The sequence below is a fragment of the Hyla sarda genome, chromosome 12, assembly GCF_029499605.1.
Source record: "Hyla sarda isolate aHylSar1 chromosome 12, aHylSar1.hap1, whole genome shotgun sequence".
NCBI classification, from domain to species: Eukaryota; Metazoa; Chordata; class Amphibia; order Anura; family Hylidae; genus Hyla; species Hyla sarda.
In genome coordinates, this window is record NC_079200.1 from 18,474,384 (window position 1) to 18,546,472 (window position 72,089).

The following is a 72,089-nucleotide window of genomic DNA, read 5'->3' on the forward strand; positions in this document are numbered from 1 at the left end:
AAAGGCTATTGCCAAAACGTTGCACTTTAAATGGGAATAAAACCACCAGCTTTTTCTGATCCAAGACCTGCTTGTGCGGTGATTTTAAGGATTTGATAGCTATATATCAAATATATAAATATAATAAATATATAATAATAAATATATATATATACACACACAATTTTTATTATTATTATTATTATTATTATTAATAAAAATTGTTTGTGTATATATACTTATAATTATTATTAATAATAATCAAAGTTAAATTACAGGCATCAATTCAAACCCTGGAACAACCCCCAGACCATGAGATAAAAGAATGGAAGACAAAGAAGCGATTTATCAGAATCTTATTTAATAAGAATAATTCTACAATTGAGTGAGAAGACAGTGTATGAAAATACAGCCCTTTCCAGGCAGACCTGCAAGACATTTTACATACAAATATATATACGTATTATGCACTATAGGTTCTCTAAGTATAAAGGACACTTATCGACTGACCGCGAATACGAGACGGATACCTGGGAACCGCAAGGGTTTCATGCGAAAAAGATGTGATGGTCAACGAAAGTAGTGTTCTAAACCCCACTGTATGGGTCATTTACATTTGTGATTGCTATTGGATTGTGATTGGAAATCAATTTAAAATAAAAAACCTTATCTGTTTTCATCTCTTCGGACCCATTCCGGACTCCATATGGAACTTGTACATAGTTTATGGACTCTGGGTGCATTTCTTAATACACCTTTATAGGGTTTGTATCTTAAATGGGTACTCAAAAGGCGCGTATCTATATTTTTAATTTAATTTAATTAAAATATATATGGGATGGTACACACTATTTGGCCAAATGGTAAGCCAAGGAGAGGGAGAATATTTATATTATATATATATTTATTTATTTTTTATTTTTTTTTTTTAAAGAAAAGAACTTCCTGTGGAAGAAATTGAAGCTGATAAGTACTGGAAGGGTTAAGATTTTTTAATAGAAGTAACTTACAAATCCGTTTCACTTTCTGGCACCAGTTGATAAAAAAAAAAAAAATAAATAAAAAAAAAAGTATTCCAGGGGAGTACCCCTTTAAGAACGTGACGTGTCTGACAGTTTCACACCGGGAACGAAGCGTGTCGACCACCCACACAAAACAGCAGTCAACACCATGTATCTCTATGGGAGAGCAGAGATGAACGCTGTATCTCCGGCTCTCCCATAGAGGTACTTGGAGGGGAGGTGTCAGCTGCCGCTTCATGCGCGGGAGGGGGGTTGCGGGAGTGGCAACACACCCTGTAGAAGACGTCCATCGAGATTTGCAATTATTCCTCAACCTTCAAATAAGCGTTTCCCCAACCAGGGTGCCTCTAGCTGCTGCAAAACTGCAATTCCCAGCATGCCCGGACAGCCGAAGGCTGTCCGGGCATGCTGGGAGTTGTAGTTTTGCAACAGCTGAAGGCACCCTGGTTGGGAAACACTACTTTACATAAAGGATTCATACATGAAAATGTAATGACATCAGGTCTGCCTGGATAGCTGAAGCATATACAAGGAAGAAGCATTAGCTGGCCTCACCACACACATAAGAAACAGAGAGCTTCACATCTCCGTGTTTTATCATGAGCCGCAGTGTCCTCTGGTTGCTGTGTGAGGCGCTCTAGAGCACGGTAACCAGGAAAGGCTGCTCCCTGGTGACACTGGTCAGCTCAGCTGGATGGATGACGTTCTTACTTAGACAACAAGCCCCCACCTTCTGTGCCGTGTAGTGCCAAACTGTGCTCCAATAGTTTAGTGCCGTCCGTCCCTTACCGCCCGCGCTCACTTGTCCTGAGTGCCCCATGAAATGTAATCCGGACGGGTGGCGGCATGGTATTCGTCTATCAGCTGCTGAACGATCTCCCTGGAGTTATCCAGCTCGTCGAAGTTCTCCTTGAATATGTCTTCTTTACGGAACTGCTCCAGGAAGGCCTCGCGTTTCCTCAGCTTGTCGTATTGCCGGCACGTTCTCTCAAACAGCTGAAGAAATTGAGAGAGTGACAAAACCAGTCAAGAAACATTCAGTATAGTATGTACACTGATGAGCCCAGACAGATCCGGACCAACCAGAGGAACTACTGTTGTCCAAACTGCCTGGAAAAGTCCAGCAAACCAACGCTGATCGCCAAAATTTTACACCCTGTTTACCCGCACTAAACCCATTAAATACTGGGTAAACGTTCGGGTTAACAACCTTACAAAGAGGGGCCAATTATTTAAATCCATTCAGTATATGCAGAGTTTGGGCACTTTAATCTCTAGCTGCATTGCGCTTTAGCATCCAATGGAGGCAGGGATCCGGGCTCTCCCAGCTCCCCTGCCTCCTTCATATCCTCTGTGCGCCCTTCCCTAGTCATTAATATGCTAATGAAGGCTGCAGGTGAGTGCACAGACAGCAGAGCATTCATTAGCATTTTAATGTAGGGGTAGAGGAGGCAGGGGAGCTGGGAGAGCTGGCTCCCCGCCTCCATTGCATGCTGGAGCGCAATGCAACTGAAGACTACAGTGCCAGAACTCTGCACATAATGAACAGGGTAAATGACCCCTCTTTGTAAAGCTCTTCACCCACACTATAACCCAGTATATTGGGTTTACAGCGGGTAAACGGTGTTAGATTAAAGGAAAACTGTCAGTCTGGTCACCCACACTAAACCCAATAAAACGGGTTATAGTGTGGGTGAACAGGATTACATAGACTGGTCACTTACTTTGCTTCAGTAGGTCCCGAGATATCAGCTTCCAAAGTTCCCATGCTGCATTCAGGGAATTGCGCAGTGGAGGCGGGGCCCTGCTGGCTAGCTGCTTCTATATCCCTCTGTCACCTCGTAAAAACGCCCCAGCTATATGACTATTTATATTCTTTAACTACACTTCCTAGTGACGTGGAGTCACCAGTCACGCAAGCGCAGCGAGCGCACGCGCGGGAAGATTGTCTCATGTCCTGATTAAATCTCTCAGCGCATGCGCCATGTGACTGGTGACTCCAAGTCACTAGGAAGTGGAGTTGAAGAATATGAATATTCAAATAGCGGGGGCAGTATTAGTATTAGGAGGTGACAGAGGGAGGCAGAAGCAGCCAGCCAGCTGGCCCCGCCTCCACTGCGCAGTTTCCTGAATGCAGCAAGGGAACTTCGGAAGCTGAAAGTAAACAGAGAGGCTGCAGTGCTTGGTCCAGTAATAAGTTGGGTTCAGTGACGACAGGTAAGTCGTGCAGGTGGGGCCGTATGAACAATCGCTGGATTGTTTGTGTGGCCCTTTAAATACATTATCTTACATGGATCCTGTTTCCACAGGGCAATGAAGATGTTTTTTCCTCTCAGCACAAACAATACGGTCAAGCATTTACCCATTTGTATGCTGATCACTGTCCCCATTACATGGGCCGACTATTGGGAATGATCATTCACCCAATAATCGGCCCCTGTAAAAGGGTCTTCTAATAGAAAGACATTACAGAAGACAGAGCAGCTTTCTGTGTATGGGACGATGTAGACCCAGACTGGCCAAAGTGCCCATAACCCTGGTTCACCACTGAATTCACCTACTCAATGGGACAACGGAAGGGGCGCCTGGTTTGATTAGATGACATTTTCCATCTTATGGACGGCCGGGTGCATGCGCATCATTTACCTACAGAAGAGATGGCACCAGGATGCACTATGAGAAGACGGCAAGCCGATGGGGGCAATGTGATTGAGATTGTTCTGCTGGAAACCATGGGGGAGATTTATCAAAACCTGTGCAGAGGAAAAGTTGCTGAGTTGCCCATAGCAACCAATCAGATCACTGCTTTCATTTTTTAACAAGGACTCTGCAAAATGAAAGAAGTGATCTGATTGGTTGCTATGGGCAACTAAGCAACTTTTCCTCTTCACAGGTTTTGATAAATCTCCCCCCTAGTGTTAAGGTGCATTCACACCACGTTTTAGCTATACGGGGACCTGATACGGCTGGGGGGAGTGAAAACCGGGCGTTCCCGTATCCCAGCCGGACCCAGCCCCCTTCTCATTCAGTGACTCCTGTCGGCTCATTTTTGACCCCTATCCGGTTTTCTGACCAGACTGAAACGCGTGGTAACCGCAGCATACCACAGTTTTCAGTCGGGTCAGAAAACGGATAGGGGTCAAAAATAAGACGACAGGAGTCACTGTTTGACTCCGGTCAGCTCATTCAAATGAATGAGAAGGGGGTCAGGCCGTCTGGAAAATGGGAGCGCCCGATTTTCATCCGGTCCCTGTATAGCTAAAACGTGGTGTAAATGCAGCCTTACTGTGACACGAAACACCTAACTAACTACAACTCCCCCCCTTCACCACCCCCAATAGCAGCGGGACCCCCTTTTGGCAGCAGCTCCTTTCTGCTGGATAAATTACCTGGCCGTGCTGTCACATTCCTCATTCCTGAATAATATCTTCAAAGAAAAAGGTTGCAACCCTGCCTCCAGATTCCCCGGATCTCAATTCGATGGATCATCTGTGGGATGTGCTGGAGAAACAAGCTCACACCTTACACCAGTGGAGTCCAAACTGCGGCCCTCCAGATGTTGCAAAACTACAACTTCCAGCATGCCAGGACAGCCTATTCTATCACTGTAATCTTTAACTGAATTGTGCTCCAGCGAGCAACTGAGGCAGGGAGCCGGCTCTCCCAGCTCCCATGCCTCCTTCATATCTTCCGTGCGCCCAGCCCAAGTCATTAATATATGTTATCTGTGGCCCGCCAGATGTAGCAAAACTACAAACTTCCAGCATGCCAGGACAGCCAGTTCCAGCACTGTAATCTTTAACTGAATTGCGCTCCAGCGAGCAATGGAGGCAGGGAGCTGGCTCTCACAGCTCGCCTGCCTCCTTCATATCCTCGGTGCACCCAGCCCGAGTAATATGCTTTCTGCGGCCCTCCAGATGTAGCAAAACTACAACTTCCAGCACGCCCGGACAGCCAACAGCTGTCCGGGCATGCTGGGGGTTGTAGTTTTGCAACATCTGGAGGTCTGCGGTTTGGACACCACTGCCTTACAGCTGCTTCAGATGTCAGAAGTGTCCTACAGCTCTGCCCATGTGTCGCTCTAAACTAGGAAGGTCACAATAGATTGAGCTAAAAGGTCTTATTCACATCATAGCTTCTATATAAGAGCGCCATCTATGGGTCTCTGAATTACTGCAATTCCTACACGTTACTCATGTGGGGGACGATACCTTCTAGCCTTAAAACGCATTCATTATTACGTTTCCTTTTCTACGGTACTAAATATAGATCAAAGTCAATAGTTTCGGTCTTCAGAAGAAATGCTCAGAGCTTTAGCCGATAGACTGTGCGATTGGCTTTTCTGGGAGAGATGGATTTTCGGGTGTGAGGGTTACATCTGCATTGCAGCACCGAGACACAACCCTGAGATTATTGGCATTCGGAAAATGACATTGCAAGGATGGAAATAAAGGCGATGCTGCTAATACGCGAAGAGAGGCAACAGCGTCCCCTAGAGATGGATTCATAAAAAAATCACAAGACATGGAGCATGAACCCGTGTACTGCAGATCGGGTTGGCAAATCACGACAGGCTGTTCCTGCAGGGCATGAGATGGAACTGACAGCACAAATGGCCGCCGACCAGTAAGTGTAAGGAATATGTTTGGGGAAAATGTATTAACCTATGGCAGTGTTTCATAAACAGGGTGCCTCCAGCTGTTGCAAAACTACAACTCCCAGCATGCCCGGACAGCCTCTGGCTGTCCGGGCATGCTGGGGGTTGTGGTTTTACAATAGCTGGAGGCACCCTGCTTAGGAAACACTGACCTACAGAGACTTTCACTCTAACTTACATCCAACAAGCCAGTGATCCCCAACCTATGTGTCTCCAGCAGTTCCAAAACTATAACTCGAGGCATGCCGTGACAGCCTTCAGATCTCACACAGCTGCAGTCAGTTAGGGCATGCTGGGAGTTGTAGTTTCTAACTGTTTCAAAACTACAAAGACGAAATTGTGCAGGTTTACAGGTGGGAACGTACTGCCATCTAGTGACCAAAAAAAAGAGTGATGAACAGCTATGCAAATAATTATTACAGTAAAGCTTCCGATCCTACGGAGAAACTACCGTAGTCCACACTGCTTGGAAAAGTCCTGCCGTCCATGGGACATTTTGCACATCAGCAAACAAACACTGATCGCCAAAATTTGACACCCTGTTCCCCCGCACTAAACCCAATATACTGGGTTATAGTGCGGGTTTACAGCTTTACAAAAAGAGGGGCCAATTATTTAAATCCATTCAGTATATGCAGAGTTCGGGCACTGTAATCTCCAGCTGCATTGCGCTCCAGCACCCAAATGGAGGCAGGGAGCCAGGCTCTCCCAGCTCCCCTGCCTCCTCTTTAAACTCTATGTGCCCCCGCCCCCGTCAGTATTATGCTTATGAAGTGCACAGAGAGCAAAGCATTCATTAGCATATTAGAGCTGTAGTTTTGCAACAGCTGGAGGCACCCTGGTTGGGAAACCATGCCATAGGTTACTACATTGTCCCTCAAACTTTTTCATGTTCCTTACACTTAAAATGGCCACTGTCATGGGAAACAAGACCTGCTGTCACTTTCTCCTCCACACATATGAGAGCTTGTTGTTTTTTTTGCATGACCAATTGTACCTTTTATTTTAACCAGTAAATATACAACAAAACCAAAAAAAAAGGGAATTGAAGAGAAAACCACAATTTTGAAAATCTTGAAGGGTTTTGTTTTTACGCAGTGCGCTTCATGGTACAAACTATATGTTCTCTTTATTCTGTAGCTCAATGCTATTAATACCCAATTGATTTTCCATTACTGTACAGTGGTCCCTGAAGTTACACTATTAATTGGTTCCAAAACCATTGTAGGTTGGGCCTATTCTATGTTGAGACCATAACTCTATGGAAACCTGGTAATTGGTTCTGAAGCCTCCAAAATGTCATACAAAAATCGGAAAAAGTGAGGATTAATCAAAAATAAGTAGATAACTAATACAGTGGTCCCTCAACATACGATGGTAATTCGTTCCAAATGATCCATCGTTTGTTGAAACCATCGTACGTTGAGGGATCCGTGCAATGTAAAGTATAGGAAGTTATACTCACCTGTCCCCGCCGCTCCGGACCTGTCACCGCTGCCCTGGATGTCGCCCTTCATTGCGTCCCCGGGGTGTCCCCGCCGCTCCAGACCGTCTCTGCTGCCCAGGATTGTCGCTCTTCATCGCAGTCATCACGCCGCTCCTATTGGATGACGAGACGGCGTGCACGGCGACGTGATGACGACGAAGGAGAGCGATGGCCATGCAGGGGATCCTTAAGAGGATGGTGCGGAGCCCTGGGGACAGGTAAGTTATGATCACCGGAGCACACGGGGCACCTTAAACGGCTATCCGGTGGAAGCTGAAGCAGTCTGCGAGGCCGGATAGCCGTTTATGCGATGGCCCCAACATACAAAAGCATCGTATGTTGATGCTGCCTCTGAGAGGCCATCGTATGTTGAAATGATCGTATGTCGGGGCCATCGTAGGTTGGGGGGGGGGGGGATCATTGTATAGATAAAGCAAGTCCTTAGATATAAAAGTAATAAAGATCTGTTGGGAGCTGTAATCACTGTCTATGTAGAGGACAGGAGCTTCTTCAGGGTCCTGTACAGTACACAGTGTCCTAAAAAAAGTAACATGGAGTCGCCCTCACCTGGTGCCCAAAGGAGCCGCTAACCCTGGTACAGGTAAATAGTGCAGAACATTTAATACCTCCCTGTACTGTAGAGGCGCTACTAGACACAAGTCCGTGCATACACTTCAGTAATACAGGGGTTTTACCAGTGAATGCCCATTCTGATTGGTCGGTTCTTCCATGCATTGACACGTTTCACAGATCTGGACTGTCTGTACATTGTATGTTGAGGGATCACTGTGCTTTAATTAGAAATCAAACTTTATTGAATGAAATCAGTAGATTTGAAGAGGTCGTATTCTGACTCCTATGACTTTAATTTTTAAGATCAGTAACCGGAACCGCCGCACAGCCGAAAATACCATGATCAATCTTAATCCCAGCATCTAAAAAAGGTGTTAATGCGGCACAGCAGCAATATCGCTGACATCCGCCATTACCAGAGGGTCCCTGGCTGCTGATAGCAGCCGGGACCTGCAATCTATGATGTGAACGCAGCTACTGCACTCTCTTCGTAACTGCAGCGGGACACAATACCAAGTAGTGGTACTTCAACCTGGCTTTATGCGCTTTCATGGCGCTGAGCTGCAATACCACACATAACCTGAGGACAGGCGTGGTGCTGTTTTAGGGGATAAGATGTCAGATCGCAGGGGTGTCGGGTGCAGTGCCGAAGGTACATGATTTCATGGCCACACCCCCTCAAAGCAAGTCTATGGGAGGGGACGTGACGGTAGTCACGCCCCCTTCCATAGACTTGCATTGAGGGGGCATGTCAGTGACATCACAAGCGGCGTGTGACATCACAACTCTCAGCCCCGCATCGACAGTGATCCGGCACGGAGCAAAGTTTGCTCCATGCACCGGATGTCTGGGGTGACGCAGCCGAGATAGGGGATAAGATTTCTAGGGGCGGAGTACCCCTTTAAGGCTATAGATTATCCTCAACCTGCCCAAAAAAAAATATATAAATCCTAAAAAGATCTTAGGGAGGAGTCTTCATTTACTTACAGATGAGATGTTGGTATGATTGGCCATCATCAGTCCGCTGACCCGATGTGCTGAGGGAAGATACGGTGACTTCCTTGAGAGGGCAACCTGGATGCTAGCAGGACCCCATGGGATAAAATTGGCCAATTTCCGTTCTCTGATTCTCTGCAAACTCTTGTGCACCTGCAAGGAAATGCCCATAGAGAACATGATACAGGCTGCACCGGCAGCAGATTAGATTTTATCCATACACTCTATAGACCTATTTTCTGGAATGTGGTCCCTTACTGTGATCGCTGCAAATTACACTGGGGCAGCAACCAATCAGATTGCTTCTTTTATGGCTCAGAGGCCTTTTTTAAGCAATCTGATTGGTTGCTATGGGTAACTGCACCAATCTCCCCCTACACTGGTTTTGATAAATCTTCCCCTCACCATCTTCACTTCTTTACCCCTTATCTGTAGATAGTAATCTGGACTAAACTCCAGCCAGATCAGAATAAATAGCAGCCTGTGCTAAAGTACTACACAAATACACTGTACATGACACCTCACTGATCACAGGCACTTCACCTCCTGGAGTCGGGCCCTTGACCCCCTTGTTATGCAATAATAATATTAGCACAGGGTTAGTGTCTGTTCCTGGCTAAGGGGCTATGACATCACTAAAGGGGGGGGGGGGTGTTCAGTCAGGTTGGGTGGCTGTGATGTCACAAGGGGAAGGGTCAAGTCACGTAAGGGCTGTGACGTCATAAGGGGGAGGGTTCAGTCAGGTAGGCCACTGTGATGTCACAAGGGGGGGGGGAAGGCTTCAGTGATGTCAAAAGTGGGAGGGTTCAAGGGTTCAGTCAGGTAAGGGGCTGTAACGTCACAAGGGGGAGGGTACAGTCAGGTAAGGGTTTGTGATGTCACAAGAGGAGGGCGCTCGGTCATGTAAGCAACTGTAGTGTCAGAGGGGAGAGGTCAGTCAGGTAAGCGGCTGTGGTGTCACCAGTGTGGGGGGTTCAGTCAGGTAAGCGGCTGTGGTGTCATCAGAGGGGAAGGTTGTCAGGCAAGCGGCTGTGGTGTCAGAGGGGAGAGGTCAGTCAGGTAAGCGGCTGTGGTATCATCAGAGGGGAGGGTTGTCAGGTAAGTGGCTGTGGTATCATCAGAGGGGAGGGTTCAGTCAGGTAAGCGGCTGTGGTATCATCAGAGGGGAGGGTTGTCAGGTAAGTGGCTGTGGTATCATCAGAGGGGAGGGTTGTCAGGTAAGTGGCTGTGGTATCATCAGAGGGGAGGGTTCAGTCAGGTAAGCGGCTGTGGTATCATCAGAGGGGAGAGGTCAGTCAGGTAAGCGGCTGTGGGATCATCAGAGGGGAGGGTTAAGTCAGGTAAGTGGCTGTGGCGTCAGAGGGGAGGGGTCAGTCAGAGGGGCTGCTGTGACATCATAAGGGGGTTCAGGTTACATACTGCGAAATCAAAACTGCAGTAGTTTAGTCAAGTTAGTAATAGACTGACGTGAACTTCTGTTTGTTTCCTATACTTGACTCCGCACTCACCTGAGTAGGATCCACCTCTCCTTGGATAATATTCAGTATTGCTATGTAACAATGGTTCGTCTGCCTGTCCCGGCCGGTGGACACCATGACATTCTTGGGCTGCAGCAGTCTCCTCATGACGTCCAGCACTGTGGTCTTCCTCACGCTGGCCACCTACACACAAAATCCTTGTATAGTCAGAGTCAGACTGCAAGCGATACAAACCATTATATTCTACTCCTCAGCAAAGGACACAGACCAGAGATCAGAAGAGTCATATAGTAATAATAAGAGAAGATGGACATTACAGGTACTTAGTATTTCTGGTCCTCCCTTAAAAGGAATTATCTAGGATTATAAAAACTTAATTGCTCCCTTCCAGAAACAGCGCCACTCCTGTCCTGAGGTTGTGTGTGGTATTGCAACTCTGCTCCATTCCCTTCAATGGAACCGAGATACAATACCCTTATTGTAATATTCACAGATTACCAATAGGTAACAGGATATCGGAACTATCCGACACTCCATATAGTGACTGATAAAACTCAATTATTATTAGGGATGAGCGAACTTACAGTAAATTCGATTCGTCACGAACTTCTCGGCTCGGCAGTTGATGACTTTTCCTGCATAAATGAGTTCAGCTTTCAGGTGCTCCGGTGGGCTGGAAAAGGTGGATACAGCATTAGGAGACTCTTTCCTAGGACTGTATCCACCTTTTCCAGCCACCGGAGCACCGGAAAGCTGAACTAATTTACGCAGGAAAAGTCATCAACTGCCGAGCCGAGAAGTTCGTGACGAATCGAATTTACTGTAAGTTCGCTCATCTCTAATAATAACCATGCACTCCTTCAGATATGTTCATAGCTCTCAGCAACACTACTGACCTTGCTAAATTAAACCACCCAAAAAATTGCCGCTGCCCCTACACATTTCACAAGTTTATTGGCATCTTCACGAACAAAGGCAAAAAAACAATAGCAGGCTGGGGGGGGGGGGGGGGGTTATAATTTCCTATTGTGATGTCACTAACCAGGCTTAACATACCATTACCAATTAAAATGTAACAATTAACAGACCTAATGAATATAAAACAATAGGCATAAGGTACATCCAATAAACCAACATCCAATCAATAATCAATTATGATGTAGATAGAACCACCTTACTACCCATGATGTCACCTTAAAATGAAATTGGGAGAACAGATCTCTGGCCAAAGTTACCAAATCTTTGCAATTGCGCACGTCCAAGAAATTGATGTCCGACCGCTGGGAGCGCCCCCGCAACCTCCTGCACGGAGTGAGGGATCAGCACGTGCCCTCCATGTATCTCTATGGGAGAGCCGGAGATACACAAGTACAGTGCTCATGTATCTCTGGCTCTCCCATAAAGATGCATGGGGGTGGGTTGGAGTGCCGTGGAGGAGATCGTGGGGGATGGACATCACCGTGCACGATCCGCTAGTTATCCCAGACCCTGTGGATACGTTTTTGCTACACAACCCCTATATGAAAAGTTGTTTAAAACAAAACAAATACAAAAAAACACCAGTATAAGCAATATAGATATAAGACTTGTTTCAGAATATACAGGACATAATGTTATCAAGCAGGCCAATAGGGAGATTAGGAAGAACAGCTTTTAATTTTTTTTATTATTTAATACAGAATATTTCTTATAGGAAAAGAAACCTAACACTTACAGCGTACCCGTTATTCCAACAAATTATCTTTTTTTTTTTTAAATATATCACTCAGTACCTAATCCTGACCATGTACAAATATTTTATGTGTCCAGCACCTTAATTTATTTTTTTAATACACTTTTAATTTATCTCACTAGTCTGAATTCCTTTCAAAGGGAGGGGGCGTGGCCTCACTGTGCATGTCTCCGCCCCCTCCCTCAGTATGCTGTCTGCTCACATCTCCCCTAGCATTAGCAAAACTACAACTCCCAGCTTGTCCTCACAGACGGTAGCGGGACACAAGCTGACAGTGGGAGGATTTTTCCTCCAGCTCTGAGCCCTGCGCTCACACCTGTCAATCAAGGAAGTGTGTCCATGACATAGGTGATGACGCATGGACACAGCAGGACAAGTATGCTGCACCATGCCTGATGAAGCCGCCCAGGTTTGGTGAAACGCGTTGCATTGTGGGAAATACAAATAAACCTGCTGTTTTTACTTCATGCTCCTGGTTAGCGCCGTTTAAAGCCATGCATCCCTTGGAAGTCCTTTCTCTATTTTAGCTCTGATTGGGAAGGCTGCAGACTGGACATCATTACCCCTCCACGCTTACCATTGTTGTGTGTGGGATCACGCAACCACCGATGGTTGAGTTACTAGTTATTTTACTAGATTACCTGAAGGCGGTTTCACGCTATGGAACGCTCTCCTTTTAATATGTGTCCAAGCAGGCGGGGGGGGGGGGCAGTTGTTTGACTGGATTTTTTAGTATGAAATACTGAAAATTTTCTAATGAAAGCAATTGCAAAACCTATTGGTTATACATGCTTTACAACATATCAAAAGTTTTTGTATCTGACAGTGCCCATTTATGCAAAATCACACAGAAAGATAAAGGTCAGTCCATAAGTGCGGAGAAAAAAAAAACAAACAAAAAAAAAAAACAAACACAAGTATAAGCAATACAGATACTAATATATATATATATATATATATATATATATATATATATATATATATATATATATATATATATATATATATATATATATATATATATATATACACACACACACACACACACACACACACACACACACTGGTCCCTCAAGTTACAACATTAATTGGTTCCAGGACGGCCATTGTATGCTGAAACCATTGTATGTTGAGACCAGAACTCTATGGAAACCTGATAATTTGTTCTAAAGGCCCAAAATGTCATCCAAAAATAGGAAAAAGTGAGGATTAAAGAAAAATAAGTAGATAATCATGTGTATGTCAGTGTTTCCCAAGCAGGGAGCCTCCAGCTGTTGCAAAACTACAACTCCCAGCATGCCCGGACAGCCAAAGGCTGTCCGGGCATGCTGGGAGTTGTAGTTTAGCAACAGCTGGGGGCTCCCTGCTTGGGAAACACTGGTCTACGCAGAGGACAGGAGCTTATTCCGGGTCCTTTACAGTAAACCCTGGATCAGCTAACCCTGGTACAGGTAAAGTGTACAGAACATGTAATACCTTCCTGTACTGTAGGGGGTGCTACCAGACACCAGTCAGTGCATACACTTCAGTAATACAGGTAAAGAGTACAGAACATGTAATACCTTCCTGTACTGTAAGGGGCGCTACCAGACACCAGTCAGTGCATACACTTCAGTAATACAGGGGTTTTACCAGTAAATTGCCCATTCTGATTGGTCAGATCTTCCGGCCATTGACACGTTTCAAAGATCTGGACGGTCCGTAACATTGTATGTTGAGTCTGGTTTCAACTTACAATGGTCCAGAAAAGACCATTTTATGTTGAAACTATTGTATGTTGAGGCCATTGTAAGTTGAGGGATCACTGTACAGAATTTTTTTTTTTTTTTTTTTATTTGTATTTCTTATAGGAAAAGAAACCTAACACTTAAGCAAAAGCACACAGAAAGATGAAGGTCAGTCCATAAGAGCGAAAAAAATAAATAAAAATAAAATCGATAGTCACACAGATGTACCCGCTTATAATCCATTAGGCTTTTAGATCTGCTCCTCCTAGGAATATCCTTTGTAAATGCAGGAAGTAAAACATGGATTTAATGCCTCGTGGATACAGACACATTTACTAAGAGCATAGATTACACAAGGCCCTAGACATGGAGAGGGGATGATGGATGGTGAATTAGTCGTGGATAGAGATGAGCGAATTTACAGTAAGTTCGATTCGTCACGAACTTCTCGGCTCGGCAGTTGATACCTTATCCTGCATAAATTAGTTCAGCTTTCCGGTGCTCCGGTGGGTTTGGAAAAGGTGGATACAGTCCTGGGAGACTCTTTCCTAGGACTGTATCCACCTTTTCCTGGCCACCGGAGCACCGGAAAGCTGAACTAATTTATGCAGGATAAGTCATCAACTGCCGAGCCGAGAAGTTTGTGACGAATCGAATTTACTGTAAATTCGCTCATCTCTAGTCGTGGACTCTCAATTTAGGCAGATCGTATTGAACTAGATAGATAGAGAGCGGGGAGGTTCGGCCTTTACGAACAACATAGTGTAATTTAAAAGTATTTGGCTATGTCAGTGTTTCCCAGGCAGCGCGTCCCCAGCTGTTGCAAAACTACAACTTCCAGCATGCCCGGACAGCCTTCGGCTGTCCGGGCATGCTGGGAGTTGTAGTTTTGAAACAGCAGGAGGCACCCTAGTTGGGAAACCTTTGACTATGTATCTGAGCTGATCTTGCTCTAGCAGCATCCCCAGCCAGCCATCTGTTGTGTCAGGCCAGTAAACTAATAGCGTACTACTGCCAGGCCCCCCGAGCCACCTATGAGGGCCGAATACATTTCTAAAAGTAATACTATACCACGACTTTAATAATATATGAAGCAACTAGAGATGAGCGAATTTACAGTAAATTCGATTCGTCACAAACTTCTCGGCTCGGCAGTTGATGACTTATCCTGCATAAATTAGTTCAGCTTTCAGGTGCTCCGGTGGGCTGGAAAAGGTGGATACAGTCCTAGGAAAGAGTCTCCTAGGACTGTATCCACCTTTTCCAGCCCACCGGAGCACCTGAAAGCCGAACTAATTTATGCAGGAAAAGTCATCAACTGCCGAGCTGAGAAGTTTGTGACGAATCGAATTTACTGTAAGTTCGCTCATCTCTAGAAGCAACGTCCAGAAATGTAAGGCCTGATGGTCATTGTGGCATCTGGATACCCAGGGGCTGAACCCCTTTCCACTATACGAGAGTCACACGGCTTAAAAAGGGGTACTCCACTGGAACCCCCTTTTTATTGAATTTTTTTATTTTTTTTAAATGAACTGGTGCCAGAAAATTAAACATGTTTGTAAATTACTTCTATTTAAAAATCTCAATCCTTCCAGTACTTATTAGCAGCTATATACTACAGAGGAAATTATTTTTTTGACTTGTCCACAGTGCTCTCTGCTGACACCACTGTCCATTTCAGGAACTGTCCAGAGCAGCATAGGTTTTCTCCTGCTCTGGACAGTTCCTGACATGGACAGAGGTGTCAGCAGAGAGCACTGTGGTCAGACAGAAAAGAAAAGAATTTCCTCTGTAGCATACAGCTGATAAGTACTGGAAGGAAAAATATTTTTTAATAGAAGTAATTTCCAAATCTGTTTAACTTTCTGGCACCAGTTGATTTAAAAATAAAATAAAATTATATAAATTATTATTTATTACTAGTTTTCCGCCGGGGTACCCCTTTAAGGTGCGCTTTTTGTTTTGTGGGTTTTCCGCTGCATATTTGAAAGTGGGCGGGCTCTTCTCGGCTGTCCGAAGCAAATTTTCCGCAGCGGAATTCACGCTGCGGAGAATCCGCCACAGTCCCTACTGACTTCAATGGTGCTTGCGGCGGATTTTTCACAGCATAAATTCCTCCGTGGAAAATCTGCTGCGGACAGCCGAGAAGAGCCCGCCCCCTTTCAAATACGCAGCGGAAAGCCCGCAAAAACAAAAAGCGTGTGAACGCACCCTAAAGAGGACCTATAGTCAGCATAAAATTTTTTTTATTATAAATTTATATTTTTTACTTTTACACACACTTTGGCTTTTACACACCTGCGCCAAATTTATCATTTGGCACATGTCCTTTAGTAACTTTGGCGCATACCATTTTCTTCCTTTGGTATGTGTGTTTTCCATGTCAGAATTTACGCCAGACAAGCACCTTATTGCGTCAAATTAGTGACAAAATACAATTGGCGCAATAGATAAAATGACTGATCACTGCAAAAATCACACACAGGACCATCAAAATCGTAGCAAGTTTACAAAATGACAGTGCAGAGAATGCACCAAACTTGGGCACAAAAAACACTGCGCCAAACATACGCAATAAAAGACACATAAATCCTTTGATAAATACACCCCCGACACACACACACACACACACACACACACACACACACAATATGTATATTCTTTCATAGCCCCGAGACCACAGATTCCTTGAAATCGACAGAGATGTCAGCAGAGAGCACTGTGCTCATGATGTCAGCTCTGTGTTCCAAAAAGAAAAGAATTTCCTCTGTAGTATTCAGCTGCTAATAAGTACTGGAAGGATTAAGATTTTTTTAATAGAAGTAATTTACAAATCTGTTTAACTTCTAATTTTCTCCACCGGAGTACCCCTTTAAAATAATTATTATTCTGTTTTCTGGTGCAGACTTTTCAGATTTTTACATCCTCGGTACGCGACGCCTTCTGTGACTTACCGACTGGTCTGTGGTCAGCGGGGTGTATCCAGTCATAAGGAAGTGTAGACGTGGTGTGGGGATGAGGGATGCGATCAGCCCGATTAAGTCATTGTTCATATAGCCGGGATAGCGGAGGGTTGTAGTACTGGCGGACATAATGGTGGAAACCTGGAGAAACAAATATGGGACGTTACAAGTATCAAAAGCTAAATGTGCGCCCCGCTGCTCTAATGTACTAAACACACTGCTGGCATCAATGTCTGATCATCAGGGGCTAAAACCAAGTCGCCAGGTGCCCCACCCATCAAACAATGCCTGGAAAAACACTAAAACAGTTGTAACCAAAATAGTTATGTGTAAATAGCACTTCTGTAACTGTCAGTCAATCTCCTGAAGGGTAGGGTTACACAGAACGCATGCGCAGCGTATTTTATGCTGCAGATCCACCCATGATGGACCTTACATTGCGCCTCCAGCCGTGCCTGCTCGTAACGGCAGCCGATAGTTGCGACGTAAGAAACCCTGTAAAAGGAAGAACTTACCAACTGGTTGATTTGAGAAAAAGATGGATTCTGTATGTGCAGTCTGTCAGTCGCAATTCTGTTCAATGCGGTGTTATCTAAAACCACCTACAAAAGTAAAAAAAAAAAAAAAAAAGTTAAAAGCTCCAATAAGATAAGGGGTATTTGGGTGTATTCGAAAAACAGGATCTCAGCCGTTTTCACCAGTACCGTAGGGTGTGAATGGAGCAGCAGCGGGTATGTTTAACCATCACCCTATTCAAAAAGGAAGGTGGAGACCCCCTTTCTGGCAATTACCTTTGCCCTGTGCACCTACAGGCAGCTGTATGCGTGTGTGTATATGTGTGTGTGTGTATGTGTATGTGTGTATATGTATATGTGTGTGTGTGTGTGTGTGTGTGTGTGTGTATATGTGTGTGTGTGTGTATATGTGTGTGTGTGTGTGTATATGTATATGTGTGTGTGTGTGTGTGTGTATATGTGTATGTGTATGTGTGTGTGTGTGTGTGTGTGTGTGTGTGTGTGTATGTGTGTGTATGTATATGTATATGTGTGTGTGTGTGTGTATGTATATGTATGTATGTATGTGTGTTTATGCATGTATTTGTGTGTGTGTGTGTTTGTGTATGTATGTGTTTGTGTATATGTGCGTATGTACGTGTGTATGTGTCACACCTTACCACACAGTCAGCGTTTTGAGTCAGCCTCTTCAGAGTCAGGAGGGAATTGTAAGGCTGGACGACAACGTCACTCATTTCATCCTGGTTTGGGAAGACGGAATAGGTCTGAACCAGCTTTTTGGGATACCTGGAATGAATAGAGTGCAGAGGAGGGGAGCTTTTAATACTAAGCACTATTCAAGGTATCTTATGTGCAACCTAAGGGTAGTGTAAAATTTACTGGAAATTTCTCAGCAATCTGCACCATTTGCTGGATTTGATGGAGAATTTAATTGCAGATTTTATGTTGTCTACCGACTGAAAGAAAAATGACATGAGCGTTAAAACTCACTACAAAGTGCAAGCTGCTGCTCTGTGTGAACCTACCCTAGATTTTTTTTTTTTTTTTTTTTTTTTTAAGAGCCATATACTACAATATTAAGGTGGAAGCCATCACGCCTAAGTTGTTTTTAACAGCATTTAGAGATATGCTTGCGAGGGAGCTATGCCAAGATAGTCCCACAGGGAAGGGGAGGCTTATCAGTGAGCTTCATCTATTGTCTAAACTACACACTGGTGTCACACAACACAACACACACACACACCAAAAGTTCTGAAAATTAACATTAAAACTTCATTTATACAATAGGTCAGTTTCTGATGACACATTCCCCATTACCTTGCAGGCCTTTTAAGAGGTTGTTCAGCAAAAACTAACTTATCCTCCCCTAACCTGTGGTTAGAAGTAGCTGATGGCAGGGGGGGAATGAGACCCCCAGCTCTCAGTGAGGAGCACATTAGGTAGACAGTACACACTCCATTAATTTCCATAGGAGCACTGAAGAGACCCGAAATACAGAACTAGGGCATCTCGGGAGCTCCCATAGTAATGAATGGAGCGCAAGTCATCTACTACAGACTCTAGGCCCGTAGATCGAGGACAATTAACATTTTCCCTGCACAACCCCTTTAATTTAGACACCCATTTCTTCTCTAATTATCAGTACAATGTATATCATATAACACACCCTGCAATTACCTGTCATTTAATCTCTCCAATAGGTAAGATCCTAAACCAGAACCAGTACCCCCAGCGATAGAATGACAAAGGACGAAGCCCTGGTAAAAAGAAAACAATACAGATCCATTATGTTTTAATGGAGTTTTCACGGAATCCAAATTGCATCCCCCCCCCCCCCCCCCCACACACACACGAGGCTTCATATTCCTGCATTCACGACTACTCACCTCCAAACTATCACTGCCGTCTGCTTCTCTATCAATGATGTCAAATATATCTTCGTGGATTTTCTCACCCTACAAGAGAGGTTTATTTAGGTATTCTTCATATTAAAACAAAATGAGCAGCGCGAGACTGAGATAAAGCACTACGAGAGCACCCCACCCTGTGAGATCAGAGACACTTCCCATCAAAGACTTTACCTATAATAAAGGCAACTGATGAAGAAAAGGTACCAGACGGGGGTGGGGGTGTATGGGTGTATGTATATATGTATATATGTGTATATGTGTATATGTGTATATGTGTATATGTGTATATATATATATATATATATATATATATATATATATATATATATATATACACACACATATATACATATATATATACACACACATATACATACACATACACATAAATTACGGTATGCAATACATATATACACACACAAAATGTCTAATATATAATTAATAATTTATTATTTGTTATTAAATAATCAAACAATATTAGTTAACAATACTAAATATATAATATTGACAAAGCTAATATTAACATAATATAATAATAATATTTAGTTAACAACAAATACAATAATAAAATAAAATATTAACTTACTATTATTGTTAATAAAATAATATTTAGTTATTAACTAAATATTTTGTTATTAACAATAATAAGTTAATATTTTATTATTGTTGTTGTTGACTAAATAATATTATATTATGTTAATATTAGTTTTATGTTAATATATATTTAGTATTGTTAATATTAAATAATAATTAATTATTATATTTAATTATTTGTATTATGTTAACTAATAAAATAATAATATTTAATAAATTAACTCAATAATATAATATTTAGTTAATACTACATTATTATTTAGTTAATATATTAATATTTAGTTAAATAATAATAAAAATAAACTATTTGTTGTTATTAACTAAATACTAATATAATAATAATACTACTACTACTACTAATAATATTAATAAAAAATGTTTTTCATATTATATTTAATTATTTTTATTATGTTAATAACTAATTAAAAAGGAGATTTTTTAACACTTACCGTAAAATCTCTCTCTCGAAGGATCCATTGGGGGACACAGACAGTGGGTGTATCTTGCTGTCTCTAGGAGGTGTGACACTATGGTGATAAAATAAGTCAGCTCCTCCCAGCAGGATACACCCGCCTTCAGGCTCTGAGCTAGTCAGTTTAAGTTCCAGAGCAATAGGAGGAGACCAATAGGTCAAGGAAAAACCCACAACTGTCCGAGAACCAGAAGAAAAAACATAACTGAACACACCCTCGGACAGAGAACCAAGGAAAAAACCCCAAAAGGGCGGGAGCTGTGTCCCCCAATGGATCCTTCGAGAAAGAGATTTTACGGCAAGTGTTAAAAAATCTCCTTTTCTCTATCGGCTCCATAGGGGGACACAGACCATGGGATGTACCAAAGCCGTCCCTTGGGCGGGCAGATAAGTAATCAGGCAGACGGCTGATCCACTGCCGCCTGCAACACCTTACGCCCCAGGGTAGCATCAGCCGATGCGAAAGTATGAACCCGATAAAACCTCGAGAAAATGTGCAAAGACGACCAGGTAGCCGCCTTGCAAATCTGCGAGGCCGATGCTCTATTCTGTAGAGCCCAGGATGCCCCAACAGAACGTGTGGAATGAGCCACCACCCTTGAAGGAGGAATCTTCTCCTTACAGCAATAGACTTCCGAAATGGTAGACCGAATCCACCTAGAAATGGTGGCCTTGGAAGCAGGTTGTCCCTTGCGACGACCCTCCGTAAGGATGAAAAAGGAATCACACTGACGAAACGAAGAAGTGATGGAGAGATAAGCCCGAACCACGTCCAGCTTGTGCAGTAAGCGCTCCCTAGGATGAGAAGGAGCCGGGCAAAATGACAGGAGGACAATGTCCTCATTGAGATGAAAGGCCGAGACCAACTTAGGTAAAAAGAAAGGGTCTGGCCGGAAAACAACCTTGTCCTGGTGGATCACCAGAAACGGAGAACGTCAGGAAAGAGCTGCCAATTCAGACACCCTCCGGATGGAGGGGATAGCCACCAGAAACGCCACTTTCCAAGAAAGGAGGCGGAGACACACCTCTCTAAGGGGCTCAAAGGGTGCACTCTGGAGGGCACTCAGAACCAGATTCAAGTCCCAAGGAGGAGAGGGAGACCGATAAGGAGGAACAGCGTGCCCCACTCCTTGCAGGAAGGTTCGGACATGAGGATTAGAAGCCAGGGGCCGCTGGAAAAGAACAGTAAGGGCCGAAACCTGACCCTTAAGGGAACTGAGAGACAACCCCAGTTCCAACCCCGACTGCAAAAAGGACAGAAGACGGGGAACAGAGAAGGTCACCGGGGAGAAGTCCTGAGCTTCACACCAACGAAAATAAGACCTCCAAGTACGGTGGTAAATCCTTGCAGAGGAGGGCTTACAAGCCTTGAGCATGGTGCGAATGACTTGGGAAGAGAACCCACTGGCCCTCAAAACCGCGGTCTCAACCGCCACGCCGTCAAATGCAGCGACTGTAAATTGGGGTGGCAAAGAGGACCCTGAGAGAGCAGATCCTGACGGAGCGGAAGGCGCAGTGGAGCGTCGTCCAGGAGCCTGACTACGTCGGAGTACCACAACCTTCGGGGCCAATCTGGAGCTACCAGAATGGCGGGGACGCCCTCTGCCTTGAGCTTCCTCAGCATCCTGGGAAGAAGCGGAAGAGGAGGGAACAGATAGGGTAAACCCCGCCCAAGGAATCACTAGGGCGTCCATGGCCAGAGCCTGAGGGTCCCAGGACTTGGACACAAACGGAAGGATCTTCCGATTGTGCCGGGACGCGAAGAGGTCCACGTCCGGAATGCCCCAGAGGTCGCATAGGTGCGTGAAGACCTCTGGATGTAGAGCCCACTCGCCGGGGTCGGGTGAGGACCGACTGAGGAAGTCCGCTTCCCAGTTGAGCACCCCCAGGATGTGAATTGCCGAAATGGCCGGAACCTTGCTCTCCGCCCAGGAGAGAATCTTGGTCACCTCGGCCATGGCTACGGAGCTGCGGGAGCCGCCCTGACGATTTAGGTACGCCACGGCCGTGGCATTGTCCGACTGAACGCGGACAGTACGGGACTGAAGATGGGACTCCCAAACCAGGAAACAAAGAAGAATCGCCCGTAATTCCAATATGTTTATCGGAAGAAGGGTCTCCTGAACCGTCCAATCCCTGAACAAGCCGCCCCAGCCCGACATCCGTTGTAACAACCTGCCAGTGAAGGGGAAGAAACGACCGCCCTTGGAGAAGAAGGGGGAAGCGGAGCCACCAGAGCAGAGACTGACTGACCCTGGGAGGGAGAACAATCTGACGATCAAGGGACAGAGGAGACCTGTTCCACCGAGAGAGAATCGACATTTGGAGGGGGCGGTAATGAAACTGGGCAAAAGGTACGGCCTCCATAGTTGCTACCATCCGACCCAGGACTTCCATACAAGTGCGGATGGAGACTGATACCTGGGCCCGAAGGGAGCGGACGCCAGACGCTTGTCCAGCGGAAGACAAATTCGGGCAGAGGCCGTGTCGAAGAGAAGTCCCAGAAAGGTTAGAGACTGGGTAGGACGGAGGACTGACTTGTCCTGGTTGACCATCCACCCGAAGCAAGTCAGTGTGGAGAGTGATGTCCAGATGGTCGCCCAGATATGGTATCACCGAGATTCCCCTCGACCGTAACAGGCCCAACACCGGCGCAAGGACCTTTGTAAAGACCCGAGGAGCCGTGGCTAGACCGAAGGGGAGGGCTACAAATTGAAAGTGCCCCTCCGGAACCGCAAAGCGGAGGTACCGATGATGGCCCGGAAATATTGGCACATGGAGGTAGGCATCCATGATGTCCACCGATGAAAGGAACTTCCCTTGTTCCAGGGACGCCACTACCGAACGGAGAGATTCCATTCAGAAGTGGCGGATGAGAAGATGAAGATTGAGACGCTTGAGGTCCAAAATTGGACGCACAGAACAGTCCTTCTTGGGGACCACAAAACGATTTGAATAGAAACCTTGAAAACGTTCCCCTGGAGGAACAGGAACGATAACCCCCTGGAGAAGCAGAGACTGGAGAGCCGCTCGAAACTGCTTGGCCAGAGGAGGAGACCGGGGGGCCCAGGATTGAAAAAAGCGATCCCTCGGAAGGGATGCAAATTAGATCCGGTAACCGTTGGACACCACGTCCCTGACCCAAGAGTCTTGAATGTGAGAGGTCCAAATGTCGCGAAAAAGTAAGAGACGACCTCCCACCCGAGAAGAAACCGCGGGTGGGGGCCTCACTTCATGCAGAAGTGGGCTTGCGGTTGCCTGATTTGGGAACAAAACGGCCGGACCGGTTGGAGTCCGACTTCCAAGACGGGCGAGCCCGGAACGAGGGAGCCTTCTTGTCCCGCGAGGGCGCCTTCCCGGATCCCTTGTTGGAGCTGGAGGTCCGAAAGGACCGAAAGGAAAAGGCCATCCTTTGGGAAGTAGGGCGAGCCTTATTTTGAGGTAACAAGGAACTCTTACCTCCCGTTGCCTCGGAGATAATCTCATCAAGGCGTTTGCCAAAAAGACGGCCACCCGTAAAGAAAAGCTCAGTGAGAGATCTTTTGCAAGCCTTAAGCCACATAGAGCGGCGGAAAACCGCTAGATGACCCACAGTATAGGCAGAACAACAAATCCACGGCTTTAGAGCATTGGAGAGCAAAAGCAGATAGATCCTCCGGGGGGGATCCCGCTAAGATATCCTGACGGAGCTTTTGGCACCACTCCGACAGGCCCTTGGACACCCATGTGGAGGCGAAGATGGGAAGAAGAGAAGAAGGGAACCGCAGTCCCCGAGTCCCCACCTGAAAACAGAAAAGAAAAGGAATAAAAACTAATACGTCCCTAACTAGGGAAACAAAAAATCAGAAGACCTGGTCTGGAGCAAACCAGACCATGTCCACCTCCTTCAGACACTACGCTTAAACTGACTAGCTCAGAGTCTGAAGGCGGGTGTATCCTGCTGGGAGGAGCTGACTTTTTTTTATCACCATAGTGTCACACCTCCTAGAGACAGCAGCATACACCCACGGTCTGTGTCCCCCAATGGAGCCGATAGAGAAATAATATTTAAATTAATTTATTATATTATTTTATTTAATTACTTTTATTATTATATTTAATTATATTTAATATTTTTTTTATATTATATTTAATTATTTTTATTATTATGTTAATAACTAATAAAATAATAATATTTAATAAATTAACTCAATAATATAATATTTAGTTAAGACTACATTATTAATAATATTTAGTTAACAAATAATAAAATTAATAACTATTTGTTGTTATTAACTAAATAAATACTACTAATAATATTAATAAAAAAATAAATAAAAAAAAGCCTATGTAAATGAAAGGAAGAGGAACAGAGGATACCAACACCCATGAGGCTGGGTAAAGAACCATTATAGATCAGTGGTCTTCCTACTGTTGCCCTCCAGATGTAGCAAAACTACAACACCCAGCATGCCCAGACAGCCGCTGGCTGTCCGGGCATGCTGGGTGTTGTAGTTTTGCTACATCTGGAGGGCCACAGTTAAAAGACTACTGTTCTAGACAGAAATGCAATGAGCAGGAGCGCACACTCACCTGTGAGAATCCACTAGCCCAGTTGTTCCCCGCTCCTCCGCCGTGTTCAGACAGGTAGATGTTCTCAGGGTTGTACAGGTTGGCGTACGGGGAGTTTAATATGGAGTGAATTACCCTAGGCTCCAGATCCAGAAGAACGGCTCGGGGGATATAGTGCTCATCATCCGCCTAGAACAAAGGACATTCAGAATGAGTCAATGTACATATGTAGAAGTGACTATTAGGTCAAGTTCACACTATGGAATTTTTAAGCGCAATTCCAGTTAGAAAAAGACCTAGGAAATTCATATGCTGCACGAGTTCCATTGCGGTCGATGGGATTATGCTGCACAGTGCAGGATTTCTGCGGCTGACAGGTCATTCTTTTGGCAGAATCCACCTGGTCATCTATGGGGACCGCGGTGTACATGTGATCCGGAATCAGTCGGCGCTGGCCGCACTCGGAATCTTCAGATGATGATTCCTTAGTGTTAACCTAGCCTCACCAGAAGTGATAACATTTGTTAGGAGAGTAAATCCCATTTACACCTTATGAAATGACATAAGTAGCCGATCCACCAAGAAAATAAATAAAATATTATATATATATATATATATATATATATATATATATATATATATATATATATATATATATATATATAAATTTATTTATACACACACACACCGTATTTTTCGCCCTATAGGACGCACCGGCGAATAAGACGCACCCAATTTATAGGTGCAAAATCTAAAAAAAAAATTTTGATTTTGAACCCAACAGTGGTCTTCAACCTGCGGACCTCCAGATGTTGCAAAACTCCAACTCTCAGCATGGCCGGACAGCCTTTGGCAGGTAAGGTCCCCCCCGGTGTCCTGTAAGCACTAACCCGGCTATTCAGTCGGGCTGTTCGGGAACGCCGCGGCGGTCCCGAACAGCCCGACTGAACAGCCGAGTTAGTGTCACTTTCGCTTCAGACGCAGCGGTCAGCTTTGATCGCCGCATCTGAAGGGTTAATACAGGGCATCACCGCGATCAGTGATGTCCTGTATTAGCCGCGGGTCCCGGCCGTTGATGGCCGCAGGGACCGCCGCGATAGGTGTGTATTCGCCGTATAAGACGCACCGACTTTCCCCCCCCCAGTTTTGGGGAAGAAAAAGTGCTTCTTATACGGCGAAAAATACAGTATGTGTGTGTATATATACACACATACTGTATTTTTCGCCGTATAAGAAGCACTTTTTCTTCCCCAAAACACATATATATATATATATATATATATCTCTATCTATCTATCTCTCTCCACACACATATGAACAATTTTGTTAGTTATCAGTATCGGCATCTAACCTTGCCCTTAATGCGTCTTGCCCGTGACACCCGGGCCTGGAGAACGGTGCTTCTGGCTGCTTTTTTTTTCATCTCCCACACAGCCACGGCAGCCCTGTAAGAGTACCGCAGTGGCTGCCTGGGAGAGGCGCTTTGAACTTCGGCGTGGCGCTGCTGCGCTTAGACATTCGGGCGGGCGCTGCTGCGCCCACCGCCCTGCCGCCTGTCCTTAGCGCACAGAGCATCGGTATTGGCTCTAGAAATAAAAAAAAATAAAAAATAAATATTGGTTGATCCCTAATATATATGAAAATAATATATTAACTTTTTTTATTTAAATGTCCTGGGATCTTAAGTCCCAGGACATCAGGGCATACCTTTACGCCCTGGGTCCTTCAGGGGTTAACCCCTTAAGGACTAAGCCCATTTTCACCTTAAGGATATATTATATTATATTATATATATATATATATATATATTTCCAAATGGCGGAGGACAGCACAACCACTGTAAGTCTTGCGATAGTAATCCGGGTGCAATAGGTAAAAAACGTGGTCCCAGTCGCAGACCACATCCATAAATTCCAACAATAAGTCCAGCAGCACTCACGGGATCAAGTAAAAAACACAACAGTGTTTATTAAACCATGTTCAAATGCCATTTGAACATGGTTTAATAAACACTGTTGTGTTTTTTACTTGATCCCGTGAGTGCTGCTGGACTTATTGTTGATATAGAGATATATAGATATAGATATAGATATACACACACACATATTTATATATATACATATACACACATATACATACATACATATATACACACACACATACATACATACACACACACATACATATTTATATATATACATACATATTAAAAAATGATATCCTGACCTACAATGGCCCCGACATACGATCATTTCAACATACGATGCTTTTGTATGTCGGGGCCATTGCATAAACGGCTATCCGGCAGCGCAGACTGCTTCAGCTGCCACCGGACAGGCGTTTAATGTGCCTCGTGTGCTCAGGTGACCGTCACTCGCCTGTCCTCGACATTCCGGACCGTCCTCTACAACCCCTCGCATGCCGATACAGCCAAAGGCTGTCCAGGCATGCTGGGAGTTGTAGTTTAGCAACATCTGGAGGCACCCTGGTTGGGAAACACTGACGTAATCATTACAGTGTCCGTCATCACACATCATTATAAAGCAGATATGCCATTCAGGAGCACGGAAAAGCCAGGGGAAACATTTTTTAACCTGGCTTATCTATTCTCCTGAATGGTATTTCTGCACTTTTAGGCATTATAGATAAGTCATGCCATTATGTGTGTACGGGGCATTATGTACTTGAGTCAGACAGTATATGGTGGCATCTTCAAGTGTTACATAGGAGTAAGTACAGTACCCTGCATGTCATAATCATTGCCCAAGGCACTGGTGGGCTCTATATGAAGTACAGTCAAGCAGTATATGGTACCTTCTTAAAATGGGGTACTCCGGTGGAAATTATTATTATTATTATTATCATTTTTTTTTTTAAATAAGCTGGTGCCAGAAAGTTCAACAGATTTGTAAATTCCTTCTATTAAAAAAAATCTTAATCCTTCCAGTACTTATTAGCAACTGTCCCCTGCATCGCCCCAGTTTGCTCTGTAGTGATGAGGGCGGGGTGCCGCTGCAGAGATCGTGGGGGTCCCCAGTGATCAGACATCTTATCCCCTAAGCTTTGGATAGGGGGATAAGATGTCTGGGGCAGAGGACCCCTTTAATACCACCCGCAAGTTTTTCTAACGGGTCGTGTGGGATCCCAATCTTCTAACACACTGGTAAATGTTGGGAACAGCTGTAAAATACTAAGTCCATATAAGGACAGAGGTCGGTGCTCATAATTTATTCATGCCTGGAATTGTAAGAGGAGATTTTCCTCCAGACTGTCCGTCCGGAATTATATGGTCAGAAAATACTGATGCTACATTGACATCATATATACAAGAATGAATCAATCAATCAATGAATGAATGGTTGTAACAATTTACCATACGTGTTCAGTAAAGAACATTTTATTGCCTGAAGCCTGATACAAGTCCTCACGATTAGTCCTGAGAAAATTTACAGTAAGGGTACATTCCCACACGGCGTATTTTGCTGCGTATTTGCTGCGTATTTGGTGCTGTGTATTTTCCTACCCATTGACTTCAACAGAGAAAATAAAATACGCAGCAGCAAATACGCAGCAAATACGCCGTGTGGGAATGTACCCTAAATGCGGCAAATCTCAAAAAGGTGGCTCAGCTGTTGGTTGAAAAGTCTAAGATTACCGTCTTAAAGGGGCACTCCGCTGCTCAGTGTTTGGAACAAACTGTTCCAAACACTGGCGCTTGTGACGTCATAGCCCCGCCCCCTCATGACATCACACCCCCTCAATGCAAGTCTATGGGAGGGGGCGTGAATACAGTCACACCCCCACCCATAGACTTGCACTGAGGGGGTGGGGAGTGTGATGTCACAAGGGGGCGGAACTATGACGTCACAAGCTCCCGGCGCCGACTTTTTGTTCCAAATGCAGAGCAGCGGAGTGCCCCTTTAAGTTGTTCTTTTCAGACTGACCACAGTGTTCTCTGCTGACCCCTCTGTCCATGTCAGGAACTGTCCAGAGCAGGAGCAAATCCCCACAGCAAACCTCTCCTGCTCTGGACAGTTCCTGACATGGACAGAGGTGGCAGCAGAGAGCACTGTGGTCAGACTGGAAAGAACTACACAACTTGCTGTAGAGCATAAAGCAGCTGATAAGTACTGGAAGGATTAAGATTTTTTTAATAGAAGTAATTTACAAATCTGTATACCTTTCTGGCACCAGATGATTTAAAGAAAAAACCAGAGTACCCCTTTAAAGGAGAACTATGGCAAAAATGTACTTCTCCCCTACCCACAGATGGCACAGCTCACCTGGTAGAAGAATACATCTTTCCGGTCTGTGCCTTCGGTAGCAAACTCTTCCACAATCCCTTCGGGGCTGATGCCATGTTCGGCACAAAGCTGCTTCCAGAACTCGAACCCAACTGTACGAGACAAGAAAGAGGACGGTTACCCATCTTGGAGATACAATTTCAAAACTGCTTTGCATAAATACATTTTTTCCAGGTCACTTTCTAGACCAGTGCTCTTCAAACTTCAACTCCCAGTATGTCTGTCCGGGCATGCTGGAAGTTGTAGTTTTGCAACAGCTGGAGGGCCATAGTTTGGAGATCACTGGTCTAGACTGAAACAAAGTCAAAGCTTTGGTTTGCCATGAAATTACCCTGTGCATGCATTGCCAATAGGTGCCCAATTCTGCCATCCAATTATATATTTCCAGACCTGTAACTTTTCAGCTGTTGGGGGAAAAAAAAAAAAAAAAAAGCTCCCATCATGCCCTGAGGAGTAGAAGTGGTCAGAGAAGAGCAATCTTTTAAAAGGGAATAAAGACTAAACAAAAAGATCAGGGCAGTGCAAGTTAAATTTTATTTATATTATATCTATATATGTAATTTTTATAATACAGTGACCCCCCCGACATACGATCATTTCAACATACAATGGCCTCATCAACATACGATGCTTTTGTATGTCGGGGCCATCGCATAAACGGCTATCCGGCAGCGCAGACTGCTTCAGCTACCACCGGATAGCCGTTTACGGTGCCCCGTGTGGTCCGCTGACGATCACTTACCTGTCCTCGGGGCTCCGGCGCGTCCTCTTGGGGATCCCCTGCATCGTCGGCGCTCTCCATTGTCGTCATCACGTCGCTGCGCACGCCGTCCCGTCATCCAATAGGAGCAGCGTGCGTAGCGACGTGATGGCGGCGACGGAGAGCGAGGATGCCGGGGAAGTAGAGGCCTTGTCGGAGCGTCGGGGACACCACGGGGATGCAGCGACAGCGATGGACGGCGACATCCCGGGCAGCGGTGACGGTCGGGAGCGGCGGGGACAGATGAGTATAACCTCCAATACCAGTGGTCTTCAACTGCGGACCTCCAGATGTTGCTAAACTACAACTCCCAGCATGCCCGGACAGCCGTTGGCTGTCCGGGCATGCTGGGTGTTGTAGTTTTGCAACATCTGGAGGTCCGCAGGTTGTAGACCACTGTCCTATACTTTACATTGCACGGATCCCTCAACATGCGATGGTTTCAACAAACGATGGTCCATTTGGAACGGATTACCATCGTATGTTGAGGGACCACTGTATACATTTATTTTTAATAAACGTAAGCCCCTCCCTTCATTAAAAAAAATCAAAAAAAAAATCAAAAAAAAAATCTAAAAAAAAAATCTAAAAAAAAAATCTCCCTTGTCCACCTTAATAAAAAAAAAAATATATAAAAAAAAATAAAAAGCGTTAAGAGGGGTCAGAAGAGGAGAATTTTGAAAGGAGTATTCCATGAAAAAACATTTTCATATCAGCTGGCTCCAGAAAGTTAAACAGATTTTTCCGAAAATGACATTTTTAAAACGTATTCATTTTCGTGCATGTAGTTATGATTTTTTCCAGAAGTGCGACAAAATCAAACCTATATAAGTAGGGGATCATTTTAATCGTATGTACCTACAGAATAAAGATAAGGTGTCATTATTCGTAGAAACGGAAGCCCCCAAAAAGTACAAAATGGCACTTTTTCAATTTTGTCGCACAATGATTTCCCCCCCCCCCCCCCCCCGTTATGCTGTCCATTTTCGGGTAAAATTACTGATGTCACTGCAAAGTAGAATTGGTGGCGCAAAAAATTAGCCCTCATACCGGTCCGTACGTGGAAAAATAAAAAAGTTATAGGGGTCAGAAGATGACAATTTTAAACATAGAAATTTTCCTGCATGTACCGTTTTTAGGACGCACCGGCGTATAAGACGCACCCAATTTATAGGTGCAAAATCTAAAAAAAAATAAGAGATTTTGAACCCAATAGTGGTCTTCAACCTGCGGACCTCCAGATGTTGCAAAACTACAACTCCCAGCATGCCCGGACAGCCAACGGCTGTCCGGGCATGCTGGGAGTTGTAGTTTTGCAACATCTGCAGGTCCGCAGATTGAAGACCACTGCATAGGAGGTAATACTCACGTGTCCCCGCCGCTCCGGACCCGTCACCGCTGCCCTGGATGTTGCTCCATCGCTGTCGCCGTCGCTCCGGAACATCTCTGCTGCCGGACGGGTATCCTTGCTCTCCGTCGCCACCATAACGTTGTTACGCACGCCGACGCACGTACGCGACGACGTGATGACGAGGAAGGAGAGGGCCGGCCGCACAGGGGATCCCTGAACGGAGAAGTCACCGAGGAGGTAGGTAAGGTCCCTCCCGGTGTCCTGTAAGCACTAACCCGGCTATTCAGTCGGGCTGTTCGGGACGCCGGGGTGAAATCGCTGAACAGCCGGGTTAGTGTCACTTTCCCTTCAGACGCGGCGGTCAGCTTTGATCGCAGCGTCTGAAGGGTTAATACAGGGCATATTAGTCCTGTATTAGCCGCGGGTCCCGGCCGTTGATGGCCGAAGGGACCGCCGCGATAGGGGTGTATTCACCGTATAAGACGCACCAACTTTTTCCCCCCAGTTTTGGGGGAAGAAAAAGTGCGTCTTATACGGCGAAAAATACGGTAGTTATGATTTTTTTCCAGCAGTACGACAAAATCAAACCTATATAAGTAGGGGATCATTTTTAAAGAGAAGGTGTCATTTTTATCGAAAAATTTACTGTGTAGAAACGGAAGCCGCCAAAATTGCAAAATGGTGTTTTTTTTCTTCAATTTTGTTGCACAATTATTTTTTATTTTTTTTTGTTTCCCGTTTCGCCGTGGATTTTTGGGTAAAATGACTGACGTCACTGCAAAGTAGAATTGGTGGCGCAAAAAATAAGCCACCGTATGGATTTTTAGGTGTAAAATTCAAAAGGGTTAGGATTTTTTTAAAAAAGGTAAAAGGAGGAAAAACGAAAGTGCAAAATCGGAAAAACGCTCGGTCCTTAAAGGGGTACTCCGGTGAAAATATTTTTTCTTTTAAATCAACTGGCTCCGGAAAGTTAAACAGATTTTTACATTACTTCTATTAAAAAAAAAATCTTAATCCTTCCTGTACTTATTAGCTGCTGAATACTACAGAGGAAATTCTTTTCTTTTTGGAATGCTCTCTGATGACATCACGAACACAGTTCTCTCTGCTGACGTTATTATAATAATAATAACACTTTATTTATTGTTGTCCTTGGTGGGATTTGAACCCAAGTCCCCAGCACTGCAAGGCAGCAGTACTAACCACTGAGCCACCATGTTGCCCTTAGCATACATCCGCTACGCACGGTTGCTAAAATGGACAGAGATGTCAGCAGAGAGCACTGTGCTCGTGATGTCAGTGTTCCAAAAAGAAAGGAATTTCCTCTGTAGCATTCAGCGGCTAATAAGTACTGGAAGGATTAAGATTTTTTTTAATAGAAGTAATTTACAAATATGTTTAACTTTCTGCCACCAGTTGATTTAAAAGAAAAAAAAGGTTTTCACCGGAGTACCCCTTTAAGCATACTCATTTTCATGCATAAAGTGTAATCTTTATTTATTTATTTATTTTTAAAGTAATAAAATATAACAAAACCAATTTAAATTGGGTATCGTAAGTGTAAGGACCTACAGAATAAAGTTGCAAAATGGAGATTGCGTCCCCCCCCCCCCCCAATTTAGCCACACAATCTATATATATATATATATATATATTTTAATAATTTTTTGTAAAATGAAAAGGCGTAAAAAAAAATTTAAAAAAAAGGGGTCATCGCGAAAAAGAATTGGTCGCGAATGGGACCCTCGTATAAGTCTGAAGACGGAAATAAAAATAGAAAATAAAAAAGTAATGCGCCTTAAAATGCAAGGAGAGAAAAAAAAAAAACACGAAAGTGCAAAAATGACAAATTGGCTGTGTTTACAAGGGGTTAATTATGTACTAAATATTAAACATTATGTTTACAGGTTGCAAAACTACAACCCCCAGCATGCCCGGACAGCCTACGGCTGTCCGGGCATGCTGGGAGTTGTAGTTTTGCAACAGCTGGAGGTGCCCAGTCCGCAGACCACTGTCTTACCCTTATAATAATACAGCAGATCCCATATCCATATCAAAACGATATCCCGATTATATCACGATACTCACTCTGATTGCCGCACTGGCCGAGCTGCAGCGTGATGATCTCCCGGGGCATGGTGCTGGGTGCTCGCCGTCTTCTCCCGCCTCACCGCCCGCGCTTACTCTCTAACGGCGGCTGACGTCACCGCACGGAACAACAAAGACGTCAGGAGGTCAGGTGACACTCTCAAGTCACGTGACTGCGCGGCATGGGGGGGCGGCCTCTATAACACACCGGGTGGTATATAAGAGGACGGTAGGGGGCGCGCTTGTACTTGTGCGGTCTATGGAAAGCACGTGACTAGCTGGCCGAGACTGTGCAACCAATCACAGCTCAGCTTTCACTTCTCGTATTTCTCTGGTAAAATGAAAGCAGAGCTGTGATTGGTTGCTAATGGGCAACATAGAATCTTACCACAGGATCGCAGCTCAAACCAGGGGCTTTTGTCCAAGCATGTCTGTCCACTTCCAGGAGTATTTATATGCACTCTCAGTGGGAGAGAGCATGCATTGATCACGGCTTCTAGTTTGCGCTGTTTTCTTTCAATACTTGACGGTATACTAAATGGTTAACAGGGTCTCCATTTTTTTGCAACTGGCTGAATTTCTGGCGACATTAACCACTTACAGTATACATTTTTTTAGGGGGGGGGGGAAGGAGCAGGACATTTTTAACATTGGTGTCCCACAGCAAGAGAATGCAAATCCGAACAAGAAATAGAATGGACGGCAACTCACTGTGATCCACGACTTCTTTATTCAACGAGGATGGGTGCAATGACAACCAGGCACAGTATGTAGAGCGGCGTTTCGCGTCACACGCTTCTCGGTAAGCCGGAAAAAGCGTGTAACGCGAAACGTCGCTGCTCTACATACCGTGCCTGTTTGTAATTGCACCCATCCTCGTTGACTATAGAATGACAAACAGGCACAGTATGTAGAGCGACGATTTGCGTCACACACTTCTTCCGGCTCACTGAGTAAGCCGGAAGAAACGTGTGATGCGAAACGTCGCTCTACATACCGTGCCTGTTTGTCATTGCACCCATCCTCGTTGAATAAAGAATGACAAACAGGCACAGTATGTAGAGCGACGTTTCGGTTCACACGCTTGTTTCGGCTCACTCGGTGAGCCGGAAGAAGCGTGTAACGCGAAACGTCGCTCTACATACTGTGCCTGTTTGTCATTGTCATTCTTTATTCAACGAGGATGGGTGCAATGACAATCAGGCACAGTATGTAGAGCGCCGTTTCGCGTCACACGCTTCTTCCGGTTCACTCGGTGAGCCGGAAGAAGCGTGTAACTCGAAACGTTGCTCTACGTACTGTGCCTGTTTGTCATTGCACCCATCCTTGTTGACTAAAGAATGACAAACAGGCACAGTATGTAGAGCGACGTTTCGGTTCACACGCTTGTTTCGGCTCACTCGGTGAGCCGGAAGAAGCGTGTAACGCGAAACGTTGCTCTACATACTGTGCCTGTTTGTCATTGTCATTCTTTATTCAACGAGGATGGGTGCAATGACAATCAGGCACAGTATGTAGAGTGCCGTTTCGCGTCACACGCTTCTTCTGGCTCACCGAGTGAACCGGAAGAAGCGTGTAACTCGAAACGTCGCTCTACGTACTGTGCCTGTTTGTCATTGCACCCATCCTTGTTGACTAAAGAATGACAAACAGGCACAGTATGTAGAGCGACGTTTCGGTTCACACGCTTGTTTCGGCTCACTCGGTGAGCCGGAAGAAGCGTGTAACGCGAAACGTTGCTCTACATACTGTGCCTGTTTGTCATTGTCATTCTTTATTCAACGAGGATGGGTGCAATGACAATCAGGCACAGTATGTAGAGTGCCGTTTCGCGTCACACGCTTCTTCCGGTTCACTCGGTGAGCCGGAAGAAGCGTGTAACTCGAAACGTCGCTCTACGTACTGTGCCTGTTTGTCATTGCACCCATCCTCGTTGACTAAAGAATGACAAACAGGCACAGTATGTAGAGCGACGTTTCGCATTACACGCTTCTTCCAGCTCACTCAGTGAGCCAGAAGGAACATGTAACACGAAACGTCGCTCTACATACTGTGCCTGTTTGTCATTGCACCCATCCTCGTTGACTAAAGAATGACAAGCAGGCACAGTATGTAGAGCGACGTGTCGCGCTACACGCTTCTTCCGGTTCACTCAGTGAGCCGGAAGAAGCATGCAACACGAAACGTCGCTCTACATACTGTGCCTGCTTGTCATTGCACCCATCCTCATTGAATATAGAATGACAAACAGGCACAGTATGTAGAACGACGTTTCGCTTCACACGCTTCTTCCGGCTCACTCGGTGAGCCGGAAGAAGCATGTAACGCGAAACGTCGCTCTATGTACTGTGCCTGTTTGTTATTGCACCCATCCTCTTTGAATTAAGAATGACAAACAGGCACAGTATGTAGAGTGACGTTACACGCTTCTTCCGGCTCACTCAGTGAGCCGGAAGAAGCGTGTAACGCGAAACGTCGCTCTACATACTGTGCCTGTTTGTCATTGCACCCATCCTCGTTGAATAAAGAATGACAAAAAGGCACAGTATGTAGAGCGAGGTTTCTCGTTACATGCTTCTTCCGGTTCACTCGGTGAGCCGGAAGAAGTATGTAACTCGAAAAGTTGCTCTATGTACTGTGCCTGTTTGTTATTGCACCCATCCTCTTTGAATTAAGAATGACAAACAGGCACAGTATGTAGAGTGACGTTACACGCTTCTTCCGGCTCACTCAGTGAGCCGGAAGAAGCGTGTAACTCGAAACGTCGCTCTACGTACTGTGCCTGTTTGTCATTACACCCATCCTCGTTGACTAAAGAATGACAAACAGGCACAGTATGTAGAGCGACGTTTCGCATTACACGCTTCTTCCAGCTCACTCGGTGAGCCAGAAGGAACATGTAACACGAAACGTCGCTCTACATACTGTGCCTGTTTGTCATTGCACCCATCCTCGTTGACTAAAGAATGACAAACAGGTACAGTATGTAGAGCGACGTGTTGCGCTACACGCTTCTTCCGGTTCACTCAGTGAGCTGGAAGAAGCATGTAACGCGAAACGTCGCTCTACATACTGTGCCTGCTTGTCATTGCACCCATCCTCATTGAATATAGAATGACAAACAGGCACAGTATGTAGAGCGACGTTTCGCTTCACACATTTCTTCCGGCTCACTCGGTGAGCCGGAAGAAGCGTGTAACGCGAAACGTTGCTCTACATACTGTGCCTGTTTGTCATTGTCATTCTTTATTCAACGAGGATGGGTGCAATGACAATCAGGCACAGTATGTAGAGTGCCGTTTCGCGTCACACGCTTCTTCTGGCTCACCGAGTGAACCGGAAGAAGCGTGTAACTCGAAACGTCGCTCTACGTACTGTGCCTGTTTGTCATTGCACCCATCCTTGTTGACTAAAGAATGACAAACAGGCACAGTATGTAGAGCGACGTTTCGGTTCACACGCTTGTTTCGGCTCACTCGGTGAGCCGGAAGAAGCGTGTAACGCGAAACGTTGCTCTACATACTGTGCCTGTTTGTCATTGTCATTCTTTATTCAACGAGGATGGGTGCAATGACAATCAGGCACAGTATGTAGAGTGCCGTTTCGCGTCACACGCTTCTTCCGGTTCACTCGGTGAGCCGGAAGAAGCGTGTAACTCGAAACGTCGCTCTACGTACTGTGCCTGTTTGTCATTGCACCCATCCTCGTTGACTAAAGAATGACAAACAGGCACAGTATGTAGAGCGACGTTTCGCATTACACGCTTCTTCCAGCTCACTCAGTGAGCCAGAAGGAACATGTAACACGAAACGTCGCTCTACATACTGTGCCTGTTTGTCATTGCACCCATCCTCGTTGACTAAAGAATGACAAGCAGGCACAGTATGTAGAGCGACGTGTCGCGCTACACGCTTCTTCCGGTTCACTCAGTGAGCCGGAAGAAGCATGCAACGCGAAACGTCGCTCTACATACTGTGCCTGCTTGTCATTGCACCCATCCTCATTGAATATAGAATGACAAACAGGCACAGTATGTAGAACGACGTTTCGCTTCACACGCTTCTTCCGGCTCACTCGGTGAGCCGGAAGAAGCATGTAACGCGAAACGTCGCTCTATGTACTGTGCCTGTTTGTTATTGCACCCATCCTCTTTGAATTAAGAATGACAAACAGGCACAGTATGTAGAGTGACGTTACACGCTTCTTCCGGCTCACTCAGTGAGCCGGAAGAAGCGTGTAACGCGAAACGTCGCTCTACATACTGTGCCTGTTTGTCATTGCACCCATCCTCGTTGAATAAAGAATGACAAAAAGGCACAGTATGTAGAGCGAGGTTTCTCGTTACATGCTTCTTCCGGTTCACTCGGTGAGCCGGAAGAAGTATGTAACTCGAAAATTTGCTCTATGTACTGTGCCTGTTTGTTATTGCACCCATCCTCTTTGAATTAAGAATGACAAACAGGCACAGTATGTAGAGTGACGTTACACGCTTCTTCCGGCTCACTCAGTGAGCCGGAAGAAGCGTGTAACTCGAAACGTCGCTCTACGTACTGTGCCTGTTTGTCATTGCACCCATCCTCGTTGACTAAAGAATGACAAACAGGCACAGTATGTAGAGCGACGTTTCGCATTACACGCTTCTTCCAGCTCACTCGGTGAGCCAGAAGGAACATGTAACACGAAACGTCGCTCTACATACTGTGCCTGTTTGTCATTGCACCCATCCTCGTTGACTAAAGAATGACAAACAGGTACAGTATGTAGAGCGACGTGTCGCGCTACACGCTTCTTCCGGTTCACTCAGTGAGCTGGAAGAAGCATGTAACGCGAAACGTCGCTCTACATACTGTGCCTGCTTGTCATTGCACCCATCCTCATTGAATATAGAATGACAAACAGGCACAGTATGTAGAGCGACGTTTCGCTTCACACATTTCTTCCGGCTCACTCGGTGAGCCGGAAGAAGCGTGTAACGCGAAACGTCGCTCTATGTACTGTGCCTGTTTGTTATTGCACCCATCCTCTTTGAATTAAGAATGACAAACAGGCACAGTATGTAGAGTGACGTTACACGCTTCTTCCGGCTCACTCAGTGAGCCGGAAGAAGCGTGTAACGCGAAACGTCGCTCTACATACTGTGCCTGTTTGTCATTGCACCCATCCTCGTTGAATAAAGAATGACAAAAAGGCACAGTATGTAGAGCGACGTTTCTCGTTACATGCTTCTTCCGGTTCACTCGGTGAGCCGGAAGAAGCATGTAACTCGAAAAGTTGCTCTATGTACTGTGCCTGTTTGTCATTGCTCCCATCTTCGTTGACTAAAGAATGACAAACAGGCACAGTATGTAGAGCGACGTTTTGCATTACACGCTTCTTCCGGCTCACTCGGTGAGCCGGAAGGAACATGTAACACGAAACGTCGCTCTACATACTGTGCCTGCTTGTCATTGCACCCATCCTCATTGAATAAAGAATGACAAACAGGCACAGTATGTAGAGCGACGTTTCGCTTCACACGCTTCTTCTGGCTCACCCGGTGAGCCGGAAGAAGCGTGTAACGTGAAACGTCGCTCTACATACTGTGCCTGGTTGTCATTGCACCCATCCTCGTTGAATAAAGAATGACAAACAGGCACAGTATGTAAAGCGACGTTTCGCGTTACACGCTTCCTCCGGCTCACTCAGTGAGCCAGAAGAAGCATGTAACACAAAACGTCGCTCTACATACTGTGCCTGCTTGTCATTGCACCCATCCTCGTTGAATAAAGAATGACAAACAGGCACAGTATGTAGAGCGACGATTCTCGTTACATGCTTCTTCCGGTTCATACGGTGAGCCGGAAGAAGCATGTGACCCGAAACGTCGCTCTACATACTTTGCCTGTTTGTCATTGCATCCATCCTCGTTGAATAAAGAATGACAAACAGACACAGTATGTAGAGCGATGTTTCGCGTTACACGCTTCTTCCGGCTCACTCAGTGAGCTGGAAGAAGCGTGTAACACGAAACGTCGCTCTACATACTATGCCTGGTTGTCATTGCACCCATCCTCATTGAATAAAGAAGTTGTGGATCACAGTGAGTTGCCGCCCATTCTATTTCTTACGTTCAGAAATATATCAGTCATGGCTGTTGGGGGCGGAGAAGCTGCTTGGGACCACCCTGATGACTCTAGGTTCAAGCAGCATGAAAGTGAAGACAGGTTCCTTTTAAGTGACCCTTGATGTGATCTAAGTTTGCAATTTACTGTATCAATCAAAATATTATTACAGATAGTACTTTAGTACCCCTTTGTTAGTACACTCTAACACTATGTCTATGGTACTATATATTGTGTTTCAGTGTGTTTCTGCATTACTTGTTACTTTTCAACAATGAACCGGCTTCAGCGTAAATCAAAAAGACCTTCACAACCTGGCACAGTATTTGGAATGGCCTCTTTTGAGATGATAGAAGATATTCTTGTTTGCTTGGCGAATGACAATGAGAATACTCTAGAGCGCCTATCGGAGCATGCAGGCTCATTCAAACAACCAAAAGTGATCGGTAAGTACCGGTACTTAGGTAAGGACTGGTATACACTGGCGCATAGTGTCCATGGTCACTGGAGTTATCAGATGCCTCACTTTAGCAAATCCATTCTGAAATACCTGTTTAGGCCACATTGTGGAGGACTTGGGTTGCAAAATTGGGCACAAAAGCTATCAATTATTAAAGGGGTACTCCGTTGCCCCAGCATTCAGAACATTTTGTTCCGAAAGCTTGGAGCGGGCAGCGGGGGTCGTGACGTCATGGCCCCCACCGCCCGCACCCAGCATTCTGAACAAATGCCAGGTGCTGAACAGAGATCGCGGGGGTCCCAGCTCCAGGACCCCCGTGATCAGACATCTTATCCCCTATTCTTTGGATAGGGGATAAGATGTCTAGGGGCGGAGTACCCCTTTAACAGTCCAATCCAGGAGTTTGGGGTCTTCAAAATCTGCTATGAAAATTTGTGGCGGATTTCACCCCAATAGTGAAATCCTTTGTCAACATCAACATGTAAGGAAGCATTCACATCATACTTTGTGCCTCTAGCGCACACATCTGTCAAAAGTTCAAAATCGGCTGCCAAAAAATTTCCGCGCTCGGATCGGCACAGACCCCATTTAATCAAATGACCCAAAAAGAGTTACCTAGTGACTCTGTTCGGGTCATTTTCTGACCGACTTTTGGCTCAGACTGAAAAAAAAAATGCAACAAACCCCATTTTCTAGTTCGGGCCAAAAGTTGCATACGGTTGGAAAATGACCCAAGCAGAGTCACCAGGTAACCCCGTTCAAGGGGATCTGTCTCTAGTCCAAGCAGAGATACGTCGGCAGCTGATTTTGAGCTTCTCCTGACGAATCTGTGCCATGGAGGCTCAAAAAGTGATGTGACTGTGCAGATTTGGACTAGAAAATTATGGCAGAAAAAGTCTGCTATGTTTGGTCTTACCCTTCTGGAATTATATTGGGCCGGGGACCTTTATTTAAGATTTATACCTTTAATGACTATTATGATTATTATTACAGAAATGGTCTTCCTATTGTCAGAACACTGGAGTCAGGACAACTCCACTAAATACCAGGCAGTGGAATTATTAGACAGGTACAGGTATTTATTAATATACTGTATATATATATGTATATATATATATTTATTTTTATATATATATATATATATATATATATATATATATATATATATGAAAAAAGAAGCTTGCACTCACCGCACCTGTAGACTTATTCATACGGTCAGTTCCGGCAGGGAGACTTCATTGATGCGGGGTGCTCAGAGGCAAACAGCCGTTTTCGCACAGTAGGTGTGGGCTTCTTCCGGCCTCTGAGCACCCCGCATCAATGAAGTCTCCCTGCCGGAACGGACTGACCGTATGAATAAGTCTACAGGTGCGGTGAGTGCAAGCTTCTTTTTTCATACTGTATTTGGCATATCAGCTCTAGCTATTTCATGCTTAGCACCCCGTAGTAGTACTTTTTTCCAGTTACCGGCTGCTGTCCTGTTCGTTGGGATTAATGTCTTCCCTGGCTACACATATGGAGCAGTCTGATTGTGCCCTCTGATTTGATCTTTGTTACTTTGTATATATATATATATATATATATATACATATAAAATCCAAAAATAAGCAGCACATCAAGAAAAATGAGGGTCTGTAGGTAGGGTGCACGCATGCTGGAGCCACGGTCCTCTGGTTCCTTGGTAATAGTCGTAGTAATATGCAGCACACCAAAATCTAGTGCAAAGTGCTTTTGCAAGCACTTTGCACTAGATTTTGGTGTGCTGCATATTACTACGACTATATATGCATACAGTGATCCTTCAACTTACAATGGCCTCAACATACAATAGTTTCAACATACAATGGTCTTTTTTGGACCATCGTAAGTTGAAACCAGACTCAACATACAATGTACAGACAGTTCAGATCTGTGAAACGTGTCAATGGCTGGAAGAACCAACCAATCAAAATGGGCATTCACTGGTAAAAACCCCTGTAATACTGAAGTGTATGCACTGACTGGTGTCTGGTAGCGCCCCCTACAGTACAGGGAGGTATTACATGTTCTGTAGCCTTTACCTGTACCAGGGTTAGCTGCTCCTTTGGACACCAGGTGAGGGCGACTCCATTACTTTTTATGACATTTGTGTGTACTGTACAGGACCCCGAAGAAGCTCCTGTCCTCTACATAGACCAGTGTTTCCCAAGCAGGGTGGCCCCAACTGTTGCAAAACTACAACTCCCAGCATGCCCGGACAGCCTTTGGCTGTCCGGGCATGCTGGGAGTTGTAGTTTTGCAACAGCTGGAGGCTCCCTGCTTGGGAAACACTGACATAGACCGTGATTTACAGCTCCTAGCCGATCTTTCCTTCTTTTATATGTAAGGATTTTCTTTATCTATATTAGTTATCTACTTATTTTTCTTTCATTCTCACTTTTCTCTATTTTTGGATGACATTTTGGTGCCTTTAGAACCAATTACCAGGTTTCCATAGAGTTATGGTCTCAACATACAATGGTTTCAACATACAATAGTCTTCCCAGAACCAATTAATACTGTAACTTGAGGGACCACTGTACGTGTAAGCCAGGTCCATATAATAGTTTGGAATCAATAGTGCTGGCCAACTTATTCTTTGGTTATATATATATATATATATATATATATATATATATATATATATATATTGTGACATGTCAGGTACTGAGTCAGTGCTCTGTTTCAGATTCCTGATCCTACATGTAGAGGAGCTATATAAATCCAGCGCCAAAGGCCTTAATAGTATGGAAGTGAAGACGTGGGACTCAATAAAAGCCGAAATATGTGACATGTTCCTGCTCCATTTGGCATCCTGTATTCAGATTACAAGCAAGTTACATTTTCACTATAATGTAAGATATTTGATTAATTAAAGTTGGTTTTCCCAAGATGCGAAAGTAATCCCCTCTTCAGTTGTCCTTGATTCATAGGATTAGGGGGGGGGTCACTGATCACAAGAATAGGGACAGTTATCCGCAGCAGTGCACATTCATTTTCTTTTGGGTTTCCAAACATTGTTGATCACTGAGCTTGTCCTCCACTCCAGGGATCGGTGAGGATCCCAACAGCCAACGCCCCATCAATCATCTAGATATCCTCAGAGCCTACTCACTGCCACTGAGGAGGTGAAATAACACTAAAAAAAGAAGAAACCTGCCATGTGGGTACGGCATTTCCTGTTTCCTTATTGACTCTCCTCCTGCTGACATCTGGCCACACGTTGTTGCCCCACCCAATCCCAAAATAAAAAATAAAAAAATACCATGTCGCAGAAAAGACATTTTGGATTTTTTTTGTGGAGTTTTTGGACAATACCAGGCTGTCTGTAGGTAGGAGCAGATAAATTGTTTTTCCTTATACAGTGACCCCCTCGACCTACGATGGGCCCGACATACGATCATTTCAGCATGCGATGGCCTCTCAGAGGCAGCATCAACATACGATGCTTTTGTATGTCAGGGCCATCGCATAAACGGCTATCCGGCAGCGCAGACTGCTTCAGCTGCCCCCGGATAGCCGTTTACGGTGCCCCGTGTGGTCCGCTGACGATCACTTACCTGTCCTTGGGGCTCCGGCGCGTCCTCTTCGGGATTCCCTGCATCGTCGGCGCTCTCCATCGTCGTCATCACGTCGCTGCGCGCGCCGTCCCGTCATCCAATAGGAGCGGCGTGCGTAGCGACATGATGGCGGCGACGGAGAGCGAGGATGCCGGGGAAGCAGAGGCCTTGCCGGAGCGGCGCGGACACCCCGGGGACGCGGCGACAGCGATGGAAGGCGACATCCCGGGCAGCGGTGACAAGCGGTGACGGTCCGGAGCGGCGGGGACAGGTGAGTATATCCTCCAATACCAGTGGTCTTCAACCTGCGGACCTCCAGATGTTGCAAAACTACAACTCCCAGCATGCCCGGACAGCCGTTGGCTGTCCGGGCATGCTGGGTGTTGTAGTTTTGCAACATCTGGAGGTCCGCAGGTTGTAGACCACTGTCCTATACTTTACATTGCACAGATCCCTCAACATGCGAAGGTTTCAACAAACAATGGTCCGTTTGGAACGGATTACCATCGTATGTTGAGGGGACCACTTTAGTTTCCTTTCTGTTTTATTTCCTGGTAAAGAGGTCTTTGTGGTTTTTTGATATTCCTTGATTAGGTTCAGTGAAGTGAGTGTCCTCACTTCTTTGAAAAAGCCAGGGTACGCTGGCGAAACGTTAGCAGGAGGGGCTATAATGTTTTTATAAAACGGCATCCTAGTGACACAAGAGTAATACTGTAATTGGGTGGGAGTTCTTTCTAGTCAGTGGTGGCAGCACTGTCTGTAAGAACTAGATTTTCCCACAGTGACACTGGTCACAAAGCACATTGAAAGTATTGATCTATTTGTAGTCACAGAGTGGATGACCGGACTTTTTAACATTTTTTCACTATGGCACCAAAAAGCACAATTTATAATTGTCACGATGCCGGCTGGCAGGTAGTGGATCCTCTGTGCCAGAGAGGGATTGGCGTGGACCGTGCTAGTGGACCGGTTCTAAGCCACTACTGGTTTTCACCAGAGCCCGCCGCAAAGCGGGATGGTCTTGCTGCGGCGGTAGTGACCAGGTCGTATCCACTAGCAACGGCTCACCTCTCTGGCTGCTGAAGATAGGCGCGGTACAAGGGAGTAGGCAAAAGCAAGGTCGGACGTAGCAGAAGGTCGGGGCAGGCAGCAAGGATCGTAGTCAGGGGCAACGGCAGAAGGTCTGGAAACACAGGCAAGGAACACACAAGGAACGCTTTCACTGGCACTAAGGCAACAAGATCCGGCAAGGGAGTGCAGGGGAAGTGAGGTGATATAGGGAAGTGCACAGGTGAACACACTAATTGGAACCACTGCGCCAATCAGCGGCGCAGTGGCCCTTTAAATCGCAGAGACCCGGCGCGCGCGCGCCCTAGGGAGCGGGGCCGCGCGCGCCGGGACAGAACAGACGGAGAGCGAGTCAGGTAGGGGAGCCGGGGTGCGCATCGCGAGCGGGCGCTACCCGCATCGCGAATCGCATCCCGGCTGGCAGCGGAATCGCAGCGCCCCGGGTCAGAGGACGTGACCGGAGCGCTGCCGCGGGGAGAGTGAAGCGAGCGCTCCGGGGAGGAGCGGGGACCCGGAGCGCTCGGCGTAACAGTACCCCCCCCCTTGGGTCTCCCCCTCTTCTTAGAGCCTGAGAACCTGAGGAGCAGACTTTTGTCTAGGATGTTGTCCTCAGGTTCCCAGGATCTCTCTTCAGGACCACAACCCTCCCAGTCCACTAAAAAAAAATTTTTCCCTCTGACCTTTTTGGCAGCTAAAATTTCTTTGACCGAGAAGATGTCCGAGGAGCCGGAAACAGGAGTGGGAGGAACAGATTTGGGAGAAAAACGGTTGAGGATGAGTGGTTTGAGAAGAGAGACGTGAAAGGCATTAGGGATACGAAGAGAGGGAGGAAGAAGAAGTTTATAAGAGACAGGATTAATTTGACACAAAATTTTGAAAGGACCAAGATAGCGTGGTCCCAACTTGTAGCTAGGGACACGGAAGCGGACATATTTAGCGGAGAGCCATACCTTGTCTCCAGGGGAAAAAACGGGGGGAGCTCTTCTTTTCTTATCCGCGAACTTCTTCATGCGTGATGAAGCCTGTAAGAGAGAATTTTGGGTCTCTCTCCATATGATGGAAAGGTCACGAGAAATTTCATCCACAGCGGGCAGACCAGAGGGCAAGGGAGTAGGGAGGGGGGAAGAGGGTGACGGCCGTACACCACGAAAAATGGGGATTTGGAGGAAGACTCAGAGACCCTGAAGTTATACGAGAATTCGGCCCATGGGAGGAGATCTGCCCAGTCATCCTGGCGGGAGGAAACAAAATGTCGCAAATAATCACCCAAGATCTGGTTAATCCTTTCTACTTGTCCATTGGACTGGGGATGATATGCAGAAGAAAAATTTAATTTAATCTTGAGTTGTTTACAGAGAGCCCTCCAGAATTTAGACACGAATTGGACGCCTCTATCCGAGACAATCTGCGTAGGCAACCCGTGAAGACGAAAAATGTGTACAAAAAATTGTTTAGCCAACTGAGGCGCAGAAGGAAGACCAGGAAGAGGGATGAAATGTGCCATTTTGGAGAATCGATCAACGACCACCCAAATAACAGTGTTGCCACGGGAAGGGGGTAAATCAGTAATAAAATCCATACCAATCAGAGACCAAGGCTGTTCGGGGACAGGCAGAGGATGAAGAAAACCAGCGGGCTTCTGGCGAGGAGTCTTATCCCGGGCACAGATAGTGCAGGCTCGCACAAAGTCCACAACATCCGTCTCCAGAGTCGGCCACCAATAGAAGCGGGAGATGAGTTGCACAGATTTCTTGATACCCGCATGACCTGCGAGATGGGAGGAGTGACCCCATTTGAGGATTCCGAGGCGTTGGCGAGGAGAAACAAAGGTCTTTCCTGGAGGAGTCTGCCTGATGGAGGCAGGAGAAGTGGAGATCAGGCAGTCAGGTGGAATGATGTGTTGCGGAGAGAGTTCAACTTCTGAGGCATCCGAGGAACGAGAGAGAGCCCTAATGTTCTTATCGGCAGGACGAAAGTGAATCTCAAAATTAAATCGGGCAAAGAACAGAGACCACCGGGCCTGGCGAGGATTCAGCCGTTGGGCAGACTGGAGGTAGGAGAGGTTCTTGTGGTCGGTGTAGATAATAACAGGAGAACTTGATCCCTCCAGCAGATGCCTCCATTCCTCAAGTGCTAATTTAATGGCTAGAAGCTCTCGATCCCCGATGGAGTAGTTCCTCTCCGCTGGAGAGAAGGTCCTAGAGAAAAAACCACAAGTGACAGCATGCCCGGAAGAGTTTTTTTGTAGAAGAACAGCTCCAGCTCCCACTGAGGAGGCATCAACCTCCAATAGGAAGGGTTTGGAAGGGTCAGGTCTGGAGAGGACGGGAGCCGAAGAAAAGGCAGACTTGAGTCGTTTAAAGGCGTCTTCTGCTTGAGGAGGCCAGGACTTGGGATCAGCATTTTTTTTGGTTAAAGCCACGATAGGAGCCACAATGGTAGAAAAATGTGGAATAAATTGCCTGTAATAATTGGCGAACCCCAAAAAGCGTTGGATAGCACGGAGTCCGGAGGGGCGTGGCCAATCTAAGACGGCAGAGAGTTTGTCTGGATCCATCTGTAGTCCCTGGCCAGAGACCAAATATCCTAGAAAAGGAAGAGATTGGCATTCAAACAGACATTTCTCAATTTTGGCATAGAGTTGGTTGTCACGAAGTCTCTGAAGAACCATACGGACATGCTGGCGGTGTTCTTCTAGATTGGCAGAAAAAATTAGGATATCGTCCAGATATACAACAACACAGGAGTATAACAGATCACGAAAAATTTCATTGACAAAGTCTTGGAAGACGGCAGGGGCGTTGCACAGTCCAAAGGGCATGACCAGATACTCAAAGTGTCCATCTCTGGTGTTAAATGCCGTTTTCCACTCGTCCCCCTCTCTGATGCGGATGAGGTTATAGGCGCCTCTTAAGTCCAATTTAGTGAAGATGTGGGCACCTTGGAGGCGATCAAAGAGTTCAGAGATGAGGGGTAAGGGGTAGCGGTTCTTAACCGTGATTTTATTAAGACCGCGGTAGTCAATGCAAGGACGTAGGGAACCATCTTTTTTGGACACAAAGAAAAATCCGGCTCCGGCAGGAGAGGAGGATTTACGGATAAAGCCCTTTTTTAGATTCTCCTGGACGTATTCGGACATGGCAAGAGTCTCTGGGGCAGAGAGAGGATAAATTCTGCCCCGGGGTGGAGTGGTGCCCGGGAGGAGGTCGATAGGGCAATCATAAGGCCTGTGAGGAGGTAGAGTCTCAGCTTGTTTTTTGCAGAAAACATCCGCGAAGTCCATATAGGCCTTAGGGAGACCGGTTACTGGAGGAACCACAGAGTTACGGCAAGGGTTACTGGGAACCGGTTTTAGACAGTTCTTGGAACAAGAGGACCCCCAACTCTTGATCTCCCCAGTGGACCAATCCAGGGTAGGGGAATGAAGTTGAAGCCAGGGAAGTCCAAGGAGAATTTCCGAGGTGCAATTGGGGAGGACCAAAAGTTCAATCCTCTCATGATGAGATCCGATGCTCATAAGAAGGGGCTCCGTGCGGAAACGTATGGTACAGTCCAATCTTTCATTATTTACACAATTGATGTAGAGGGGTCTGGCGAGACTGGTCACCGGGATGTTGAACCTGTTGACGAGGGAGGCCAAAATAAAATTTCCTGCAGATCCAGAGTCCAAGAAGGCCACTGTAGAGAAGGAGAAGGCAGAGGCAGACATCCGCACAGGCACAGTAAGACGTGGAGAAGCAGAGTAGACATCAAGGACTGTCTCACCTTTGTGCGGAGTCAGCGTACGTCTTTCCAGGCGGGGAGGACGGATAGGACAATCTCTCAGGAAGTGTTCGGTACTAGCACAGTACAGGCAGAGGTTCTCCATACGGCGTCGTGTCCTCTCTTGAGGTGTCAGGCGAGACCGGTCGACCTGCATAGCCTCCACGGCGGGAGGCACAGGAACAGATTGCAGGGGACCAGAGGAGAGAGGAGCCGAGGAGAAGAAACGCCTCGTGCGAACAGAGTCCATATCTTGGCGGAGTTCCTGACGCCTTTCGGAAAAACGCATGTCAATGCGAGTGGCTAGGTGAATAAGTTCATGTAGATTAGCAGGAATTTCTCGTGCGGCCAGAACATCTTTAATGTTGCTGGATAGGCCTTTTTTGAAGGTCGCGCAGAGGGCCTCATTATTCCAGGACAATTCTGAAGCAAGAGTACGGAATTGTACGGCATACTCGCCAACGGAAGAATTACCCTGGACCAGGTTCAACAGGGCAGTCTCAGCAGAAGAGGCTCGGGCAGGTTCCTCAAAGACACTTCGGATTTCCGAGAAGAAGGAGTGTACAGAGGCAGTGACGGGGTCATTGCGGTCCCAGAGCGGTGTGGCCCATGACAGGGCTTTTCCGGACAGAAGGCTGACTACGAAAGCCACCTTAGACCTTTCAGTGGGAAACAGGTCCGACATCATCTCCAGATGCAGGGAACATTGGGAAAGAAAGCCACGGCAAAACTTAGAGTCCCCATCAAATTTATCCGGCAAGGATAAGCGTATCCCAGGAGCGGCCACTCGCTGCGGAGGAGGTGCAGGAGCTGGCGGAGGAGATGACTGCTGAAGCTGTGGTAGTAACTGTTGTAGCATAACGGTCAGTTGAGACAGCTGTTGGCCTTGTTGCGCTATCTGTTGTGACTGCTGGGCGACCACCGTGGTGAGGTCAGCGACAACTGGCAGAGGAACTTCAGCGGGATCCATGGCCGGATCTACTGTCACGATGCCGGCTGGCAGGTAGTGGATCCTCTGTGCCAGAGAGGGATTGGCGTGGACCGTGCTAGTGGACCGGTTCTAAGCCACTACTGGTTTTCACCAGAGCCCGCCGCAAAGCGGGATGGTCTTGCTGCGGCGGTAGTGACCAGGTCGTATCCACTAGCAACGGCTCACCTCTCTGGCTGCTGAAGATAGGCGCGGTACAAGGGAGTAGGCAAAAGCAAGGTCGGACGTAGCAGAAGGTCGGGGCAGGCAGCAAGGATCGTAGTCAGGGGCAACGGCAGAAGGTCTGGAAACACAGGCAAGGAACACACAAGGAACGCTTTCACTGGCACTAAGGCAACAAGATCCGGCAAGGGAGTGCAGGGGAAGTGAGGTGATATAGGGAAGTGCACAGGTGAACACACTAATTGGAACCACTGCGCCAATCAGCGGCGCAGTGGCCCTTTAAATCGCAGAGACCCGGCGCGCGCGCGCCCTAGGGAGCGGGGCCGCGCGCGCCGGGACAGAACAGACGGAGAGCGAGTCAGGTAGGGGAGCCGGGGTGCGCATCGCGAGCGGGCGCTACCCGCATCGCGAATCGCATCCCGGCTGGCAGCGGAATCGCAGCGCCCCGGGTCAGAGGACGTGACCGGAGCGCTGCCGCGGGGAGAGTGAAGCGAGCGCTCCGGGGAGGAGCGGGGACCCGGAGCGCTCGGCGTAACAATAATTAAGTAGTTGCAATAAAAGTTAAGTTTTATTAACTTAGTTAAGTGGTCTCTAGTTTAGGGCAGTCCTTGGGGACTTGTCCCTAAAATTGTAATTTTCATTGTTTGGCCCTGAGACACTTAGGAGTATTTGATTGGTTAGGTTCAGTCATGTCAACATAGGAGCAGAAAATAAAATAAAATGATACGTGTATACGTGTGATTTATATTTACCGTCAATTACAGATTATCAACAACCACATGATTCTGCAATTTCTGAGGTCAGCGGGGTATTCTTACAAGAAAGAAGATATTGTGAGATCTGAACTAAGAGTGTTAACAACGCTTCACTTCAGCATAAATATCCACTCTCCTTTTACATACATAGAAATGCTTCTGGAGGTGTTAGGTAAGTGCTGTAACACTGGGTCTGTTACTATTACTACATATTATCATTTAAAGGGGTACTCCGGTGGAAAACTATTTCATTTAAATCAACTGGTGCCAGAAAGTTAAACAGCTTTGTAAATTACTTCTATAAAAAAAAAAAATCTTAATCCTTCCAGTACATATCAGCTGCTGAAGTTGAGTTGTACTTTTCTGTCTGACTACAGTGCTCTCTGCTGACTATCTCTGTCTGTCTCAGGAACTGTCCAGAGTAGGAGCAAATCCCCATGGCAAACCTCTCCTGCCCTGGATAGTTCCTGAGACAGACAGAGGTGTCAGACAGAAAAGAACAACTCAACTTCAGCAGCTCATAAGTACTGGTAGGATTAAGATTTTTTTTATAGAAGTCATTTACAAATCTGTTTAACTTTCTGGAGCCAGTTGATATGAAAAAAATTGTTATTCACTGGAATACCCCTTTAAAAGGAGGCATTCCCATCACCTAGATGAGGCTCCACAGTCCCTCCGGTCTTTTTTGTAACTCATTGACTTTAATGGGAGTTGGCTAAATGTCGGCTACCTGCCAGTTACACTGTTTACTTAAAGGGGTATTCCAGGCAAAACCTTTTTTTATATATATCAACCGGCTCCGGAAAGTTAAACAGATTTGTAAATGACTTCTATAAAAAAATCTTAATCCTTCCAATAGTTATTAGCTTCTGAAGTTTCCTGTCTAACTGCTCAATGATGATGTCACGTCCCGGGAGCTGTGGATGATGGGAGAATATCCCTTGCATGATGGGAGAATATCCCCATAGGAGCTGGACAGCTCCCGGGACGTGAGTCATCAGAGAGCAGTTAGACAGAAAACAACAACTCAACTTCAGAAGCTAATAACTATTGGAAGGATTAAGATTTTTTTAATAGAAGTAATTTACAAATCTGTTTAACTTTCCGGAGCCAGTTGATATATAAAAAAAAGTTTTGGCCTGGAATACCCCTTTAAGGCTACTTGAGGCGAAACACATCTATTGTCTGTCATCTATGGTGTATGGATTTTATTACCTGTCTACAGTGCTTTGACCATCTTTTTTTTAGAGACTGAGCTTTCAGGCTGCTTCTCTGTCAAAAATTATCTATGAATGAGAGGGCAGTAAGAGATTTATCATTGCTTTTAGAGCATTTTTTTTGTCTATGTTTTGGCGCAGTTCAGGCGCAAGCAGCATATTTAGCGACTTTTATGCGCCTTTTGATATAGACAGTTTCACTCTTTTTGCCGACCTGTACAGCTTTTTCTTTTTGACCATGCAGTCGTCACGTATTTATCATTTGCGATTTTTGTCAAAAGTTGTTATTTTGTGCGCAAAGGTACTTTTTTTAGGTGCAAAGCTACACCACCTACCAGTAGGCGCGAGAATCACTTCTACCTTCCACAATTCAACCTTTAACCTCTTGTGGACGACAGCGTCCCACTCCCCTTCTATGACACGTGCTCAGGAGCTGAGCGCGGGTCATAGCTGGGTGGTCCTGGCTGCTATCTGCCACCATGACCCATCTCTAATGCCAGACATCACCAATCACGGTAATGCCAGGCTTTAACCCCTTAGACACCGCAAACAAATTTGATTGTAGCGTCTAAAATGCAAGTAAAAATGTCTCCGCAGCTCTGTGAAAGTAAAAACACCTAACCTGCCAAATTCAGGACGCGGGAAAGTGTCTACTTCCCTCCCTCCCTCTAGAAAAAGTGTATGGCCCTCATTTACTATTGCAAACCCGACATGTTTTGTCGGGTTGTGCGCCAGATTCTGTTGCATTACGCCAGAAATTCTGTCTGGGCCAGATTTTGCGCCAGAATCTGCGCCAGAATTGAAAAAACCCAGACTAACTCTCCATTTTGCGAAGAAAACCCAGAGAAAGGGGCGTGGCAGCCGGGAAAGGGGGCGTGGTCTCCGAAAAGGGGCGTGTTCCCGACATTTTCACAAAAAAACAACATATTTACTAAGGTTTCCACATAAAATGTGGTGGATTTGAGTTGAGGAAAACCCTACAGATCAGAACATGTGTAAAAAAAGCAAAGTGTAGGGAAAGTGCAAAATATAGGGAAACCTTAGTAAATACCGTGGAAAATAAATTGTAGGGAATTAAAACCCACAAAGAAACCTACACAACACTCTTATCTTTATTCTGTAGGTCCATAGGATTACAACGATACCTAAATTATATACCGTCATTTATTTTACTTATTTTTATTTTTTAAATATGACTTTTTGTATGAAAATTAGTATGTTTAAAATTGTCCTCTTCGGACCTGTATAACATTATATTTTTTTTACCGTAAGCGGGGATGTGTAAGGGCTCATTTTTTGCGTCGTGATCTGTAGTTTTTACACTCCTCTCTTAGTAAATAAGAGCTTTTCCCACCACCGCAGAGCTGCACAAAATTCATCATCCTGCTGCACCATCTTGATAAATAAGATGCACGCTAGTCAAACCCACCATCCAAATAAGCGTGGGAAAATTCTCTACCGTAGACATTATTGTTACGGAACACTGCATGAAGGTGAACGCCGCGAGCGCTCCGGGGAGGAGCAGGGACCCGGAGCGCTCGCGGCGTTCACCTTCATGCAGCGCTCCAGTCAGACCCGCTGACCGTGAGCGCTGCATCAGTGTTACTGGTGGGGATGCGACCCGCGTACCGGGACGCGCCCGCTCGCGGCTCGCATCCCAATCCCCTCACCTGTCCTGTCCTCCGTCGGCTCAGTCCCGGCGCGCTCGGCCCTGCTCCCTAGGGCGCGCACGCCGGCTCTCTGCGATTTAAAGGGCCAGCGCGCCACTGATTGGCGCCTGGCCCAATCAGCACTCACACCTGTGTACTCATTATAAAAACCCACTTCCCCTTCCTAGCATCGCCGGATCTTGTTGCCTCAGTGCCAGTGAAAGCGTTTCCTTGTGTGTTCCTAGCTTGTGTTCCAGACCTTCTGCCGTTGCCCCTGACTACGATCCTTGCTGCCTGCCCTGACCTTCTGCTACGTCCGACCTTGCTCTTGCCTAATCCCTTGTACCGCGCCTATCTCAGCCGTCAGTTGGGATTGAGTCGCTATCGGGTGGAACGACCTGAGGGTTACCTGCCGCTGCAAGTCCATCCCGCTTTGCGGCGGGCTCTGGTGAAAACCAGTAACCCCTTAGACTCCGTTCCCCTGGTACAGCCCACGTCATCACCCCACTGACACAGAGGATCCACCACCTGTGTCCTCACAGTATACCCATCCGGATCCTGACAATTATTTGATAAATCTGGGCCAATGTGTAAAATCAAGGACAGGCTGTAGAAGAGAAACTAAGCAAAATTTAATAAAGACAGGCAGAAAATAGATTCTTCTTTTACCATAATAAAGTAGAAAACCACAAGAAGTACAAAAATGCTTTCAACAAGATGATGACCATAGCTTTAATGTTAAGAGTACAGTCGTGTTTCCCCCCCCGCAGGGTATAATGGCTCTTCTTTGAAAATGGTGGATGTGCAGGATATGTGTGTAAAGGTCTTGGATTTGGTTTATTTACTAAGAACCCCTATGTATGAAGCAGTTCTAAAGGCATCTGTGGATCTTTCTACGCCAACTAGTTTGCAAAGGTAAGGATGTAATTCCCCTCTCTCAGCAAATATTAAAGGGAACCTTTCATGCTGCCCGAATAATCAGTCATTGGGGTAGTTACTGGTGGCTTCTCTCTTTCCTACCAGCCTTGATTATGAATCTTTCCCTATACCCAAAAAGGGAGTGACCTATCAATCAAGGATGGTGGGGGCAAGGAGAAGCCACCAGGGACTACGCCAAAAACTGTTGGTTCAGGCAGCATAAATGTGATCACAGGTTCTTTTTAAAGGGGTACTCTGGCCCTAGACATCTTATACCCTATCCAAAAGATAGGGGATAAGATGTCTGACCGCGGGGGTCCCGCTGCTGGGGACCCCCGCAATCTTGCATTCAGCACCCACCTCTTTGAGCTGCACGCCGCGCTGCCAGCTCACAAACTGGCAGTTGCCGAGCATGGGGCCGGAGTATCGTGACGTCACGCCCCGCCCCCCGCTATGCAAGTCTATGGGAGGGGGCGTGATGGCCATCACGCCCCCTCCCATAGACTTGCATAGCGGGGGCCGGCAGTTTGTGAGCTGGCAGCGCGGCGTGCAGCTCAAAGAGGTGGGTGCCGAATGCAAGATTGCGGGGGTCCCCAGCAGCGGAACTCCCGCAATCAGACATCTTATCTCCTATGCTTTGGATAGGGGATAAGATGTCTTAGGGCCGGAGTACCCCTTTAAGGGTAACTGTGTCTTTTCAAGCCTTTTCCCATACAAAATGGAACAAGGTAGTGTGTGCTGTTTATTGTAGTCAATGATTTCTCTACTTACCTTATAATCTTGTCTTGTCTCCACAATGTGTCTTTTTTTAATTCCTTTTATTTGTTATGTCATTTTTCTTTTTCTTATTGAGAATTCATTACATTCTTTGTCTGGTTAGGAGCAAATTTCTCCCAGTGAAAGAAGATCAGATGCTCTTGGCCACAGGAGTTATTTCTGCCAGCACCTTCATAATAAACCGAGACTTGTGGAATGAGGTAACCGACCAATCTTCCCATATTGCCTCTATCTTACAGATATAAAGCAAGATATAAAGCTAGAGCAAGCACTCTCGCATAAAGAGTTCACTACAGGATGGAAACGCGTTAAAGGGGTACTCTGGTGGAAAACTTATTTTTTTTTAAATCAACTGGTGCCAGAAAGTTAAACAGATTTGTAAATTACTTCTATTAAAAAAAATCTTAATCCTTCCAGTACTTATTAGCTGCTGAATACTACAGAGGAAATTCTTTTCTTTTTGGAACACAGAGCTCTCTGCTGACATCTCTGTCCATTTTAGGAACTGTCCAGAGCAGCATATGATTTCTATGGGGATTTTCTCCTACTCGGGACAGTTCTTAAAATGGACAGAGATGTCAGCAGAGAGCACTGTGCTCGTGATGTCAGCAGAGAGCTCTGTGTTCCAATAAGAAAAGAATTTCCTCTGCAGTATTCAGCAGCTAATAAGTACTGGAAGGATTAAGATTTTTTAATAGAAATAATTTACAAATCTGTTTAACTTTCTGGCACCAGTTGATTAAAATTTTTTTTTTCACCGGAGTACCCCTTTAAACATGTGCTTTTACTAATGTACCTACTTTTATACTATTTTCTCCTGCACGGGAGAAGCACCAGCTTGATTTATGCCATTTTAAACATCTTTTGGGGATGTAAACGTTGTCCATTCCACCTAAAAGCATCACTGTCATTTGTGTAAACCTTTGAAACGTACCCGTCAGATCCCACAAAAAAAAAAACTAAACTGTTATTGTTACTCAGTACCTCATCCTGATCATGAACATGTAATTATGTATCTATCACCCACATTTCACAAAAAAATAGCATATTACAGCTGCCTACTGTCTTTTCCATCTTATCAAAGGGAGGGGATGTGTCCCTGTTTTGCCTGTGCTGTGCTGACTCCTCCCCCTTCCTCATTCTGCTGATTCACTGCTCTCAGGAGCAAGGCAGCCCTGCTCTCTAACCCTTTCCTCTCTGGTTTTATGCTGTACACACACACACAAACACACTGATTATTGGAGATTGCCTGCACTCCATAACTTACATCTTCCTATGTCATTCATGTGTATTATCCTTAGGCAGTCCTGTAATGCTGGGACTGGAATAGTTGGAGGTACACTGTTTGGCGTTCACCTGGATGAGACATCTTATCCCCTATCCTTTAGATAGGAAAGAAGATGTCTAGGGGTGGAGTACCCCTTTAAATCTTGTAGATTGTTGGAACTAAATGATACATTTAGGCTTGGTACACACTGTGTAGTTGTATGGAACTTGTCTGATGTTGTGTTCCCCATCAACTTACATGCAAATACAAAATGGAACTCAAAATGGAATTTTTTAAAATTTTCTTAAAGGTGTTGCTCAATGAAAGAAACAGCCTGTGCGTGGTACAAAAAGTATAATAAAGCAACTGACTAATATACTGTTATAAATCATAGTGGACAGATATTCCATTATTAGCTGAGCTGTCTGGCATGTAGCTGTGATGCTCCATCACACTCTCTGAAAACAAGGTTCCTGTCCCTGCTCCCCCTCCTCTCCTGTTCAGTGGAGACCATTGTTGTAAAGAGGGGGAAGCTCATATTACTGTTCTTTAGCTTTTAAGGCAGCAGGAAGCCTTTCTAAGACATAAGACAGCCTGTTCTGATGGAAACTACTGTGACTGAAAAAGGCTTCCTGTTGCCTTAATATTTAATGAGCAGTAATATGAGCTCCCCTATTTACAATGTTCTTGTCCTTTCCCAACAGGAAATGAAAAGGAGTTGGGACAGAAGCTCTGCTTTCAGAGAGTGTGATAGAATGTTACAGCTACAAGCCACACAGCTCAGCTCATATGGAAGATCTGTGCCGTATGGCTAATAACATTATATTAGTAGATTTCTTCATGATACTTTTTGACACCATACACAGGTTTTTTCTTTCACTGAACAACCCCTTTGAGCAGCATTAAGGGGGTTGACCAGTTTTCTAGTATACAAAAGTGTCTATATTTTTGGCGTAACAAAACAATTATAACTTTTCCGCCCATTTACGCCACCAATGTCAGTTTTCAAAAGTGTGGGTGGGTCTTAGTGTAAGAAGATGTGGCTTCCTGCAACCTAGCAGATTTAATATAACTTACGCCAGAATTTGGTTTAAGTAATGTCTGGAATCTACTTCAACTCAAGGCTAGAGTAGATTTTAACGTCTGGTTTGCAAAAGGCATACTTACCTACCCCTGGTCCTCTACAGCTCCTGTTCAGCTCCTTCCTTTACCTTGTTCTTCTTTCTGCTTCCAAGACAAGCACTTGGTGCATGACCGCCGGCTTAGCCTATCACTGGCCACAGTGGTGTCTCAGGTAGTGATTGGCTGGCAGTTTGTGCACTGAGAGTTTGTCTCAGAATCAGGAAGGAGACAGAAAAACAAGGGACCAGAAGGATCCTGTAATACCCCATGGGTGTGGACCCAATACGCCACAAGTGGCAGGCAGAATGGGGCAAACTGACACTAATGACACTAATGATAGCGTCAGACACAGCAAAGCTGAACAGGTGTTTATTAGCTGAGCAGATGCTGTGAAAACAACTAGCAAGGATGGCTGCAGGTTCAGGCTAAAACAAGCTGCAAGTAGACAGGAATAGTGGTATATAGTCTAAGACCATAGTCCAGTAGACAGGCAGGGTCAGGAACACAGGCACAGCAGACAAACTGGATCAGGAACTCAGGTTCAGAAGACAGGGTTCAGGGACCTTATCAATACAGAAAACACAACCTTGCTGAGGCATCAGGAAACAGTTGGAGCTGTTTTTTTTTTATAGGGAATGCCAGGCAGGGATAGGAGGAGGATCCATTAGTAAGTGCACCCTGTCTCTATATGATTCAGCCAGTGCTTGCATGGACCCTAGAGTATAAAGCAGGAACTGCAGCAGGAGACACTCCAGAGCAGCAAGGCCAGGAAGCAGCAGATACATGGCACAGAGGATATTGACTGCTGCTGGTAAGAACTAGGACACATGGTAAGCTGGTGGTTGCCAACCAGCAGCATTACAGATATGAACAGGAACTGCAGGGGATCAGGGTAAGTATGGCTTTTTTTTTTTTTTTTTTTTTACAAAAGCTGGCATAATCTTCTCAGTTAAAGGGGTACTCTGCGGTTCAACGTCCACCCTTCTCAATGCAAGTCTATGGAAGGGGCATCATGCCCCCTCCCATAGACTTGTATTGAGGGGGCGGGCATGATGTCATCAGTGGGCAGGGCCCGTCCCTGGGGCCTGTCCCCTGCACCGCCCGTCATCAGCCTCGGAAAAAACTTAGCTCCGGGCTGCCGAGGTACCGGGCTGTTGCAGGGGGATCACGAGGGTCCCCAGCGGCGGGTCCCCCTAGATCAGACATCTTATCCCCTATCCTTTGGATAGGGGATAAGATGTCTAACAGCAGAGTACCCCTTTAAGATCAGTATGTGAACGGACGGTTTTAATAAATTCATCTCTGGGTGTTTTTGTTGATAGGAAACAATACTGTCACTTTTCTCTGAAAATAAAGTTGCATTAAAGCAATCTTTTAAAAGATCCCGAAGTTTGCCAAATTGCGCGGTCAGAAACCTTAACCCACTGTCTGTATCTAAGAATTACCAAAACTAACTTGCTTTGATCTAAAGGGGTATTTTGGATTTTTGTTTTATTGACTATGCTGCAGGGGCTATAAAGTTAGTGTAGTTCATAATATAGTGTCTGTACCTGTGTGTGATGGTGGTCTCGCAATGTTCTGTGTTTTTTGCCACAATGTTTATGGTTAACACCATACAAAATGAGTGTCATCTTAGGTTTTCCCAGGTTGCAGGGCGACTCGAGATATTACATCACTAGTCAGGTGATCAGAGAAACCTGTCTTTGCTTTAATGGGTGGAGTGACCGCTGGGTGGAAGGGAGATCATTCTGCAAGGAATTGTAGTTTTGCAACCGCTGGGGGCACCCTGGTTAGAAAACACTGGTCTATTGCATGGAAAGGAGCACAGGTGTGTTTCAATGGATGGGGTGGCTGATGTGTGGTAGACAGAAAGGTAACCTTACACTTACAAACAAGGAATTATGGGACTTGTAGTTTAAAGGGGTACTCCACTGCCCTGTCTTCCGGAGCTCCGCTCGCAGCGTCCGGAAGTTTATTACTCCGGACGCTGTGTGCGGGCTTCCGTGTTGGAGGCCGCCCCCTCGTGACGTCACGCCCGCCCCCTCAACGAGGGGGCGGGCGTGACGTCACGAGGGGGCAGCCTCGAACACAGAAGCCCACACACACACAGCGTCCGGAGTAATAAACTTCCGGACGCTGCGAGCGGCGCTCCGGAAGACAGGGCAGTGGAGAACCCCTTTAAGTAAACGAACTTCAACAGGAAATACACAGCTTACAAAAAGATAGCCACACTGTTATGGTAATTAGCCTCAAGACAAGTGCAGATCCTTCCTAAGCATGTCCATTACTGTCTGCCAGGTAAGTACTAAAATCATCTTATGGTGGAAAACCCCCTTTAAATCCTGGAGGTTTTCCAAAAAGACACTTATGTTGCGGTTTTCTTCTGTGCAGTTTTTTGCTTTGTTCTTTCTCAGTTTTCTCTCCCTATATTTCCCCTGTAGGTTCTGAAGCATTTAAGTAACATCACAGGCATTACAGTGAGCTCGGTGTTTGACATGTGCTCGGCCATACTGAAGCATTGTGTGGGCAAAACTGCCCTGTCCAATTCTTAAGAAACAAATACAGTGAGAAATGCTCTTCAGAATACCGTATCCTATTATGCCTTTTAATGTTCAGGTTAAAGGGGTATTCCAGGAAAAAACTTTTTTTTATATATATATATATACTGGTTCCAGAAAGTTAAACAGATTTGTAAATTACTTCTATTAAAAAATCTTAATCCTTTCAGTACTTATGAGCTTCTGAAGTTAAGGTTGTTCTTTTCTGTCTAAGTGCTCTCTGATGACACCTGTCTCGGGAAACGCCCAGTTTAGAAGCAAATTCCCATAGCAAACCTCTTCTAAACTGGGCGGTTCCCGAGACACGTGTCATCAGAGATTACTTAGACAGAAAAGAACAACCTAAACTTCAGAAGCTCATAAGTACTGAAAGGATTAAAGGGGTACTCCGGTGAAAACCTTTTTTCTTTTAAATCAACTGGTGGCAGAAAGTTAAACATATTTGCAAATTACTTCTATAAAAAAAATCTTAATCCTTCCTGTACTTATTAGCTGCTGAATACTAAAGAGGAAATTCTGTTCTTTTTGGAATGCTCTCTGATGACATCACGAGCACAGTTCTCTCTGCTGACGTTATTATAATAATAATAATAATAATAATAATAATGCTTTGTTTATTGTTGTCCTTAGTGAGATTTGAACCCAAGTCCCCAGCACTGCAAGGCAGCAGTGCTAACCACTGAGCCACCATGCTGCCCTTAGCATACATCTGCTATGCATGGCTGCTAAAATGGGCAGAGATGTCAGCAGAGAGCACTGTGCTCGTGATGTCATCAGTGTTCCAAAAAGAAAGGAATTTTCTATGTAGCATTCAGCAGCTAATAAGTACTGGAAGGATTAAGATTTTTTAATAGAAGTAATTTACAAATATGTTTAACTTTCTGCCACCAGTTGATTTAAAAGAAAAAAGGATTTCACCGGAGTACCCCTTTAAGATTTTTTAATAGAAGTGATTTACAAATCTGTTTAACTTTCTGGAGCCAGTTGATATATATATATATATATATATATATATATAAAAAAAAGTTTTTCCCTGGATAACCCCTTTAAGTATAGTATGTTCTTGTTGTAGCAAACATTTCTGAGGATTAATTAAAAAAATATATATATATATATGTAGCCGAATCCCAGTGGTAAAATATATAGATATGGGCTCCTGTTGTTGTTCCCTAACATGTCTTATAAACCTAGGAAAGCTTTTTACTGTAAAAATAGATTGAATATGATCAGAAAACAGCACATACATGAGACGTAAAATCTTAGGCTAGATTCACACTTATGGAGCTCTGGACGGAAAAATTCAGATTGTCGGCGCTGCATTTGCATCCTCATAAAAGGCAATACGTGCCGAGCGGATTCCACCTAAATAATGGATAAGACCATTCTTTTAGCAAGGGAATTTCAGCTGCCGAATATCTGACAGTTATCTAGTGTGAATCCGACCTTACCGATAAAGAAATCATGGTTTAAAGGGGTATTACGGCTTTATACACTGCTCAAAAAAATAAAGGGAACACTTAAACACCACAATGTAACTCCAAGTCAATGACACTTCTGTGAAATCCCACTGTCCACTCAGGAAGAACACTGATTGACAATCAATTTCACATGGAACAGACAACAGGTGGAAATTATAGGCAATTAGCAAGACACCCCCAATAAAGGAGTGGTTCTGCAGGTGGTGACCACAGACCGCTTCTCAGTTCCTATGCTTCCCGACTGATGTTTTGGTCACTTTTGAATGCTGGCGGTGCTTTCACTCTAGTGGTAGCATGAGACGGAGTCTACAACCCACACAAATGACTCAGGTAATGCAGCTAATCCAGGATGACACATCAAAGTGAGCTGTGGCAAGAAGGATTGTTGGGTCTGTCAGTGTAGTGTCCAGAGCATGGTCGGCGCTACCAGGAGACAGGCCAGTACATCAGGAGACGTGGAGGAGGCCGTAGGAGGGCAACAAACCAGCAGCAGGACCGCTACCTCCACCTTTTTGCAAGAAGGTGCAGGAGGAGCACTGCCAGAGCCCTGCAAAATGACCTCCAGCATCCACAAATGTGCATGTGTCTACTCAAACGGTCAGAAACAGACTCCATGAGGGTGGTATGAGGGCCCGACGTCCACAGGTGGGGGGTGGGGGGGTTGTGCTTACAGCCCAAAACCGTGCAGGACGTTTGGCATTTGCCAAAGAACACCAAGATTGGCAAATTCAATACTGGCGCCCTGTGCTCTTCACAGATGAAAGCAGGTTCACACTGAGCACATGTAAAAGACGTGACAGTTTCTGGAGACACCGTGGAGAACGTTCCGCTGCCTGCAACATCCTCCAGCATGACCGGTTTGGTGGTGGTTCAGTAATGGTGTGGGGTGGCATTTCTTTGGGGGGCCGCACAGCCTTCCATGTGCTTGCCAGAGGAAGCCTGACTGCCATTAGGTAGTGAGATGAGATCCTCAGACCCCTTGTGAGACCATATGCTGGTGCGGTTGGCCCTGGGTTCCTCCTAATGCAAGACAATGCTAGACCTCATGTGGCTGGAGTGTGTCAGCAGTTCCTACAAGAGGAAGGCATTGATGCTATGGACTGGCCCCCCCGTTCCCCAGACCTGAATCCAATTGAGCACATCTGGGACGTCTCGCTCCATCCACCAACAGACTTTCTAGGAGTTGGTGGATGCTTTAGTCCAGGTCTGGGAGGACATCCCTCAGGAGACCATCCTCCACCTCATCAGGAGCATGCCCAGGCGTTGTAGGGAGGTCATACGGGCACGTGGAGGACCTTAGATCATACATCTTATCCCCTATCCTTTGTATAGGGGATGAGATGTATAAAGCCAGAATACCCCTTTAAAACTACAAATTTACAGTGGCAGGTATTAAGTTCTTCACTACTACTTAGAAATATGTTGCAGCTATGGTGGAGTACAAGACAACATTTTTCATTATGAGGGGTGGAGGGTGGGGGGGATTCTTTTTTTTTTTTTTTTTTTTTTTTACCCCACTCACCTTGTGGTCATACTACCCTTATATATAATATTATCTTGATACTTTAGGTTGATCCGATTACTGCAATACCAAATTTGTATAGTTTCAGTCTAGGTTTTCCTAATTTAAACAAAAAAAAATTGTAAACTTTTTAGCAACTTTTTTTGTAATTTTCTGACCACTAGAAATAATTTTTTCTTCATATACCAGAATGTATGAGGGCTTATTTTTTGCACCATGATCTGCAGTTTTTAGCAGTACCATTGTGGTATTGATTAGACTTTTTGCTAACTCAATTTTTTCTGGGATATGATGTGATCAAAATAAACCAATTCTAGCGTTTCTCTTTCTTTCTTTCTCTGCTTACCCCAATTACTGTACAGGATAAATAATGTTATATTTTTTTATAATTTAGACAATCAGGCATGCGGCTATACCAAATACATTTTTATTATGTTTAAACTTTTTTTAAATGGAAAAATTGTAAAAGTAGGGTGATTTTAATATGGAAGGGGTTAATGTGTTTTTTAAAGTGTACCTGTCATCAAGAAAAACTTTTTATACATTGTAGATAATACAATATGTGTATTTGTAATATACATTGTATATTTATGGGTGAAAATAATGCTGTCCCTGAAGCTATTGCCTGTAAGGAGTCCAAATACAGGAAGTGAGGGCAGGACAAGCAGGGCTCTGTGCAGGCTCCTGGCTTGTCAACCATCCTCATGTGTGAACCCATAGCATGTCACAGAGCCTCAGTGCACAGAGCCCCGCTTGTCCTCAGTGCAGAGAGCCCCGCTTGTCCTCAGTGTACAGAGCCCCGCTTGTCCAGGGGATATGATTTAGTTATTTGCTGGGATACCCCTTTAAGCTGATCTGCTCCAATCTAAGGGGGAGGTGAAGATACTTTCTGTTTGAGAAGGAGTGGGGAAAAAAGCATTTAAAAGGAAATCTGTCATCAGTATCACCCGCACTAACCTGTCATACAGGCTTGTAGTGCGGGTGATGCTGATTAAAATGATACTTACCATGTCCTGAATGGCCCAGCCGTTGCACCGTTATTGCAGTTTTTCTTTTTATGAAAATTAGGTCCTTCGAGCACAGACGGAGTTAGGACCCTCGGGCACGTGATCTTCTGCCGGGCGGGCGCTCCACCCGGCTCATCAATATGCATGGCTTCCCTCCCCGACCTCGCAGCAGGTTTTCACGACGGCACATGCGCCGCTTCCAGAGTACACCCAGAAGCAGCATCAGTTTCATCCTCATGCCTTCGTGCATCCTCACATTTCACTGCTGGCTGCAGGAATGAGGCTGAAACTGATGCCGCTGCGAGAGCAAGGAGGGAGACCATGCATAATGATGAGCCGGGCGGAGCACCTGCTCGGCAGAAGATCACGTGGGGTGACCGGAGCTCTGATCCTAACTCCGCCCGTGCCCGAGGGATCTCATTTACATAAAAAGAAAAATAGCGATAACGGCGCAACGGCTGGGCCATTCAGGACATTTTAAGTATCCTTTTGATCAGTATCACCCGCACTACAAGCTTGTATGACAGGTTAGTGTGGGTGATACTGATGACAGATTTCCTTTAAGTTGTGTGCACTGAACACAGGGAAAGCTCATAAGCTATGGACAGATGTTCATGTTGAAGAGGCTTGCTCCACTACCAACTCTAGTTGTGCATTGGATATTCATCCAGCAGAGACCCCTTCCCCGTAAATGATGTCTTGTCACTTAGGCCTCGTTCACACTGACGTTGGGCTCTGTTAGGCGGAGCTCTGTCATCCGCACTTTTTCTTCCCCAAAACTAGGGGGTAAAGTTGGTGCGTCTTATACGGCAAATACCTGTCCTATCGCGGTGGTCCCTGCGGCCATCAACGACCGGGACCCGCGGCTCATACAGGACATCACCGATCACGGTGATGCCCTGTATTAACCCTTCGAGACGCGGCGGACAGCTTTGATTGCCGCCTCTCGAAGGGTTTATACAGGGCATCACCGCGATCGGATTGAAGCGAAAATAACACTAACCCGGCTGTTCAGTCAGGCTGTTCGGGACCGCCGCAGTGAAATCGCGACGTCCCCAACAGCTTACAGGACACCAGAAGGGACCTTACCTGCCTCCTTGGTGTCTGCTCCGTGTCGGGATCCCCTGCATGGCCGGCGCTCTCCTTCATCGTCATCATGTCGTCGCGCACGCCGTCCCGTCATCCAATAGGAGCGGCGTGCATAGCGACGTGATGGCGGCGACTGAGAGCGAGGATACCTGGCAGCAGAGACGTTCCGGAGCGACGGGGACACCCCGGGGACGCGGCAACAGCGATGAAGGGCGACATCCAGGGCAGCGGTGACGGGTCCGCAGCGGCGGCAACACGTGAGTATTACCTCCAATACCAGTGGTCTTCAACCTGCGGACCTCCAGATGTTGCAAAACTACAACTCCCAGCATGCCCGGACAGCCAACGGCTGTCCGGGCATGCTGGGAGTTGTAGTTTTGCAACATCTGAAGGTCCGCAGGTTGAAGATCACTGTCCTATACTTTACATTGTATTTGGTTCAGAATCTTTATTTTCTAGATTTTTATCCTATAAAATTAGGTGCGTCTTATATGCCGGAGCGTCTTATATGACGAAAAATGCGGGTATTTATTCTCGCAATGATCAAACACACTGTAAAAACACAACACCCCTCATCAGAAGCCATACATCTCTAAGCTTATGTTTTCTATTCCTATATACATGTAGGGAAGGAGTCACCAATAAATATTAATGGGATTACAAAATAATCTTTATTTCAGTGTTTTATTTCATCAGTGCACAGAAATATACATTACAAATATTTTTGTAGTATTTTTTTTTTAGTTATTTTTTTCAAACTACTGTAATATATATATATTACATTACGGCCCTGATTTACTATTGTAAACCCAACCTGGTTTCGTCAGGTTGTGCGTCAAAATTGTGAAAAAAACAAAACAAAAAAATACACAAATGACTGGAAATTTCTACCAAGAAAAATCTGATCAAAAAAACTTTCCAGCCCTGTAAACTCCCATAGTAAATAAAGTGGAATCATGCAAGTCAACAAACATCATTCCACAATAATAAAAAGCTGACACTTTGTAAATCGGGCCAAATAAATTCATGAAGAATATACTCCTATTGCTTGGGATACTAATATACAGCTCATTGAGTGGATCTGCTACACCCCCCCCCCCCCCCCCCCCCCCGCAGTCTGGCGCACAATGATGACACGGTCTGCCGGAATAGAAAAGAAAATCCATATACTTACACTTTTTCATTGCGTAATTAAAAGTAGCAATATATATATACCTATCAGTTTCTATATATTCTCTATTTTTTTTTAAAGGCATTACATATATTTCATTATTATTGTTTTTGGACAATCCAAAATTAAAATTCCAGGGTGCTCCGCCATATCTATGGTGTAAGAAGACTTCCCTGTAGACACAAAATAGCGACCAAGTCAAGTCAACAATGCTTTTCGTCTCCTAGTGCCAAAAGGAGCCAGCCTCGGGCACTATAAGGGTTATATAGAGCGGCATTGAGAGAGCGGTCTTCCTTAAGCTTGATTATGCCGGAGTGAAATGTGGGACATGCGTCAATTCCCCATCTCACTTATTATAGAACTGAGAAGAGACCCAAGCCAGTCCCCACTTCAGATTGGTTAGCATAAATTTCAGGGCCTTGGTCCACTGTTCCTCCGAGTTGAACTGTGTCTTTATTGAGTATGAGCCACCATTGCCTCCAGTGTCTTCAATCTTACCCTTCTCTACATCCATCCTGAAAAGAGATACATATAAAAAAAAGGTATTACAGAGGTCCCTCAATTTACAATATTAATCGGTTCCAGGACGACCATTGTATGTTGAAACCATTGTATGTAGAGACCATCAAAAAGTCATCCAAGGATTAACCCCTTAAGGACTCAGGGTTTTTCCGTTTTTGCACTTTCGTTTTTTCCTCCTTACCTTTTAAAAATCATAACCCTTTCAATTTTCCACCTAAAAATCCATATTATGGCTTATTTTTTGCGTCGCCAATTCTACTTTGCAGTGACATCAGTCATTTTACCCAAAAATGCACGGCGAAAACGGAAAAAAAAAATCATTGTGCGACAAAATCGAAGAAAAAACACCATTTTGTAACTTTTGGGGGCTTCCGTTTCTACACAGTGCATATTTCGGTAAAATGACACCTCATCATTATTCTGTAGGTCCATACGGTTAAAATGATCCCCTACTTATATAGGTTTGATTTTGTCGCACTTCTGGAAAAAATCATAACTACATGCAGGAAAATGTATACGTTTAACCCCTTCAGGACGGAGCCCATTTTGGCCTTAAGGACCGGAGCGTTTTTTGCACATCTGACCACTGTCACTTTAAACATTAATAACTCTGGAATGCTTTTACTTATCATTCTGATTCCGAGATTGTTTTTTCGTGACATATTCTACTTTAACATAGTGGTAAATTTTTGTGGATACTTGCATCCTTTCTTGGTGAAAAATCCGTAAATTTGATGAAAAATTTGAAAATTTTGCATTTTTCTAACTTTGAAGCTCTCTGCTTGTAAGCAAAATGGATATTACGAATAAATTTTTTTTTGGTTCACATACACAATATGTCTACTTTATGTTTGCATCATAAAATTGACGTGTTTTTACTTTTGGAAGACTTTTACTTTTGGAAGACACCAGAGGGCTTCAACGGTCAGCAGCAATTTTCCGATTTTTCACAAAATTTTCAAACTCAGTATTTTTCAGGGACCAGTTCAGGTTTGAAGTGGATTTGAAGGGTCTTCATATTAGAAATACCCCATAAATTACCCCATTATAAAAACTACACCCCCCAAAGTATTCAAAATGACATTCAGTCAGCGTTTTAACCCTTTAGGTGTTTCACACGAATAGCAGCAAAGTGAAGGAGAAAATTCACAATCTTCATTTCTTACACTCACATGTTCTTGTAGACCCAATTTTTGAATTTTTACAAGGCGTAAAAGGACAAAATTTTTACTTGTATTTGTAGCCCAATTTCTCTCGAGTAAGCACATACCTCATATGTCTATGTAAAGTGTTCGGCGGGCGCAGTAGAGGGCTCAGAAGGGAAGGAGCAACAAGGGGATTTTGGAGAGTACGTTTTTCTGAAATGGTTTTTGGGGGGCATGTTACCTTTAGGAAGCCCTTATGGTGCCAGAACAGCAAAAAAAAACCACATGGCATACCATTTTGGAAACTAGACCCCTCGGGGAATGTAACATGGGATAAAGTGAACCTTAATACCCCACAGGTGTTTCACGACTTTTGCAAATGTAAAAAAAAAAAAAAAAAATTACCTAAATGCTTGTTTTCCCAAAAAATTTTTATTTTTAAAAAGGGTAATAGCAGAAAATACCCCTAAAAATTTGAAGCCCAATTTCTCCCGATTCAGAAAACACCCCATATGGGGGTGAAAAGTGCTCTGCTGGCGCACTACAGGTCTCGGAAGAGAAGGAGTCACATTTGGCTTTTTGAACGCAAATTTTTCTCTGGGGGCATGCCGCATTTAGGAAGCCCCTATGGTGCCAGGACAGCAAAAAAAAAACCCACATGGCATACCATTTTGGAAACTAGACCCCTCGGGGAACATAACAAGGGGTTAAGTGAACCTTTATACCCCACAGGTGTTTCACGACTTTTGCATATGTAAAAAAAAAATTTTTGTTTTACCTAAAATGCTTGTTTTCCCAAAAATTTTACATTTTTAAAAAGGGTAAAAGCAGAAAATACCCCCCAAAATTTGTAACACAATTTCTCCCGAGTACGGCGATACCCCATATGTGACCCTTAACTATTGCCATGAAATACGACAGGGCTCCAAAGTGAGAGCGCCATGCGCATTTGAGGCCTAAATTAGGGATTGCATAGGGGTGGACATAGGGGTATTCTACGCCAGTGATTCCCAAACAGGGTGCCTCCAGCTGTTGCAAAACTCCCAGCATGCCTGGACAGTCAACGGCTGTCCGACAATACTGGGAGTTGTTTTGCAACAGCTGGAGGCTCCGTTCTGGAAACAGTGGCGTACCAGACGTTTTTCATTTTTATTGGGGAGGGGAGGGGGGCTGTGTAGGGGTATGTGTATACGTAGTGTTTTTTACTTTTTATTGTATTTTTTGTGGTAGTGTAGTGTAGTGTTTTTAGGGTACAGTCACACGGACGGGGGTTCACAGTAGTTTCTCGCTGGCAATTTGAGATGCAGCAGAAAGTTTGCGGCAGCTCAAATTTGCAGCCAGATACTTACTGTAATCCTCCGCCCATGTGAGTGTACCCTGTACATTCACATTGGGGGGGACATCCAGCTGTTGCATAACTACAACTCCCAGCATGCCCGTTGGCTGTCGGTGACTGCTGAGAGTTGCAGTTTTGCAACAACTGTAGGCACACTGGTTATGTATCACTGAGTTTGTGACCTAACTCAGTGTTTCTCAACCAGTGTGCCTCCAGCTGTTGCAAAACTACAACTCCCAGCATGTACGGTGCATGGTGTACGGTGACTGCTGAGAGTTGTAGTTTGCAACAGCTGGAGGCACACCAGTCGTGAAACACTGAGTTAGGTAAAAAAAAAAAATCTGAGTTTCACAACCAGTGTGCCTTCAGCTGTTGCAAAACTACAACTCTCAGCAGTCACCGACAGCTAACGGGCATGCTGGGAGTTGTAGTTATGCAACCAGCAGATGCACCACTACAACTCCCAGCATGCACTTTAGCTGTTTGTGCAAGCTGGGAGTTGTAGTTATACAACAGCTGAAGGTACACTTTTCCATAGAAAGAATGTGCCTCCATCTGTTGCAAAACCAAAAGTCAAGCATGCCCATAAGGGAATGCTGGGAGTTGTGGTGGTCTGCCTCCTGCTGTTGCATAACTACAGCTCCCAGCATGCCCTTTTTGCATGCTGGGAGCTGTTGCTAAGCAACAGCAGGAGGCTGTCACTCACCTCCAACGATCCAGACACTGCAGGTCTGTCTCGCCGCCGCAGCTGCTCCTGGGGCCCCGATCCCAACAGGGACGCCGGGGATCGGGGTCCCCAGCACCCGGGGTGCATGTCCCGCACCCGCTCACGTCCTCCAGAAGAGGGGCGGAGCGGGTGTGGGAGTGACACCCGCAGCAGGCGCCCTGATTGGTCGGCCGGTAATCCGGCCGACGAATCAGGGCGATCGTGAGGTGGCACCAGTGCCACCTCACCCCTGCAGGCTCTGGCTGTTCGGGGCCGTCAGAGACGGCCCCGAACAGCCAGTAATTCCGGGTCATCGGGTCACTGGAGACCCGATTGACCCGGACAATTCAGTCCAGCGATCTGCGGCGATCGCCGACGGGGGGGCATAATGACCCCCCTGGGCGATATGCCGGGATGCCTGCTGAACGATTTCAGCAGGCATCCGGCTCCGGTCCCCAACCCGCTAGCGGTGGGGGCCGGAATTCCCACAGGCGTATGGATACGCCCTCGGTCCTTAAGGACTCGGGATGCAGGGCGTATCCATACGCCCTATGTCCTGAAGAGGTTAAAAATTTCATCTTCTGACCCCTATAACTTTTTTATTTTTCTACGTACAGGGCGGTATGAGGACTAATTTTTTGCGCCGTGATCTGAAGTTTTTATCGGTATGATTTTTGTTTTGATCGGACTTTTTGATCACTTTTTATTCATTTTTTAATGGTATAAAAAGTGACCAAAAGTGTGCTTTTTTTGACTTTGGAATTTTTTTGCGCGTACGCCATTGACCATCCGGTTTAATTAATGATATATTTTTATAGTTCGGACATTTACGCACGCGGCGATACCACATATATGTTTATTTATTTATTTTTTTACACTGTTTTATTTTTTTATGGGAAAAGAGGGGTGATTCAAACTTTTATTAGGGAAGGGGTTAAATGACCTTTATTAACCCTTTTTTTTAACTTTTTTTTTTTTTGCAGTGTTATAGGTCCCATAGGGACCTATAACACTGCACACACTGATCTTTTACACAGATCACTGGCATGTATTAACACGCCTGTGATCAGTGTTATCGGCGCTTGACTGCTCCTGCCTGGATCTCAGGCACGGAGCAGTCATTCGCCGATCGGACACCGAGGAGGCAGGTAAGGGCCCTCCCGGTGTCCTGTCAGCTGTTCGGGACGCCGCGATTTCACCGCGGCGGTCCCGAACAGCCCGACTGAGCAGCCGGGTCACTTTCACTTTAGAAGCGGCGGTCAGCTTTGACCGCCGCTTCTAAAGGGTTAATAACGCACATCGCCGCTATCGGCGATGTGTGGTATTAGCCGCGGGTCCCGGCCGTTGATGAGCGCCGGGACAGACGCGATATGATGCGGGATCGCGGCGCGTAAATATACGTCCTGCGTCGTTAAAGGGGTATTTCAGGCAAAAACATTTTTCTTTTTTTTATACATCAACTGGCTCCGGAAAGTTAAACAGATTTGTAAATGACTTCTATTAAAAAAATCTTAATCCTTCCAATAGTTATTAGCTTCTGAAGTTGCTGTTTTCTGTCTAACTGCTTTCTGATGACTCACGTCTCGGGAGCGGTCCAACTCCCATCATGCACAGCTCCCGGGACGTGACATCATCATTGAGCAGTTAGACAGAAAACTTCAGAAGCTAATAACTATTGGAAGGATTAAGATTTTTTTAATAGAAGTAATTTACAAATCTGTTTAACTTTCCGGAGCCAGTTGATATATATAAAAAAAGTTTTTGCCTGGAATACCCCTTTAAGATTTTTTTTTTTTTTTTTTTAATTCAAAAAGGTTTTTATTCAAAAAAATAAGTGAACATAAGAAAAGACAAGCAATACAATAACAATCGAGCCCTACAGCCAGGTGAGGCCGGGTATACAGAAATCTATAAGTCACAACAATGTAGAAAAACATAGGCAGAAGCAGGTGCACCAAACAGTCCGCGAGGTACGGCACATACATAAAGAACATGACAGAAATTAGGATATAACCGTGAGCAATTATACATTTCAATAAACCATAAAATGGAAAGATCAAAATCAATAGCTGCTCATCAGATGCACGTGCATACACAGGCAAAATCTCAATTCAGGGGGAGAACTATTGAAAGTGAAGAAAGAACGGGAAGCACAGTCATACATCGTAACTAGAGATGAGCGAACTTACAGTAAATTCGATTTGTCACGAACTTCTCGGCTCGGCAGTTGATGACTTATCCTGTATAAATCAGTTCAGCTTTCCGGTGCTCCGGTGGGCTGGAAAAGGTGGATACAGTCCTAGGAAAGAGTCTCCTAGGACTGTATCCACCTTTTCCAGCCCACGGGAGCACCTGAAAGCTGAACTAATTTATGCAGGAAAAGTATCAACTGCCGAGCCGAGAAGTTCATGACGAATCGAATTTACTGTAAATTCGCTCATCTCTAATCGTAACACACAAAGAAAAGATCCTAAAGAGGGAGAACACAAGAGCGTAGAGAAACAGAACATACAAAAAAAGAGGGGGGGGGGGAGAAGGAATTAAGATTTTTTTAATATAAGTTTAAAATCTGT

At 45.3% G+C, this 72,089-nt stretch overlaps 3 protein-coding genes across 6 annotated transcripts in view; 1 reads left to right on the forward strand and 2 right to left on the reverse strand.

Annotated features, from left to right (window-relative positions):
* Positions 1 to 1,417: 1,417 nt before the first annotated feature.
* LOC130296633 (tubulin gamma-1 chain) lies at positions 1,418 to 33,312 on the reverse strand. Its single transcript, XM_056548383.1, has 11 exons — positions 33,159 to 33,312; positions 28,939 to 29,051; positions 24,677 to 24,844; positions 19,015 to 19,083; positions 18,806 to 18,885; positions 17,788 to 17,914; positions 17,129 to 17,215; positions 16,605 to 16,754; positions 10,222 to 10,374; positions 8,705 to 8,866; positions 1,418 to 1,997 (listed from the first exon to the last, which is right to left on the reverse strand). The coding sequence occupies exons 1-11, from the start codon at positions 33,205 to 33,207 to the stop codon at positions 1,800 to 1,802; spliced, it is 1,356 nt and encodes a 451-aa protein (XP_056404358.1). The 5' UTR covers positions 33,208 to 33,312; the 3' UTR covers positions 1,418 to 1,799.
* Positions 33,313 to 33,344: 32 nt separating this feature from the next.
* On the forward strand, positions 33,345 to 59,620 carry CNTD1 (cyclin N-terminal domain containing 1). Of its 2 annotated transcripts, none has more exons than XM_056548385.1 (8): positions 33,345 to 33,387; positions 39,502 to 39,705; positions 40,713 to 40,788; positions 42,427 to 42,592; positions 50,042 to 50,204; positions 53,669 to 53,813; positions 54,697 to 54,793; positions 59,424 to 59,620. In XM_056548385.1, the coding sequence occupies exons 2-8, from the start codon at positions 39,534 to 39,536 to the stop codon at positions 59,532 to 59,534; spliced, it is 930 nt and encodes a 309-aa protein (XP_056404360.1). In that variant the 5' UTR covers positions 33,345 to 33,387; positions 39,502 to 39,533; the 3' UTR covers positions 59,535 to 59,620. The 2 variants fall into 2 exon arrangements, with proteins under 2 accessions (XP_056404360.1, XP_056404359.1); XM_056548384.1 differs by lacking the exon at positions 33,345 to 33,387 and adding an exon at positions 33,504 to 33,687.
* A 5,666-nt stretch (positions 59,621 to 65,286) lies between these two features.
* Positions 65,287 to 72,089, reverse strand: part of BECN1 (beclin 1) — a 46,983-nt gene continuing 40,180 nt past the window's right edge. For all 3 annotated transcript variants that reach the window (XM_056547869.1, XM_056547868.1, XM_056547870.1), the window contains exon 12: positions 65,287 to 66,322. In XM_056547869.1, coding sequence (XP_056403844.1) covers positions 66,154 to 66,322 — 169 coding nt within the window. In that variant the 3' untranslated portion in view covers positions 65,287 to 66,153. The remainder of the gene's footprint in view (positions 66,323 to 72,089) is intronic.

Coding starts and splice junctions, on each gene's coding strand:
- LOC130296633 (XM_056548383.1), bottom strand. CDS start 33,207: ATGCCCCGGGAGATCATCACGCTGCAGCTCGGCCAGTGCGGCAATCAG. Junction 17,216..17,787: donor CTCAAAACGCTGACTGTGTG/GTAAGGTGTGAC, acceptor TTACTTTTGTAG/GTGGTTTTAGATAACACCGC. Junction 8,867..10,221: donor GAGAGGTGGATCCTACTCAG/GTGAGTGCGGAG, acceptor ATTTCCTTGCAG/GTGCACAAGAGTTTGCAGAG.
- CNTD1 (XM_056548385.1), top strand. CDS start 39,534: ATGAACCGGCTTCAGCGTAAATCAAAAAGACCTTCACAACCTGGCACA. Junction 39,706..40,712: donor CAAACAACCAAAAGTGATCG/GTAAGTACCGGT, acceptor TTATTATTACAG/AAATGGTCTTCCTATTGTCA. Junction 42,593..50,041: donor AGTTACATTTTCACTATAAT/GTAAGATATTTG, acceptor CGTCAATTACAG/ATTATCAACAACCACATGAT.